At 40.0% G+C, this 70678-nt stretch overlaps 6 protein-coding genes across 10 annotated transcripts in view; 1 reads left to right on the forward strand and 5 right to left on the reverse strand.

Moving 5' to 3' along the window:
• LOC120560609 (caspase-6-like) overlaps window positions 1-611 on the reverse strand; it is a 6253-nt gene extending 5642 nt beyond the window's left edge. Inside the window, exons 1-2 of the mRNA XM_039803281.1 lie at window positions 481-611; window positions 123-164 (exon numbers count right to left, since the gene is read on the reverse strand). Of these exons, the coding sequence (XP_039659215.1) occupies window positions 123-164; window positions 481-511 (73 nt within the window). The 5' untranslated portion in view covers window positions 512-611. The remainder of the gene's footprint in view (window positions 1-122; window positions 165-480) is intronic.
• Window positions 612-11413: 10802 nt separating this feature from the next.
• Window positions 11414-16941, reverse strand: pla2g12a (phospholipase A2, group XIIA). Its single transcript, XM_039815243.1, has 4 exons — window positions 16540-16941; window positions 15893-15969; window positions 14679-14844; window positions 11414-12356 (listed from the first exon to the last, which is right to left on the reverse strand). Exons 1-4 carry the CDS (start codon window positions 16751-16753, stop codon window positions 12238-12240), a joined length of 576 nt encoding a protein of 191 aa, XP_039671177.1. The 5' UTR covers window positions 16754-16941; the 3' UTR covers window positions 11414-12237.
• Window positions 16942-17524: 583 nt separating this feature from the next.
• dnajb14 (DnaJ heat shock protein family (Hsp40) member B14) lies at window positions 17525-31974 on the reverse strand. Its single transcript, XM_039813764.1, has 8 exons — window positions 31767-31974; window positions 26211-26376; window positions 23686-23831; window positions 21215-21427; window positions 19555-19640; window positions 19268-19377; window positions 18540-18712; window positions 17525-18446 (listed from the first exon to the last, which is right to left on the reverse strand). The coding sequence occupies exons 1-8, from the start codon at window positions 31906-31908 to the stop codon at window positions 18322-18324; spliced, it is 1161 nt and encodes a 386-aa protein (XP_039669698.1). The 5' UTR covers window positions 31909-31974; the 3' UTR covers window positions 17525-18321.
• A 1326-nt stretch (window positions 31975-33300) lies between these two features.
• LOC120569182 (tetratricopeptide repeat protein 39B-like) lies at window positions 33301-40018 on the reverse strand. The gene is made up of 18 exons (XM_039817036.1): window positions 39891-40018; window positions 39501-39532; window positions 38636-38740; window positions 38010-38141; window positions 37789-37865; window positions 36582-36711; window positions 36362-36467; window positions 36130-36195; window positions 35915-36023; window positions 35730-35797; window positions 35557-35616; window positions 35275-35436; window positions 35097-35188; window positions 34883-35003; window positions 34682-34793; window positions 34471-34588; window positions 33690-33806; window positions 33301-33477 (listed from the first exon to the last, which is right to left on the reverse strand). The coding sequence occupies exons 1-18, from the start codon at window positions 39921-39923 to the stop codon at window positions 33363-33365; spliced, it is 1755 nt and encodes a 584-aa protein (XP_039672970.1). The 5' UTR covers window positions 39924-40018; the 3' UTR covers window positions 33301-33362.
• Window positions 40019-41943: 1925 nt separating this feature from the next.
• On the forward strand, window positions 41944-47138 carry snapc3 (small nuclear RNA activating complex, polypeptide 3). Of its 2 annotated transcripts, none has more exons than XR_005639662.1 (9): window positions 41944-42189; window positions 42904-42987; window positions 43074-43152; window positions 43247-43351; window positions 43456-43605; window positions 43797-43879; window positions 45013-45171; window positions 45545-45732; window positions 46619-46720. XR_005639662.1 is itself a non-coding variant. In XM_039805144.1 (9 exons), exons 1-9 carry the CDS (start codon window positions 41957-41959, stop codon window positions 46950-46952), a joined length of 1149 nt encoding a protein of 382 aa, XP_039661078.1. In that variant the 5' UTR covers window positions 41944-41956; the 3' UTR covers window positions 46953-47138. The 2 variants fall into 2 exon arrangements, 1 of the variants encoding a protein (XP_039661078.1); XM_039805144.1 differs by lacking the exon at window positions 45545-45732 and adding an exon at window positions 46805-47138 and having other exon boundaries at window positions 46619-46726.
• A 130-nt stretch (window positions 47139-47268) lies between these two features.
• On the reverse strand, window positions 47269-57881 carry psip1a (PC4 and SFRS1 interacting protein 1a). 4 transcript variants are annotated; one of them, XM_039805124.1, is made up of 17 exons: window positions 57789-57881; window positions 57214-57303; window positions 56972-57048; window positions 56160-56298; window positions 55730-55819; window positions 55241-55381; window positions 54136-54195; window positions 53984-54044; window positions 53194-53284; window positions 52783-52960; window positions 52601-52680; window positions 52215-52270; window positions 51801-51871; window positions 50937-51038; window positions 50620-50821; window positions 48458-48554; window positions 47269-48249 (listed from the first exon to the last, which is right to left on the reverse strand). In XM_039805124.1, exons 2-17 carry the CDS (start codon window positions 57283-57285, stop codon window positions 48219-48221), a joined length of 1548 nt encoding a protein of 515 aa, XP_039661058.1. In that variant the 5' UTR covers window positions 57286-57303; window positions 57789-57881; the 3' UTR covers window positions 47269-48218. The 4 variants fall into 4 exon arrangements, with proteins under 4 accessions (XP_039661058.1, XP_039661043.1, XP_039661050.1 ...); XM_039805109.1 differs by having other exon boundaries at window positions 53194-53290; XM_039805116.1 differs by lacking the exon at window positions 57789-57881 and adding an exon at window positions 57712-57736 and having other exon boundaries at window positions 53194-53290.
• Between the last annotated feature and the right edge of the window lie 12797 nt (window positions 57882-70678).

A 70678-nucleotide genomic window follows, 5' to 3' on the forward strand; every position in this document is an offset into this window, starting at 1 on the left:
AACCGGATTTCTTAACTTTATCATGTTCGTTTCACTTTTGTTTCGATAAGAGCAAAGAAACTTCACCAGAAATAATACACAAGCTTTAACAAATAGTATGTAACTGAGTGTAAATCACTCACCCGCACTGTCTGTTTGTGTTGTGTTGCCTTTAGCAACACTTCCTAGAAAGGCGAGAGAAAGGGCAATTAAGTCCTGAGATTGAGAATGTTTTAATGACATTTAAAACCTGCTTTACATGTTGTACTAACTCAGTGACTGACTGAAGAGATATAAGACTGGCAGTAAAGCCGCGACAACTCATGTAAGAACATAGTAAACGATAGTAAACAGAGCTTCACTGATGATACCGAGCCTAAGTTACATCGGACATTAGCTAGCGAAGTCATTGTATTTATTTTTCAAACTTTTAAAATGGCGTACGCAAGAGTTCACAATTTATCTCTACTTTTAATTAAAACATATATGTAAATTCATTACCTCCACATCTGTCTGCTGCCGTGCTTGACATGTTCACAGGTCTTCACTCCGACTGACACTGCTGAAAAATGCATTTGCTTCGTCAAAGCAAGAACGATGAGCCAGGAAGTAGCTCCTCCCCTTCTGAATCTCATTGGCTCTCAATCTCAAAGTGACAACTGGAGAACACGATTGGCTCTCACGCCTGTCAGTCAAAGGTCAACAGCCAGGACTTCCGTGTCTGCCACATTGCAACCATAGACTGTAATATACAGTCTATGATTGCAACCATAGACTGTTAATTACAGTCTATGGTTGCAACAGATAAAACATTTGAATACAGGGATTAAATAAATCCGAAATAATAAAAGTGAGATTAGGGTTAGTGCAGCCAAAGATTAGCAGAGCTAAACATCTAATCTGGCCTTTTTTTGAGTGGCCTTATTTAAAAATTTAAAACTTCAAATAAATGATAGAGAAACATTGGCGATTTAAGACCCGATTTAAGGGGGGCTCAATTTATTTAAAAAAAAATCCATTGCTTCAAATTAGAGTTTGCAAACTTGTCTGTATAGTGACAGAGGACAAACAGGTTCAAAGGGCTTGAAACAGGTTTAATATCCTGTGTCGATGTTGCCAATGCTATGCATCTGTAACCCAGTCAAGGAAAGGGTTAACCGAAACGTAGTTTGGATATCCTACAAACCTATTTGTCTTGAAATTCATGCCTGTTGATAACTATTGTAGTTTTTGTAAAACAGAACAAGAGTCGTTAACCCATCGTTTTTATGGTTGTTCATTTTGTATTGCATTCTGGAAAAGCTTTGGAGATTATATGGTATCTAAAACAAAACATACAATCACACTTGAAGGGAAACATATTATTACCTATTTTGAATGTAAATATAGAAAGTTATGTAATATTGTAAATCTCTTTATTTTATTAGGTAAGTTCCATCATAAGGCAACATTTTCCAAATCAACACTGTGCTTCAAACTGTTCCAGGTTAAATTCGACATGTTCTTTGAGTCTTTTAAGTTGGTATCCAATAAGAAAGCTATCTTAATATCTGATGTCTACTCAAATTTCTTTGTTTAAGTGCTCCTGCTGTCTATATTATTAACTATGTTTGAAAGTCTGTCTCTTTTGTACCTATGTATCTTTTATTTCCCTCTGTTTAGAATATTACTTTCATTTTTACTTTCATATTATATTATTTGTACATATTTTTGTATCTTATTTGATTACGTATTGCGACGACTGAATATTTGAAAACAGTTTAAAAAAAGAAAAAAAAGAAACATAGTTTGGGAAGTTTAATGTTAGTCCCCAGAGACAGACTTATCTCAATAAATGGCGTAGAAGTTGGTAATTTTGGCGCAGATTAGAACCCAAATTGAAACGTAAGCAAGTAAAATTGCTGAATGTTGGTCATTATTATTGTGACTTATAAAGTGTCAGGTTTAGTTCCATCATAGTGTTAATAGTGTCAAAAAACGTTAGCTGACGTTGATGTTCAGTGGCTCAGAAATGATCGGCTAATGAAATTACTGATTTAGCAGGGGGGGTTAACACTTTTCCAAGGCACTGTATCAGTGTCACATCCGGGGCTGAGCCCCCTAAAGGTCTGATCCTAGAATCGCCCCAAAGAGAAAGTATGTACTTCTGGTGTACTTACAAACTTTCCAATCCATCGTTTTATGAGTGCATAACCTATATGTACTAGTGTAGACCTTTGGTATCATTTCGGGCATTATTAGTGGGGTCATTTACGAGATACAAACGTGGGTCCATTAGCCCCGCGCTAAGCTATTCAGCTGATAACGCTACTCTACGCTAACTCTCCCAATGTTAGACCCAGGTGAAAAAAGCTTCTGGGGGGGTGTTTGGCTCGAGGTCATGGTGCAAAGGACCCTAGGGTAAATTACTCCGAACCATCACTTTAAGGATATACATAAATGCATAATTCCTTATTTGATGTAAATTGTTGATTAAAAGGTTACATTGAGTAATTCTACATTACCCATAACGCAGAGCGGGTTACGTTTAGGAATTGACGTAAATGACGTAAAAGAGCACGTTTTTTTGAGATACAATGCCTGTACACGCCTGAAGTTCTGCAAGTAAAGAATCCTCGTTTTGAAGCAGTTGCCGTTTGCCCATTTATTTGTTGTATAGTAGAAATACAGAACATACTGCAAAGCCTCAAAGCAATGCTAAAAGATGAAAGTGCAGCTCAGCAGAGTTTTAACTCACCTCTGGTTGAAGATGGCATACTCCGTGATTTCACTGACGGCCATGTTATTCAATCTAAAGCTATGTTTTCTTCAGACCCAGATTCTTTAAAAGTGACGCTGTTTCAAGATGCTTTTGAGGTAGCTAATCCTCATGATCAAGGCCCCCACATGATTGGAGGGTTTACAGAAAATGTCAGTATCGCTGAGTCCTGCAGATACTGTCATGTCACAAAATATGCATTTCAGTCAAACCCTCTCACAGTTGTCACTCAGAGAGATCCTGCCAGTTACAATGAGTCTGTGCAGTTCTTGGAGAGTCACCCTGAAGTTTCTATGCATAAGGGCATTAAAGGCAACAGTCTTTTCACTTCCATGTGTGTCAGCCTGGACTGCCTCCCTGTCTAGCACATGACACATTTGAGGGGGTTATAGACTATGACTTAGCAATGTGTTTGCAGTTCTTAATCAAAACAAAAAGGTGGTTTAGTTATGAGTTACTAAATAACAGACTCTGATCATTTCCTGGTGAAAGCAGCAACAAACCAAACGCTGTTCCCAGCAATGGGGCAAAGCTTGGGGGCCATGCAGCCCAGAACAGGTGGCTATTGAGGTTCTTGCCTATTTTAGTGCATGATAAAATTGAAGATGCTTGCAATGCTGTATGGAAGCTGATACTATTTCTGAGGGAGCTAACTGAATTTGTCTGTGCACCTAGCCTTTCAGAATCTCAGATTGCTTACATAAAAAGGTACTGATTGAGGAGTATGTGGAAATGAGGCAGGAGTTATTCCCACGTGTAAATCTTCGACCTAAACACCACTATCTGCCTCACTATGCCGACTTGAGTTTACAGTTTGGTCCACTCATACATACTTGGACAATGCGCTTTGAAAGTAAGCATAGCTACTTTAAAAGATGCATCAGGTCATGTAAAAACTTCAGAAATGTGACAAAGTCACTTGCTGATAGACATCAGTTATTTCAGGCTTATCAGAGTCAGGGCAGTTTATTTAGCCCTCAGGTTAATGTTTCAGACTCCACCAGCTTTTATCCAGAGCTCTATGATGAAGAGCAGCAGTCACAGACTTTGGACTTAACTCATGTAACTCAGTTGTCACAGATAAAGTCCAGATGAGAGGCACTTCACATGCAAATGGTATGCTAGTCTTACTGAGATATACCAAAGGAGAATAACAGTTGGGGCAAATAGCGAGCATTTTTTTTTAATGAAACCACTGTCCTACTTCTGCTGCGGGAGAAAACTGCCAGCTGGATGCCTGAGCTTGGGGTCTATGAAATTGATAAAAAAAAGTTCAGATATGCTAATTTGCAAAAATCTAGACAAGCTTAATAATTATGCTGTACTTTCTTTTTACCACAGAGGTGCACAGGTTACTCATCCCATTTAAGCATATGCCACTATGGATCTTGTAAAAGAACTGGCCCAGAAAGCTTTGCCATCACTTAGTAGTGATCTGATGGACTCACTCTTGGCTAGACTGGAGGTGATTGGAGTAAACTGTGTAGATGACCTTAACTTTGTCAAGACAGAGGACGTCGATGGAATTCTGCCTGCTATTCAGTGTAGAAGACTAATTCAAGTCTCCAGCGCAGGTAAGTGTTCAGATTTCTGACCCTAATCCTTTTACTGTCTTTATTTATATCTTTGTGGATATCAGATGGCCTTGACATTTTCTGGTATTGTTCTATACTACTAGATGTCATACATTTCTAAAATAGTTTGCCCACAGTTGCTTATTTATAATATTAAAGCTTGCTGAAAATTGTATAAAAAACTTAATGTTATGGTTTTGAGCCCACTTTATCTTCAAACTGAATCACATCAGATCCTTCATAGTTTTACATGGAATGTAAATGTGAAAAGTACTTTCTTAGAAACTAGGCGCATGTCTGAAAGATATAAAAATTGTCATTGATGAGGCATTAAAAATACAAATAGCACACCTATATTTCAGGGACATTTTTCCAATGTATGACACAGTCTACCCTAAAAACAATCAGAAAACTGGAGAAAGCATGTTTATAAATAAATTGGAGATGGTCCGATACCATTTTTTGCTTCCTGATACCGATTCTGATACCTGAACTGGCGTATCGGCCGGTACCGAGTACTGATCCGATACCAGTGTGTCATATATTTTATTATGTTTTAACAACTGTATACTACTATCCCTGTATGGATGTGATATTATTTATATCTTTGTTGTCTGTCTGGCTCAGGTTAAACTCTTTGTTAAACATGAACAAATACAAACAATGAACGCCACAAAACTTTCTTTTATTCTCCATCAGTTATAACGGAAAAAGAACATAAATAAACTACTTTAACATAGATTTTCTTTAGGGCTTTATTTCGTGGTATTGGATCGGTGCATAAACTCCAGTGTTTTAGGCAGTATCGGAGCCGATACCGATAAATGCTCCAAATATTAAGCTGACACTGTGAATTACTCTTTATTTACTGAAAGGATATTTCAGGTTTTTTGAAGTGGGGTTGTGTGCGGTATGTATGCCTAGTCAGTGTATTAGCTGCACTCTCCCAGTTTCCTTGAGTAGAGCGCAGTCCAGGAACAGATGCAGGACAATACACTGCAGGACACACGGCAACAAAAAAAATTATTTTAGCTCCTATTAAAGTCTCACCTCAAAACAAATACACTAGTTTAATTGCACACTATATTTGGAATGCTTTCAGCAACACCTGATTGTAAAACAGCTGTTTCTTTCAGAACAAACTGCAGAACTCCTGTATTCTTACACATAAGCACAACTATGCAAAATCGGCTGCTTTACAACCTGATAAAACACTGAAAATATTTAAAATACACATACAGTTAAACTGATGTATTTATAGGACTTCTTTTACTGTTTTTGTTGTCTCCATCCTCAGCATTTCATCACTTTGCTTCTGTCCCTGCACTCTGTCCCCAGGGCTGTCTACCAAACCTTAAAATTAAAATAAAGTTATATTATTGCTATATTATATAATATATTTTAGAAAAACATCCTATCTACTTCTGCCTGGCGAGGGGTCAACTTAAACTGAATACTGTGTCACAAATCCTGCAATGGTCAAGGCAGCAGCAGCAGCAGCAGCTGTGACACAAGGTATCTACATAAGAGTGACATGACACTGTCCATTATGAACCATTATAAACAAGTCATAAACGTTTATGACATAACGATTCTCTCATTAAATGTCATTCGGTTTTTAGAGTTAGGGTTAGGTTTCATGTGTCATGACAGTGTCATGTCACTCTTATGTAGATACCTTCAAGTGAAGTGTTACTGATTTATGTTTTTCCTAGGGTCACTTGGCCCTGCTTCAAAACCTCTGCCACAAAATTTCAATCTACCCCAAACACCACCTCCTACACCTGGTCCCATGGAGTATTCCCCATCCCAGGAGGCATATGCTGTACCATGGCACAAAATGTCCCCAAACCTTATGCTTGCTTTAAGTGAAAAGAAAAGCCCAAAGCCTAAAGAGAGAATAGAGCTGGTTCATATAGTCATTGATGATGTACTCAGTAAAGAGCATGGAAGGCCTGGAAGAGCAAAGCTGTGGGAGGTTGCCAAGAAGATCTGCTCTTTCCAAGACAGAGAGTTCAATGGAACTAAAGTCATTGGAACAGGATATGATGCTCTCTTTATACAGCTAGAAAACCGAGTTGAAAATGTTCAGACCATTCACGGTCAGTTCAGTAAAGAGGCCAGCAGAGGATGCAATGAGGCAAAAGTCCACACATTCAGATCGCTATGGATGTGTGGCGTGGCAACCTGCTATTGAGGGTGCAGCACAACTGGAATCGAAACGAGATTAATTGAAAAGTACTTTCAAAACCCATCATCTTCAGGAGTTGTCATGTGTTCGAAAATTGATGGCTGAAACATATTGCATCCAGAGTGCAACTATCAACCAAGGATGCACTTTAAACACAGTTTTGGAAGGGTGGCCCTTCCTTTTTGAAGCTGTTCACCTGTTTGATCACACACGTACCCTCCTTGGCTTTCCAGTGCAAACAAAGATGGCAGAGGAATTGTCAAAAAAAGGAAAGAGCATCAAAGACTTCCTTTGCTCAAAAGGAATAGAGATTCAACCAGGTGAAGATCCAGTACAGTTTATCTCTGGCATCACAAAATTCTTCAAGGAAAATCCTGATCACCTTTTCTACCCAAAGGAAACATCCGTCAAAGGTACAGAGCATATGTAAATATACAGAATTTTCCATATTTGGATCAACGGAAACATCCGTCAAGGTACAGAGCATACACTGTAAATATACCGAATTTTCCTATTTGGATTAACAGAAACGTCCGTAAATTTAACGGTAAATGTACTGGTAATTTTCTGCCAGGACATTATCCGTTTTCCTACGGATTTTCTTTTCTTACAGTGCACAATCACACCAGCATAGAGAGCCAGGTGGCAAGACAAGTTTGATTAGACTCCATACTCTATATATACTAATTTCATTTATGACTGACCGGACAAGCTCGATGTGAGTCAATATTGAAGAATAACTGTCAATTAGGCTTTTTACAGTATCCAGATTTATGGTGTTCAAAAATTAGCTCCATCTTGCCCTCTGCTGGACATACTGTGCTTCACAAACACAAGTACGTCCTGTAACTTTCCTATTTATCCTTGAACTACAGCAGAAATGGATTTGTTCATTTTATAAGATGTACATTATATTTTGTTTATTTACAAATGTTTACCACTGAAGCAGATAGCTTCCTTCCTAAACTTTGTGCTAAAGATTTGCCACTTTTTAAATTCTTAGGTGCATTTAAGATTATAGTGTGTTGTGGAACCAGTGTTACTAATAACATTAGCTCTGTTCTATTAAAGTGTCCCAGTAAGCCATGACAGTGTGACAGTATCACAAGAAGAAAAAAAGTGCAATTGTATGTTTATATTTTGATTTGCACTAAGATTTTTCTGCTTGGATTATTGACTATTGACAGTTTTTTTAATATATTTTTTTCATATTTTAGCATTTCAAACACATACAGATACATCTCAATTCTATTAATTTTAAAAATAGATAAAACTAAAAACTCACCTGGTAGAGCATGTGCCCATATATCGAGGCTCGGTTCCAACCTGCGGCCCTTTGCTGCATGTCATTCACCCTCTCTCTCCCCTTTAAACTATCCCTGTCAATAATAAAGGCCTAAAATGCCACACTTTTTATTTTTTTAAATTAAAACTTGTAAAACTGTGAATGGAAGTGAACTGATGGATACAATCTACTTGCCCTTTGTGCAAAGCCTCTCAGTTTCACTGCCAAACAGTCCCCAGAGTCCCAATCCCAGAGTCTTTTGCACATTCGTGCAGAGGGACTTGAGACAGTCCTGGAACTGCTCATCGCAGGCGTGCTTCTCACGGCCGCAGGTGTCATAGCAGCGGCCATGTTGGTTACAACATTCTGTCATGAGAGGAAGGCCTATGTCAAACTGGGGGGAAAAAAAGGCTTGTCACTCTTTATAATTTATTTTGGAGTGACATTCAAATGGTACCGCCTGTTAGAGACATTTCCCCACAGATGGGATAATGGTTCATTAAGTAGTTAGTAAAATCTGAAATATAAAGTTTCAGCAATGACAAAGCAAACAATACACTGGTCCATGTACATTCATTTTGAATAATACTGTAAATAAAATAAAACTGAATCTCAAAAGAGAACCATTGCTGTTCAAATGTGCAAAAAACAAATGACAAAATTAAGGATGTTATTTGTGTAGCATTTAGTATTGTTTAATAATTTTCTTTCTACAGAAGCCCGACTGTTGAACTGGATTTTTTTAGCCCAATGCCCAATTTTAATATTGGAGAGTTATAAAATCTGGTAACAATATATCAGAATCAGATTTGTTGCTATGTAGGTTTTTACATACAAGGAATTTGCCTTGGTATCTTGGTGCATAACAATAGACAGTAAGAATAAAAAAGTACTACAAGATTAATCACAAACAGAAAATACATTTTACAATACAAAATATGAATACTATGTAAATTAAATGTTTTTAAAATGAAAGGAGAAGGTATTGGCCAATATTTTTTTTTATGTTAACGCATAACATAAATGAACATTTTTGATTGGGATCCCTTCAAATTCGGTCATCACCCAACATATGCACTCAGTGGTACATCTTGAAAAATGGCTCTATGGAATGGTGACACTGTAATTTCTTATTACTTATCAGCCAACATATATGCCGATAGGCTATATCTGCAATAAACTACTTGGCCTAAATAAAGTTTGCTTGTCCCAGACATGTAAAAAAAACCTCCATCCTCCCAAACTCTGTCAGACCTGTAATTGAAAAAGCGGGGAGTCACATCCGTTGGTTGCTGGGGGCTTGTATTCGGGACGAGGTTCGGCTTGTAACCTGTAAGAGAGGAGCAAACATGAAGAGGTTTCTTGTTCAGCTGCAGTTACGTATCTTGCTGTTAGAGATAGCCACATCAGTACGTACACATTTGAATGGCTTACTGAGCTGCTCAAGCAAAAAATTAAATAATTGACATCTACTGGCTCCCAAGTCTTGCATAAACTCAACATTCATTCAAGTCAATTTCAACTTGACATAGCAAGGAAAAAAGCACAGGTAAGAGAATACTACCCTTGATGTTTAGGTGTGTCTGTAAGGGGAGCATATCTATATGTTCCCAGGGTCCTATCCCCAGTTTAATATCCTCTTATCATGGCTCATTAAGAAGACCTTTCAAATGGTTTAGTGTTTTCAGCAATTTTCCTAAATCAAATGTTCAATGTATGTTTTCTCTAGGTCAATATGTCCAAATCACCCACCTACAGCTAGCCTACTGATGTTAAAACCTATTCCCTAAAATTTCTTCTAGACATTGATATATCCACAGTGGCTGGACAGATATCTTTTTTGTATTTTCTTCCAATCTCTTACAGTTTTAGCTTATATCAGGAGACTTAGGCTATAGGACCCTGGGAACATAGGGACGACCCCCAGTAAGCCAGCATGTACAATACAGCCACAATTAATGGTAAAAGTTACACGTGTTTGACAAATCAATTGTTTACTTTGAAACAGTAGAAATAAAGAAGTATCTTACATCACTACACCTATAATGACACAGCCCGTAATCGCCACCAAACAATTCCAGTGCTACATTCACAGAAACCAGTGTTTCCCGGATAAGTTAAATTAAATTAAGGCTGATTTATTCCTGAAAATGTTGTCTTGATGGCATCTCAAAGATCACTTTTTTTTATTTCAATACCTAGCAGGTAACGCCCTACCTGCCGCAGTTGTGTGGATAATTAGATGCGGTCACGTGACGTGACTGATGATTAACCAGATTCTACGTCATACAAGTCTGTGATATTTTTATATATTAATATCAGCGTCATACATTGAGTTCGTCCTCCGGGGTTGCTGCCACGACAGACACCAACTACCTTTTGACCACAACTCACAAAGATGCCATTTTCCCTAAGGTGACCTCAGGGAGTTATAAGACTCTAGAGACAGCTGGGCCCCAGCCAGACATTCCTAGATCATCCTCACTAAACATTTGGGTTTACGGGGCTCTGTCCCCAAGTATTCTCGGTCCGTCCAGTAGGCTAGTCTCCCCTGCCACGTGATCTAACTCACCAGGTGGTGATCAGTTGACAGCTTTGTTCCTCTGTAACCTGGTTGTCCAAAACATATGGTCGCAGGCCCTCAGATCTGATGATATCACCACAAAGTCGATAAAATTTTTGGCCTGAAGTGTTCTGGTACCAATGTAGCCTATATTTTTAAATCACCCCCTGCCCCTAGCTGCTCAAACATGGTGTTTATTATGGCCAATCCATGACAAACGGACAAAAGTCCAATAACAAACCAAGCACCATTCAGTTTTAGATCAGGCAGGCCATTTCATCCTAATCACACCGCTCCAGGTTTCTCCATCCTTGCCCATGTGAGTCCTCAAGCAGTATTTGTACCTAGGGGGTAGGCTATCCTTTGGAGCACCCCACTCAGAGACTCCACAAAGAGTGGATACTCTGATCTGCTCTTCAGTGCATTGGCACAAACAAAAGTCAACCTTCCTCTTAGCAACTCGTATAGTGTTGACCCTCTTGATCTTCAGAGATCTCCAAAACAGAGGTGCTCAGTCGGGGGCAAGTGAGTATCCCCACACCAGCCCCTCTCAAGGATGTTGCTGGAGGCAGAAGCAGGGACCTAGAAAAAAAATGCACCTGACCCAAATGCCTATTCCTGTGGGAGGTGGGCCCCATGGGTCAAGGCCTGGCCACGAGTCGCTCATCTGCGACTTCGCTCCCAGGTCTGTTCCAGGCAAGGTGCTGCAGCTTCTTCTTGGCCGATTCATTGGGTCTGCGAATAGCTCATTAAAAACTCTCAAAACACTCATAAAATATTCAAGTACAGGGATATGATCAATCATGAACAATAACAGAGACTAGGGTTAGTTCAGCCAAAGATTACGTTGGCAACATCTAATCCAGACTTTCTTCAGTGAGCTTTTTATTCATCAACTTCAAATAAATGATAGAAAAGCTGTGTCTTCTTTTAGATGAGGGATCAACGGGAGCTGAGTCACAGACCCACAGAGGTCCCTAGACTCCACTCTGGATGCTGCTTACAAGAAACTATAAACTTTTACGGTTTCTATAAAAGTGTATAGGATAACTGATACACAGAATGATCAATAAAAGCATGTTTCTTTATTTTTATGACAGTTTAACACAGGTTTTCTCCACCGTGTCATTACGTTGGCATCAGTGGAGTGCAAAAGTTGCATTCCCTGTCATGTGATATTTTACAATTACTTTACAAATTTAAAAAAGGTAAAACCACAATTGTTTAATATGCTGTAGAAACAGCCATTGTCTTACTTATTCATCACATGTTCCTAATAGGGTTATGGGAGGTAATGTTTTATTTTACGGTCCATTTTTTCCTAATAATTTATTGAAGGTTTCCTGGAAAGAACTATATAAATGTGGTTGTAATTACAGGAAAAATAAAAAAAATAAAAAAGATCTTAGTCAGTTTAGTTTGTTGTGCTGAGTTTAAAAGCTGTGGCTGGTTTCCAGAGAGAACAGCTCCATTTACATTGTCTTTGTTTTACCCATAATCATTACCACGAAACTTCTTAGGGAATTATTAGGAATTTACAAACCCATAAAATAAAGTGCTACCCAAGCATCCAACAGCCTGGGAAACCCTGAACACCCTGTTTTCCAGTCCATCACAGGACAAACACATCACACAGTATTAACAAAATATAAAAAATTAACTGCATAGGAAAGATATTAACTGTCCACTAGGTATTTTCACATTCACTTTGTCTAATATACTGTATGTCTACATTTCAAAACTCCAATAAAGGGAGGTGATGGACACAAGTCAGTGCAGCTCTGTCTTTGAGAAAATCTACAAGTCGGAGAGAAAAGTTTATTGCTGGCATCCTTCTGTCGGTGTTGTGCTTCTGAATCAGTCTACAGCCTTGCTCCTGTGGCGGTGTCACAGTTCCCTCTTCACTTCATACTGACACACACAAGACTGCCTCTGGCTGTCCAGGTATGGCTTACATCCCAAGTGCATAACGGCGTCAAACAGCAGAGTGACTGCTGACTCACAAGCTGCCAGGAGAGAAAGAAAGAACAAGAGGTTGAACATGAGCCGATACGCAACAGGGGCAAGGTCAGCTGGTTTGAAACAGTTGCCTGCCAACACGTTACTGTAAGAGAGTCAAAAACATTTGTGTGCATTTAAATACAGTATACATTTTTGATAAATGCAGATTTTATTGTAGAATAAAGTAACATTCAGAATTTACTTTTGTTTTAAAAAGGTCCCATGACATAGTACTCTTTGGATGCTTTTATATAGACCTTAGTGGTCCCCTACTTACAGCCACTAGAGCCAGCCCCACAATGAGCTTTCCTTAGTATGTGCCATTTCTGTGTCTTTAGCTATTGAGGAGGAGAGAGGGGGGGGGGCAAGGTGGATGGTGGGGGTGTGGTCTTGACCAACTGCCACTTTGCTCGTTTAAAAGCCATGATGTCTCTCTCTTTCTCATGGGTGGGCCAAATTCTCTGGGCGGGCAAAGCAGAGAAAGGGGAGGTAGATTCCAGATCGGCCCATCTGAGCTTTCATTTTCTCAAAGGCAGAGCAGGATACCCATGGCTCGGTTTGCACCTATCGCCATTTCTAGCCACTGGGGGACCATAGGCAGGCTGGGGGAACTCATATTAATGTTAAAAAAAAAACTCATAAAGTGAAATTTTCATGCCATGGGACCTTTAAGAATAAAATTTAAAATTACACACCGCAATATCTACAATCACATTAGCATAGAGAGCCAGGTGGCAAGACAGGTTTGATTTGACTCTTAAATATCGAAGCATAGCTTCTTTCCTTACATTTGTGCGAAAAGATTGCATTCTCAGGCGTACCTGTCCTACATTAGATCATACCGTATACTACTGTGGAACACTAATTGTAAATATACAGCATTATATATACAGATGGTGTTCAAAAACTGGCTGTGCTGACCGAGTGCCAACACTGAAGTGCAGAAATCAAAGGGGGCTACAGTACAAAATATAGGCTTCTTTCACGTTAGGCATTTTGACATGACATGGTAGGAAAAACACCGGTGTTTATAATAACATTAACAATGGAACAGGGTTATCTGTGCATCATCCAGCAGCATGCAGCTAAACCAGGTGTCTCTCATTAACAATGGCTGTGTTCTATTCAAGTGTCTCTGTAAGCCATGGCAGTGAGTGTGACAGGAGGTGCTTCACACGTCACTTAAATTGCCTCCTCGACTCCTCCGCTTGCCTCCCCTTCCTCGCGTCTTAGTCCCTTCCACCGAGGAGGCACAGGAGAGACAGGAGGAAATCACGGGAGGAGAGAGGCAACGAGGGAATGCGTTTTAGAGGGATGAGACGTCCTTTCCTCTGAAGCGTCACATTAATTGGTCAGCTGTATGAGCAGAGTTAGCAACTCCTTCAGCTGCACGGCATCCGGGAAGGCTGCTCTCGTGTATCCTCGCCTATAGCTCCTCGGTGATCCCCTCCTCGGTGATCCCCTCCTCGGTGATCCCCTCCTCGGGCAGAAATAAGAGCTTTGAGACGGCCTTCACCGGGGAGGGACAGAACAACTTCCGGCTCAGCCGAGGAGTCGAGGAGCTCTCAAATAAGGGACATGGGATGTACCTGCCATGCACCCAGAACCAGAAGCAGCTAATTGGAATTCAGCCAATATTATTATTATTATTATTATTATTATTATTATATTTACACCTGTGCTTTTCCTACTGTGACATGTCAAAAATGTTTCTGATCTTCCCGTTATTGGTCACCTGTTAGTGATGATTATACTTTATTAGACCCACAATGTAATCCAAGTTTTTTTGTTTATAATTTGACTTGCACCAGGACTTTTTCTGGCAGGATAACTGATTTCTTATTGACAGTTTATTTTTTTATAAATTTTTTGGTAATATTTTAGCATTCCAAATACATGGAGATAAATCCCTAGATTCTAATACTTTTTTGCTGCATACTGCATCTAATTTGAACACATTAGCTGCATCTCATGTCCCTTATTTGATAGCTCCTCAGTCCTCGTCTGAACCGGAAGTTGTTCTGTCCCTCCTCGGTGAAGGCCGTCTCAAAGCTCTATATTTCTGCCCAGAGGAGGGATCATCGAGGAGCTATAGGTGAGGATACACGAGAGCAGCCTTCCCGTAAGCCGTGCAGCTGAAGGACACTTCAGAGGAAAGGACGTCTCATCCCTCTATAACACATTTGCTCGTTGCCTCTTTCCTACCATGATTTTTAAGCGTCTCCCTCGTGCCTCCTCGGTGGGAGGGAATAAGACGGGAGGCAAGTGGAGGAGTCGGGGATGCAATTTGAGCGACATGAGACCCAGCAATTCACTCAGCCTCTTACCTTGGACACTCTGGGCCAATCCCAGAGTCCTTTGCACATTCCTACAGATGGTCTCGAGACAGTCCTGGAACTGATCATCGCACTCGTGCTTCTCACGGCCGCAGGTGTCATAGCAGCGGTCATGCTGGTTACAACATTTGGTCATGGACGGGATGCCTATGTCAAACTGGGGAAAAAAACAGATTTATCACTCTTTATAATGTAAACTGTAATGAAACCGCCTGTGGGAGACACGCATTTCCCTTTAATTCAAAAGATGTGATAATGGTTCAGTGATTGGTTAGTAAAATCTGAAGAAAAAAGGTTTTAGCAATGACACATGGCATAATTCATTGCTATTTTCTTTCTAAATCCAGAATAAGCTCCTAAAATTTGACCTACATTAAGAATCAGGTAGGCTTCCATCTGACAAATCAGTGCACATCCTCTTGGTAAGCTGAAATGTCGTCATTTGAAATGTAGAAACCAGGGCAGGGTTTTCACAGACGTTTTGCAAGTGCCATAATTTGTTGCTATACCTGCAGTCAAAGGTGTACAATGTGAATAAGAACAGAGATAAAAACCGTACCCTGTGGCACTCCTGTGTTGGTGGTTATGGTGTCTACATGTGAGGTAATCCAAGATGCATGCGATGATGCGAATGTGAAACTATTCAGGTTACAGTTAAGGAGCATAGCTAAAATATGTGGCTGTATTGTGTTAAAAGCACTAGAGATGTCAAAGAACATTATTCTGACGTATGTACCGGATAACTCCACATGGCTGTAGATCATATGTTACAGGTGAAGGAGGGCATCATCCTTAATGAAAATTGGAGCAGGTCATTTCATAATATGTGAAGTAGTGAGAGCAATAGGTATGAGGTCCTTAAGTGCCCTAGTATTTGGCTTTTGGGACATAGGCACACTTGATGTTTTCCACTTAACCGGAATCTTGGACTAAGACAGAGACAAAGACAATATATAGAGAAGCACCTTGCATTTCAGCACACACTTTAAGAGTATGAGAAAGGACCCCATCCTATTACAATACTCTTAGGTCAATGGAATTTTGACACTGTTAGTAAATTGTGTCTGTACTGCAATTTCTTGTTACTTATCAGCTAACATGTCGATAGATACTTATATATCCGCATGACCAGAGTAAAACAAAACAAAAATAACTATAATATATGTAAGAAATCTTCACCCTCCAAACACTGTCACACAGGGTACCTGAAATCCAAACAGCGGCGAGCCACATCCGTTGGGTGGTGGGTGCTTGTATCCAGGACGTTGTACCGGCTTGTAACCTGTGAGAGAGGAGCAAAGGTGAAGAGGTTTCTTGTTCTGCCACAGTCCATTATCTTGCTGTTAGAGATAGCCACATAAGTACACAATATTGAATGGCTTACTGTGCAGCCCAAGGGGCGATAATGTATACCTTGTGGCTCCCAAGTCTTGCATAAACTCAACATTCATTAAGTTTGTCTCCCACTATTTGTTAATAATTCTTTTATTTTAACTTGACATAGCAAGGAAAAGCACGTATGAATAATATCCTTGATGTTTAGGTATGCCCTATGGGTGGGCAGTAAGCCAGCATGTACCACACAAGAGCCCTCATAAATGAAACACAGCCACTATTAATGTTATAAGTTACACATGTGGTTGACAAATCAAACAGACAGACATTCAGTCACGGAACGGAAATTTCAAAAGGAGAAAATACTGGCTTTTGCATTGTTGTCAGAAAACATAGTATTTCAGCTTAGCATGTTACCTTAATATTTGATGACATATTGTGGTCATTGTTGGATTTAATACAGTAAATATATTACATATTGCACCTTTAAGAAAGAAGAAAGAAAAAAGTATCTTACCATCACTACACTTATAATGGCACAGCCCGTCATCGCCACCAAACAAGTCCAGTGCTACATTCAGGTACGTGTCAATCTTATGTATTCCGTTACGGATAGTTTTCAGAGTCATCCTCCAGTCTGGAGTCTTCGGCTCTTGTTTGCATGCAGACACACATTGGAGACATCCAAAAGAATACAAACCCAACAGAAAAACACAGCTGTGGTAGTGCATCGTCCACTTAACGTCGGAGAGCGAAACCAGCGTTTCCCGGATAATTAGTTTAATTAAGGGTGATTAATTCCCCAAAATGTTGTCTTGATGGCATCTCAAGTTAAACTTCTGGTTGTTTTCATGTCACTACCTGTCGCCATTGACATAACTGTCGCAGCTGTGGTGATGTCGTTTCCGGGTTTGACGCTGTCACGTGGCTGCTGATAAACCAATGAAGATGGTGTCGTCACAAGTCAAAACGTCACGTCAGTCAAATAAAACAAGTGGTGATATTTGAAATATTAATTTCAGCGGTAGTTCAATGTATTTTAGCAGTTAGAAACCCCATGGCCTTCTTGTAAGTCAGAACACCAAGCGATGTTATTCAACATCACTCCAAAGCTCACCTACAGTACAAGACAAACAGTACAGCATGCAGCAAACATGCATGCAGATAACATTTTTTTTAAACTTTCTAAATATATATATACACATACACACACACGTACTGCTGAAATTAAAATGTAACCGGGAAGTCACAGAGCTAATGTTCCATTCCATTAAAGGAGCCCATAGGCTATCTGTATACGAGGGGTCCACATTATGCTCTGTGTAGATGTAATGTGAAGGGGTCCCTGCATACATTTCAGGGAGTCAAGCTCTAATATCTTATGGTGTTTCTACTTTTACGTCAGTAGAGAATCTGAGTAATTCTTCTACCAATGGTGCATAGTGTATTCACTAATAATTGACCCTTTCATATCTGAATCACAGACAAAAATACATCCAGGCTACGGTAATAATTTAACTTTATTTAAATGATTAGGCGAGCATCGAAGAAAATGTTAGTTTCTTCTATAGTTTCTTAAATAACTGCATAAACTTCAAACATTCAAAAATGAAAATGTACAACCATTTAAGAAGAACAGCTTCATTGGCCTTCCATGTTTAGTCCCAACCAACTTCACATTTTTGAAGATGACGACATAAAATGTTCTCTAGTAGCAAAATCACAGGCATCTCTTTATGATCCATTGATCTTCAACCACACTCGGAGGTAAGTAGGAAGCTAGAAGAAGCCTTGTGTTGTTTTCTTTTCTTCCGGTGTTCTTCACAAAATAGACGTGGCTGGAGGACAGCCCCTCCAAACAAACCTACAAAGTCTCTCATCTTATATTTGTGTCAAGCAGATGATGCCAAAAGCGGTGTGTTGATCTTAAGACAGTGATTTGTTTGGGTTCTCACTACTCAAAGCACATGCCTTTACAATCAAGTGTCCTTGTCCATCTTGTTTTCAGGAAAATACAAGAAAAGCGGAGTAAAAAAAAAAAAAAAAAAGAAAAGGTCTGTGGCTTTCTACAGCGTATGTAGATTTGTTCATTAAGATGTAACAAGGCGGTTCCTGGGGTCAGGCTGGAGTGAGGAGGTTGGCCGGGGGGGGGGATATAAGGAGAGGGACATTTTTAAACATCTACAATAGAGCTAATTTATTTCATTAAGTTTTTGCTTCTAGTGTAAAGACTCTTCCTTAAAAAAACATGAACATACACATCTATTCATATACATTTACATGATCTAAAGAGCCCAACTCATCCTCCTCTGAATAGACTATTTAGTCTGTCCAGCTCCCTGCAGTTATCCATGGTCATAAGTTCTGCCTTTTTGCGCATTCGGTCATCCCTGTATACCTTAGCAGCATACAGCAGGTCTGTTTCTGGATGAGAAAAACAGAAAAACAATGCAAGTTATAAATAAGGAAAAAGGCAGAAACTAGTTTGGAGGGTGTATCATAACCATGGTTACTCACTTGTCTGCTTCTCCTTCCAACAGTTATTTCTCACATTAGATACGTAGTCGTCCTCCACATTTTTCTCAATCTGCTGCATCGCCGAGCCCCTAAACTCCGACTTGAAATCTCTAGAGACGTAGTAGTCGACTTTCAGGTTATCTGTCTGCCGTTTTATGGTCTGACCCGTGGACCTGGAAGAGATTAAAGGAGTACAAGTTGTTGCTGTCAACTTTAGTAATCCCCCACATCACTTAAATCCTGAAATTGTTTTATAGACTCAGTTTTTACTGAGACACCAGGAAAAGTTCTTTGTGCCAACATTTCATAGTACTTATGTAAATGGATACTTTCTAGTTGTCAAAACAGCCTCGTTGACAAGTAATCAATCATAACATTACATGTTGTAATCACTTCTACAGATTTGAAGTGTATTTGGCAAAGTTGTGATGACCTACCTACAATTGCAAGCAAGAAGAAAGTTTGCCTCGGTGATGAAAAACAGAGTGACACTCTGTGTGTGTGTGTGTGTGTGTGTGTGTGTGTGTGTGTGTGTGTGTGTGTGTGTGTGTGTAAAGTGGCAATAACAGTTCCCAAGATCCCCACAGGAAGGTAATAGATAACTGGCTTTCCAAAACTAGACCTCAAAAAAACTCAATAGCAAACATATGGCCACCAATTTGCTGTTAAGAAAAGTAAATTCCACTTATCAGTTTTCAGTTATTTAAGCAAATCGTCAAGGAACGTACGGTCTAGAGTAGAGGCTGTAGGGGGGAGGGGACACCATCATCTGGCTCAGTATTGACACTAAAATCAGGACCACGATGGGCATCAGCTGGATAAACATTGAGAAACCACCCTGGAGGCAAACACAGCACAATCAGTACTTCATTTTCAACAACACACTATGATAATGTACAGTCAAAGCATGTCGTTTCTAAAGCTGCACAGCAATTTAAATTATAATGTACATGTTCAAATTAAATTGTAAATTGTTTTTAAATATAAGACACAAAATGTGAAGCCATGTACGTACATCTCCCCTTTCTTCCGTTCTCTCTTGTCGGGAATCCGTCTGATTGCTATAGCTCGTTCTGCTGTTGGTGAAGGTGTGTGTACTTGCTGGAGACAAAAATATTATGACTGAGGTCAGATACAAATTTCACCAGTTACACCTACTCTCAAAGATCAGTATTCATGTCATCATACATTATGTCGAAAATGTAGTCAAGGTGGGCAATTTTTAGGGCCGGGGAAAAGAAAAAGGGTGCACCGGTCACTAGGCCTGTCACGATAACAAATTTTGCTGGACGATAAATTGTCCCAGAAATTAATGCGATAAACGATAATATTGTCGTTGAGAGACCATTTGCATCTAATATAATGATAATGGCATAATAACGCAGGTACACCTTTTCAAAGATCAATACACTTTTATTTCTAAAGAATATTTAACACTGGAACTGGAAGACATTTTAAATATCCACAATATGACCATTGACTCCCTGACGAAGGCTTGTATGCCGAAACGCGTCGGAGTACTTTAAGATTTATGATGACCAAGCCATAAATAAAGGCTTAGTATTTTTCTAAAAGAGAGTGCCTTGGAGTTTCCTTATTGGTTATCCACAATGTCTTTGATCTCCTTTAGTATGTCGTCTTTCACGCTGATGTACAGTTGTGGAATTGCCGTTTGTGACACGCATGTTCTCCCAGGCATTTTACAATTATTTAACACTAAATATTAAATAATATATAATTAATAAATTAAATCAATCTATATGGCTATCTGCCACATGGCGAATAAATGTTTGTACCGAAATAGTTCTGTTTTTCAGTCTTCATTTTGGCGAAGGTGCGGCTTCTGCTCCTCTGCAGGTCAGAGCCACACACACACACACACACACACACACACACACACACACACACACACACACACACACACACACACACACACACACACACACACACACACACACACACACACACACACACACACACACACACACACACACACACACACACACACACACACACACACACACGGCTTGTACCGGTTAATGTTCTGTGCATTGTCGGACACATGCAGCCACTTTCTTGAAACCGCTTGCGAGACCACTGCCTCCACCTACAGGTTGTCAGCTGTGTGGTTTGGAATGAAAGGGAGAAAACGGGACGCCGAGTAACACGGTTGATATCGCTCATATACTTTTCTTTTTTTTGACGCCACCTTAACTGCAAAGTGCTGCGGGAAACCCTGCTCCAACTCTCAACTAGCGTTTTCTGTCTGTCTCTCTCTCTCTCCGCCTGGAGTCCCGCCCACACAAAGACCATGCGACTGACAAGAGGGTTCACTCCTCGTTACGCTAAGGAACCGAGAGTGGTCCTCCAGTCTCTTTGGTAGAGAGAGACGAGGAAAACAAACAAGGATGCAAATGGAAATTATCGAGCTCATTTTTTTTATCGTGCGATTAATTGACTATCGTGACAGGCCTACCGGTCACCATTTACCAAAACACCAAGATAACATGGTTACAATTCTCACTTAAACACGCCATCTAAATTAAAAGACAGGATCATTAGTTGACTACTAAAGCGGTAACATGTGACATTACAAGACTAAATAAATAAAATCAATATATTTGGATAAAAACACAAATCACATTTCAGTGAATGAACTTTATGTGCTCACTTACAGGAGGGGAAGCCACCTCCAAAGAACATGTTGAAGAGGTCCTCAGGAGTGATGTCGGCTTCGAAGCCCCTGTGGAAGTCAAAGCCTCCTCCTCCTCCTCCTCCTCCTCCTCCTCCGTGGGAGTGACCCGTGCTGCTCGGCTCCTCTCCTCCTGTCAGGTCATACTGCCGTCTTTTGTCTGGGTTGCTCAGCACTGCGTATGCATTACCAATCTCTGAAGGAGGACACAGTTGATGGATCAAAGAGGGGAAAGAGTTATGGACATATATCATTTCATGCTGTTTTTCGTTGTAGGTGTTTAAGTACAATGCTTAGAAGGGCTGCACGATTTGGAGAAAGAAAAAAAAAAATAATCATATTGCGATTGACAATAGTGCGATTGCGATGTAACGGTATCATGAGTCTACTTGCTTGATTATCAAGGATAATGCACAAAATACTAACATTTAGAAACATACAAAGTTAAACGAGCATAAATACATCAACAAAAAATGTGCAATACTTTTTTTAAATAACTTAATAAAAAATAGGCATTTTTGCTTTGCTCAACTGTACAAATAAAATAAATAGAATAAATAAGAACAAACAAATTCATATTAAAATAACTTTTTGTATGCCCTTATAAACTGACATTTAAGATGAACGTGATATAATAACTAGTGATTAAGTTACAAAATATACTTTGTACTAGGGCTGCACGATATGACCTAAAATCAAAATCACGATTAATTGCACATTTCACCTCGATAACTATACATGAACAATAAATAATAAAAAAAAAAATTCTGATTCGATGAGGGATACTGCGTTTTTTTGTATAAAGTTTAAAAAAATGTCTTTTGCACGATAAAAAATGTAAATAGGCTACACAATATATTTCTTAACTGCCAATTAACTTGTTAGTCCTAACTTTGAACCAGCAAGTTGCGTTTTAGCTCCTCTTTTTTTCTGCTTGTGGAGAGCTACGTGACACATGAAACTATATTGATGAGGACCGGCGAGTTAAATTGGCTGTCCCGAGAGTACGCCAGGCTGACAACCGGCAGGCTGAGACTGGCTCGGACATACACGCCGCTGTGGACTTGTGTCAGTCCCGCAAGCAGTTTCAGGAAAGTGGCTGCATGTGTCCGACAACGCACAGAACATCAACACTGTAAAAGCCTACAGCTGTCCGCAGACACAGGGTGCAGAAGTGTGTCAGAGCCTCCCCCCGGACGGGTGAACTGAGACTCCGTTTCCTGCTTACCGGTCAACGGTAAAACTTCGGTTACATAGAATTTCATTGTGCTTTCTTTTGAAAGGCTGGCTGCCAAAAATCGCCACTTACTAGCCAATTAATTAGCCTGAGTTAAACGCAAGCTATCAGTAAACAGAAGGTAGTGGCTGGTGTCTGGTGTGTGCGCCAGTGTTTGTGTGTGTGCGTGTCGGCCCGCCCCCGCATTTGGCGACTGACTGTGAAGATCTGGACTGTGAAGATCCAGGACTTAGCCAAAAAATGTGAACATCAAAAACTCCTCAGTCCCTCCCCCCTTTCTGCTAAAGCCCAAAACGGTCTCCTATGAATGTGTGTGCATGAGCAGTGATTGACACCCTCCCTGGTCCTGATTGGTGCATCTGAACAGAGCTGTGGATTTTTGCAAATCACACACTACAGGAGTTTTATTTTATTTTTTATTACCTGCTTCTCAGCAAATATGACAGAAAGTTAGTTTTATAAGGTTTACCTACTGCACCTTTCATTTCGGACCCTGCAGACGCGGTAGAATGTTTTTTAAGGAGAAAGTAGGCCTATCAACAGAAATAAATTATCGAAATCATCGTCATGGGAAAAATACGTCGATAACAGTTTCAGAATTTCGATGTCGATACATTTTCGATAATCGTCCAGCCCTACTTTGTAAAACCTCTTCTTAAAGTCTGCATGCTCTGAAAGCCTCTACACTTGTGACGCTCACGTGACCATACACGACACTGGTCGTATCTTTTGTGGACGTTGTTACGATGGGAGCGTGAATGAGAGTGAGAATGGCAGGTGCGTTAAGTGAGCGACGTCAGTGAGGGACTGGTCAAGCAAGGAGGGAGAGGGAGCGGTGTCAGAGAGGCTGTGTGAGGGGGAAAACAAGAAGAAAAAGAGATAGCAAAGACGACGTGAAGTGAGTTAAAAGTGAACAATAAAACAACAAGCTTCTTAACACTTCATCTGTTGTTGATACTGTGGGTACAGTAAAGGGTGTAGCAACGTGGAGACTGCAGTGCACACAGAGACTAGAGTGTCCACGCACAGCCTTTTTGTTTACTTAGTGGAAATTGCAAATCTTTTGCGGTTATGCAATCGTGACATCGCGATTAGATAAATCGTGCAGCCCTAATGCTTATATATTCAAAGTTTGCATTACATATTGTATTTTTCATACAGCATGCAAGCTACATTTCAAATAGCTTGGAATAGATCAGAAAAGAACAATCATTTACTTTTAAAGGCCTCAGTGGCTCCAGGTGCTTGATTTTTGTCTGGATGGAACTTGAGCGCTAGTTTCCTGTAGGCTTTCTTTAGCTCATCCTCGTTGACTTCTTTACTGACACCCAGCACTTCATAGTAGTCCTTACACCGCTTTATTCTGAAAGACAGGGACAGAGACTGAAGCAGCTGAACCCAATCCAGAGGATCATTTTTGACCGCTCCAACAGGAAGGCAGGTGAGAAAATATTCTTTTTCCTTGAGTTCACCTTTAGTGTTAAATTCTCTTTCCCGGTCCCATTCTGAACAGCAAGCATGTATACATTATTACGGACGGAAAGATCGGAACATACACTGGCCTGTGATGCATATTCCAGTCTGGCATTACAGTAGGGTTCCACACAGCGAAATTTCGCTTCGCTCTCATTGAGGTTGAATGGAGACGATATTCGCCCTGATTGGGCGAGATGAGAGCGAATCGCCGAGGCAAGCTTAACAAAGTTGACGAAAGTTTAACTTTATTCAAATGAGGACCACTCGAGAACTAATCAGGTCCGCGTGTTTGTGTTTGGAGGCGGGAGTTTGACCAAGTCTGACCAATATGGCGAAGGTTATCAGAGCTGTATCATGAAAATTTGTATGTGATTAAAATGTTTCTACACAAACATTGGTACTTGTATCAACACGAATTGCATGTTCGGACATTGGATTTAATTGTAAAGCCTATCTAGCCAGGCCTAGCTGCCTGTGCATTTGTTTGATTACGTATTTTTGTTGGCGAACATTGACGCTTGTATCAACACGGATTGTTGATTATATGTCACACGAACTTAGACAGGGCAAATACACCACCAAATAGACCACTGTAGATGCTAGCCGACAGGTCAACCGCTAGCATGTTCCGACTATGCTACCTAGCTTCAACCCTCTCTGCTAGCACCCGGTGTTCTGTTGCGGTCTTGCGTGTTGTTTTCCCGAGGCAAAATTTCGCTGGCCGAAATTTTGCGGAGGTGTTTTGCTGTGGGGAACCCTACCGTTAGGGCTGGGCTATATGGTGGAAATCAATGTTACAAAATGAATATCCGTATTTTTCAAATAATAATTATAAAAAAAAAAACAATAAGCCATTTTGTTAGTTTTTGATTACAATTTGCTGGGAATCATTAATTCAGATTCACATTCTGCTTTGTGATGAATTATGCATATAAAAAGGAACTGATGGGATAACATTACAATGGAATTCTAATTCGTACAATTTCATTTGACAAAAAAAAATGTATTGACTGACTGATTGATCGATTTAGACAACGTTAATGATATAATAACATCATCACGATAAACTAAAAGTCCATAATATAAAGTTATCACCCAGTGTACCCGTCACTGAATTATGACTTGAGTAGGACTACTAATGAGGTCATAAGTTAAAGTGGTCATATTATGCGCACTTTCAGGTTCATAATTGTATTTAGAGGTTGTACCAGAATAGGTTTATGTGGTTTAATTTTCAGAAAACACCATATATTTGTTGTACTGCACATTGCTGCAGCTCCTCTTTTCTTCCTGTGTGTTGAGCTCTCTGTTTTAGCTACAGAGTGAGGCATCTTACTTTGTACCATCTTTGTTGGGAGTCGCACATGTACAGTAAGTACTGCTAGCTTGTCAGTTGCAGAGCATGAAGGAGTGCCATGCTAGCAGCTAGGCGAGCATTATAACGTGTTATAAAGTGACTCACGTTCGTCACGGAAGTAAAGGCTGGACTACAATAGAGCTGTTTGGAGCAGTTTGTGAACAGTGTTTTCTGTTGGAGATGGAAAGTCCCTTTGGGGTGGACTTTGGGCTTTTTCACTTTGTAAACCTATAACGTGCACAAAAAAGATCTATAACACAATAAAGGAAAGGGAAAAAGCCAATAAACATAATATGAGCACTTTAAATGAGACAGTTTTTATGTAAACATAGCACACAACTGGTCTTATTTTTCTTAGAAGACATGATGCAATTTTTAACCCACTAAAGCTTAACCAAAGGATTTAGTATAAAAACACAATGGAGTAGAGATGTTTGAGGTACAATACAGTGGTAGGATTGCGTAATGACGAGCAGCATGTTTATAGTTGCCATCTGCAACTTTCTAGGATCTGATTGGAGGAGGACATCTGTGGATCAAATGCACCGACTTCCTACCTCTCTCTCCGTAGTCCTGTCTCGCGATCTAAAATTAGAGCATGTAGTTGTTACCTGGTATCTAGTTCACACATGCTAAATGTCTCTCACTTTATCCCCTCATGGGCAAAGCACCAAGCTGAAGAGGTTCCCATGACAATTAGCTATGTTTGCACAACACTGCAGAGACTACAGTGTCCTCCTGTAGCCACAGATGAAACGGCTAATAAAGTATGATAGAAACCGTACTGCTAAGGGCCAATCGTATGAAAGCACCAAAATAGGCAACTGAAGTGGGGCAGATTACAGTACCTTTTAGTGGGAAAAGAAATACAGAATGAAAGGGAAGACCTAGTGAACCTAAAATTCTCACCTTTGCACTCCTTCCACCTGCTCTTTGGTGAAGCCTTTAGAAGACTCGCCTCCTCCAGACTCTCGGCTTTCCTTTTCTGGCTGGGCACCGGTGCTTTCGGCTGCTCTCCTACGATATGCGCCATTACCTGCTGAGCTCCCATTCTTCGTTAACGCGTCCAACAAAGCTGAAAAAGAGAGGAAGAGGCTAAAGATGAATTCAATGAGTTAAATGAATAATGTAAGTGTCCAAGCTGTTAACAACTTCTTTAAAGGGGTGATAGAATGATTATATAGGGTATTTCACACTGTTCCTTATGGTCTCCTAATGGGGTATGTAACATTGGTTGGGCTGAAAATGGCCTGGTTGATATTTTACTGGCCCTTATGCATCCCTGTGTTTTGGCCCTATTTGTAACAAGAGCTTTTCTTCCAAATATGGTATGGTCATGAATATTTAGATGAGCTGCGCGCTGATTGGTTGAGCGACTTGCCATAAGCAGACATTAGAGACGCGCGCTGATTGGTTGAGCGAATCCCCAATACACATACATTAGAGAAGCGACAGAATCTCATATTCCAGACACTGCAAGGTTTCATTACCAAATTCACTTCTGAGACTTTTTAGCGAGAAATCAACTATATAAAGCTGAAATATCGGCCGTTTTACAAAAATTGATGGCTAATTGCAAATTTGGTAAGACGTGTCGGACTTTAGGAGCTCCACACAGTCTGACGAGAAAGCGGCAGCCTGCTGGGCTCCATACCCAGCGCAAAGTCACCCTTTGTGGATACTGCACTACGGGGCTCCGCGGCCAGCTGCCGGCATAACTCTAATATATTAACGGAATTTTATTTGAATTTCGTCACGCCACTTATACAACATCATTCCCCAATGTCTTATAAAGCTAACCGTTGTGTCCGATTTGATTTTAAGGCATTTTTATGAACGCGAGGCATCTTTGTAGGACGAGCAGCTGCTTGCTATATGTCCCATTCATTACAATGGGGAAATACCGCAGCTAGCTAGCTACACTGTCGCCATAACTAAAATATATTTACAGTTTGAATTTCGTCACGCCACTTATATAACATCATTCCCCAATGTCTTATAAAGCTAACCGTTGTGTCCGATTTGATTTTAAGGCATTTTTATGAACGCTGTAGCCTCTTTGTAGGACGACCAGCTGCTTGCTATATGTCCCATTCATTACAATGGGGAAATACCGCGCAGCTAGCTAGCTACACTTTTGCCATAACTAAATTATATTTACAGTTTGAATTTCTCGCCGCCACTTATATAACATCATTCCCCAATGTCTTATAAAGCTAACCGTTGTGTCCGATTTGATTTTAAGGCATTTTTATGAACGCTAGGCGTCTTGGTAGGACGAGCAGCTGCTTGCTATATGTCCCATTCATTACAATGGGGAAATACCGCAGCTAGCTAGCTACACTGTCGCCATAACTTAATTATATTTACAGTTTGAATTTCGCACGCCACTTATACAACATCATTCCCCAATGTCTTATAAAGCTAAACCGTTGTCCGATTTGATTTTAAGGCATTTTTATGAACGCTGGTACGTCTTTGTAGGACAACCAGCTGCTTGCTATATGTCCCATTCATTACAATGGGGAAATACCGCAGCTAGCTAGCTACACTTTTGCCATAACTAAATTATATTTACAGTTTGAATTTCGCACGCCACTTATATAACATCATTCCCCAATGTCTTATAAAGCTAACCGTTGTGTCCGATTTGATTTATAAGGCATTTTTATGAACGCTGGTACGTCTTTGTAGAGGACGACCAGCTGCTTGCTATATGTCCCATTCATTACAATGGGGAAATACCGCAGCTAGCTAGCTACACTTTTGCCATAACTAAATTATATTTACAGTTTGAATTTCGATACCACTTATATAACATCATTCCCCAATGTCTTATAAAGCTAACCGTTGTGTCCGATTTGATTTTAAGGCATTTTTATGAACGCTGGTACGCCTTTGTAGGACGAGCAGCTGCTTGCTATATGTCCCATTCATTACAATGGGGAAATACCGCAGCTAGCTAGCTACACTGTCGCCATAACTTAATTATATTTACAGTTTGAATTTCTCACGCCACTTATACAACATCATTCCCCAATGTCTTATAAAGCTAACCGTTGTGTCCGATTTGATTTTAAGGCATTTTTATGAACGCAGGCGTCTTTGTAGGACCGAGCAGCTGCTTGCTACATGTCCCATTCATTACAATGGGGAAATACCACTTTCGCATAACTAAAGTATATTTACAGTTTGAATTTGCCTACCCGGCATGAATATTACAGGTTCCTCAAGGTCTTACAAAGCTTAGCTAACACTTGTCCGATTTCGGATTTCAATTGAATGTATTTTTGTGAATGTCAGAGTTAGGAGGAGGCTAGCTAGCTCTCATTGATGGACTCCATCTCACGCGCGCTCTATCAATGAGACTCGCGGACAAGAGGCGTTTATTTCCCGATTGTTTGTTTAAATAACTCAACACCATACCCATTAAAGATTAACTGCGAACCTAACGGGCTCGCCCGCGGTAAAAGATTGCGGGCGTAACAAGCTTCGCTGACACTGCGGTCAGGCGGCGATGTAGCAACCCAGGCAGCACCAACACCGGCACTAAACTCCGACACACAGTCGGAGAAAATTCTGCAGTTAGCCATCCATTTTCGTAAAGCGGCCCATATTTGAGCTTTATATGGTTGATTTCTACGCATAAAAAGTTTCAGAAGTGAATTTTGTAATGGAATAGCAGAGATCTGCGTGACCTAGCTAGATTCAGAAAACTACCTGATCTCAGGTCAGTTGTGTAGCCTATGTAAATGTTGGGGCGTGACTGTTCTCTTAATACACCCATGGGCTGACAAAGGTTCCGGTTTTTGGGAGGTTGACGTCAACTTCCAGCTTTGTTGGGATTCGCCCGTTTTCAGCGGCAGTTTCAAAATATGAGATTTTCATAGTAAAGGGGTGTCAATGGGATTTTGAGCTTCTATGTATGTCCTATTTACCCACCGAACTGTCCTCATTCAACTATGACAGGGTAAAATCGGTTTTGCATTCTATCACCCCTTTAAAGTTAAAAAGGTGTCACTAAAGATGATATACAAAAAAATATTTGACATTACCACTGATGTGTGTAATATAACACACACTTGTTCAGATTTGATATGAGTTTGGATTTCAATATCAGTCATTCATCATTCAATACAACTTTGTTACACTGCTTAAATTTGTTTGACCAAATCTATATTGCACATCTTTGCTCCAACACAAAAACATGAAGTACTACGATTACTTCCAGTGGAAAGATTTTCAAGTATTTACTCAATATTTACGTATTTATCGACACATTTTAATTGCAGTGTCCATCCAGTAGTCTTACTTTCAAGTTTGCCATCCATGTAGGAAATATAGTCAGTGATGCAAAAATACATACTCAAAGTCAGTGTCAAACAGTACAGCATCAGTAGAGTAGCCTAATCATCTCTCTCTCTCTCAAATGCTTTTAAATGTTTTATTAATGCATTGACGTGTAAAATAAGCACACAACTACTGCCCTTTTGCACAACCATAATCCGTCTTTTCCATAGCACTCTAGACTACTGAACATGTTGAGAAAGACAAAAACATGTTCACTGTATTTTTTGTTAAGAGTCCACAGCTTTTTTGCACGTCGCCCCTGCAGCAAACCCCGCCGCAGCCTCAACACGCTACCCGCATTCAAAATGAACGGAAAGACCTGTGTTTTTGCCGGGTTGACATATTCTTATGTCAACCTTTTATGAGTGATGCCCTGAATTGCATCATCTAGGGATCTAAGTCCCTGGTTACTCAATGCCAGACCTGTACACAAGTAAACCCTCTCAGAGACTCACAGACTTGTAGTGCCAGAGGTGTTGAGCAGCAGTGGCTCCAAACTGAAGAAACTGGTGAATGTTCAGATACTGTTTCCCTGTTTTCACCATTTAATATAAAAAGCAAATTGTTGTCCTCTTATGTCAGTAGGAAACCCCCCATGATTACTCCTACCAACAAAGAAACACACATAAGGCATTTATGTTGGAGAGCTTGAGGTGTGTTGAAAGTTTGCTAGATAGAGAATTTAACACACACACACACACACACACACACACACACACACACACACACACACACACACACACACACACACACACACACACACACACACACACACACACACACACACACACACACACACACACACTTCACCAAAGCAATCAGTATTGTGAACTCTTGCCAGGACAATGAACACACAGTCCCCTTACCCTTAAAACACACACTTTATATTTTTCCTATTTACAGTATTTATTTTAATTCCTCCCCCAGTATAACCCATCCTCTTTGGCACATTGTTTAAAACCTTTTCTTTATAACTTCTCTTTTGAAAAAAATGGCTTTTTATATTGGCCATATTATCCTTGATGATTTGCTCAAATAACTGAAAACTCATAAGTGGAACATGCTTTTTCTCAACAGCAAATTGGTGGCCATATATTTGTCATTTAGATTTTTTCAAGGTCCAGTCTTGGAAAGCCAGTTATCCATTACCTTCCTTTGAGAAGCTTGTGAACTGTCACTTTACACACACACACACACACACACACACACACACACACACACACACACACACACACACACACACACACACACACACCAAGTTTATCTACACTATTACACACTCACAATCTTGTAAAGAGCCTTTTAGAGCTACAATCCAAAGCACCACTATTATCGGTTTACAGTCATTTTACAGAGACACAGTTGTATGTCCCGGATTAGCCTATACTCTGGGTCAATTATTCAATTAAAGGATTGACAGTCGGCTGGCCAGCATGAAGTCCGAGCCGTGACTCCATCCTTCTCCAGGCTCCACCTGCCTGTTCTGCCCTCCCTGAAATCCACGGCCTTTAAACTAGCTAAGTTACAGCATCAATAACGTAGCTAGGCCAAAGTGTATTACTTGAAGTGAAAATAAAATGACAGCTAGAAAAAATGCTTTAGAGTCCAGCTAGCTTTTAAAACGTTACAATGAGTGACAGCTAGCATTGCCCTCTGAATAAAGGAAGGCTTGATCGTGGATTGACGTTTCACGGTTAGCTAGCTAACTTGTGTCAGCTGTTGGTATTCTGAAGCATTACAATGCTTTACTGATAGCGGCAAAGTACAGGCTAACACTCATCACAGATTACTCAAAATGACAGAAGTCCACACAACAAGGAAGCGCTGGCTATAGGTTAGTTAGCTAGCGAACATAATGCTAGGCCCACAACTTAACGTAGCTAACGCTAACTCGGATGTGTGTTGCCTAATTTCTTGTCTTACAACCACACCTTAAACTTGACTAACGTCAACTAGCTAATTATACAAATATGTGTTTTGCAAGAGTCAACAGGCAACCTGCTGTGAGCGTAAACCGCTAGCTAGTGCTGTTTTCAAACGTCAGCTAACGCTACTAGCTAACACTTATAATTTACAGCCACGGCCCGGGTCAGGCGGACCTAACGTTGACGTTACCTTTGGCTCTGTCAGTTGGATACAGCTTCTCTGCTTTGTTGAGAAACTTCAACGCTTTCTCTTTATCTCCGGCTTCGAGGGATTTCGTCGCTATATTAATACATTTTTCTGCTTCGTCTCTGTTTCCTTCCATCTTCTTCATCCCTCTTCCTCCTCCGCCAGAGTCAGCTGATCATCTCAGTCAGCACTTGCTCACCAGCACTGGCAGCAAAATCCAACCTACTATGTTTCCTCTTGTTATATATTTATACAGTATATGTTACTATATTTGTGTTTTGTTATGAATGGAAAAATAGGCATATTTGGGAATTGGTGGATGCATTCTCAGATCTTTTACTTAAGGTACAGTACAGTACAACAATGTAAAAATGCTCCATTACAACTAAATCCTTACGCACGGAATGTTGCCGGAAGTGGTTTCAGATACTGGAATTCCCTGCAAACCTTCCTCAAACTACAGTCTTGCATCCCCCTTGGAGATTTTAAAGCTTAATCTGATGTTTTCTTGTGATTCTTGTTCATAAGTCCTTGTTATTGTATAGTTGTGTTTCTGTTCTGGTGATTGTGTTCTTGTGAATGTTTCTTGTTCCCAGGTCTTTCTTGGAAATGAGATCTTAATCTCAATGACCACCTGATTATATTATATTATTATTTTATATTATACCACCTTCACTCAAAGAGTTCAGTGACCAAATGTACTCTAAACACCTTGCATAATGCCTTACATGTTGTGCCACCATTAATTATAGGACATCGTTTGATTCATAGGCTGTATTTAGGATAATATAATTTATCAAATTAGATTAAATTAGATTTATACTGCAAAGAAAAAAAAGACAAACACTTATTTACAAGAGAATCTTAAGCTGTAGAACATGGCTGAACTGTAGGTCATCAACATCTTAAAATATTGACAAGTTTAATACAATGAATAAAAATAAGTTGGTAGAGCAGGCGCACATATACAGAGGTTTACTCCTCAACGCAGCGGGTTTGACTCCGACCTGCGGCCCTTTGCTGCATGTCGTTCCCCCTCTCTCTCCCCCCTTTCATGTCTTCAGCTGTCCTGTGAAAATAAAGGCCTAAAAATGCCCCCAAAAAATAATCTTTTAACATTAATACCAATGAAGTTTTTTTTTTTTTTTTAAGAGAATGTGTGACGTGCACCAACACCAAAATAAATTCCTTGCATGTGTGAAAAAAAAAAAAAAAGTACTTGCCAATAAAACCCTTTCTGATTCTGATAGCTAGGAGTTTTCCTTCTTGACCCTCATTCTCCTGGGGTTTACGCTGCCCTGGATCTGACCAGCTGTAGTGTAATTATGGAAATAACCAAGTCATCTTCAAGCTATTCCTAAAGTCAACAAGGAGTCTACTTTACTGTTTTTGCTCTAGATTCAATTCAAAGAATTAAAAAGAAATACACAGGGTTGCAACTGTTACGTTTGGATGTATGCAGTACCATTATCATGGGGCTGGCAGCAAGATGCACATCTAGAGGATTTCAGGTACAGTCAGAGTTGAAGGCAGCAAACAGGGTTGAGAACCTTTATTTCAGGTTGTTTGTACTTTGTGAGCATCCTTCCAAACGGTCTCTTAAGCTGGCGTACGTGAAGGGGGAAGTTTGGCTGAAAAAGAGCCCATGGTGTTGAGTGCTGCGTGGATGCGGAAGTGTAGCCTTGACTCCATTTGGTAGTCTTTGTAGTTCATCCTACAAATAAGATCACTTATCAGCTCTTTGTGTAACATGATGGCAGTATAGAATTTCCCTTTGTTGGGCAGCCATATTTCATGAAGGCATTTTGGGAAATGCCGCCTTGACTATGAAGGAAGACATCCAGAAGCAGGCTCCTTTTTTTTTTTTTTTTAGATAAATAAAAATGTGGAACTAAATGTAACCCAGGATGGACTAAAAATACTTACTTGACATTTTCAATCACTGTGATGGCTGTGTTGATGTCACCTTTCTGCTTGTGCAACAGGCCCAGCTCATACATGGTGAATGGCACCAGGTAGTTGTCATGCTTGATAGCTTTTTCACTGCAAAAAAATATTAAATCAAAGTCACTTCAGTGGGTCTATTTAGTAGTGTTCAAAAAACATTGACCGTGGCCAAATTTAATTACAGTTGTGCAGTGACTGCAAGTCTCCATGTCACAGAGGTAGGATCTATGTATATTATGCACGATTTTCTTCAAGACTAGGTATGTATGGATGTGTAAATATGTAAAGACAGCTAATGCAATTCACATCACATGTAGCAGTGTGTTAAAAAAGTGACTAGTCATCACATTTGTAGTTTTGGTTTCATCCATCAGGCAACAGTGTGTGCACACTCACTGTCATTTTATGAATTTAAAGAGCACAACTATAAAGATTACGGAGTCTGTTCAGATGCAAACTGTAGACCGAGGGAGGGTAGTGGAGGAGGATGGAGCATTAATAAAAACTATTTTGACAAAATAAACTGGACAGACTTTTAAAGTGGAACTAAAAGACTTTTGTGTAGAAATTATCGAATGTGAAACAAATTAAATTCAGCCAGTGTCATAGATATAAAAAAATAAATAAAAAATCAACAGTTGAAGATCAGAAATAATATTACAGGTCAATGTGTTGTGTACAATTTCTCACTTTGTTTCAGTTTATTTGCAACCAGAGTTTTCTGAGAAAGTGTGTTGCACTGGCATTAAGATTTCCTCACCTGGAAATGACATGATTGAAGCAGAGCTCAGCCTGGAGCAGATGCCCCAGCTGTCTTAAACACAGGCCCTTTAGCAGCTGAACTACACACTGGTCATCCAGCTGATACTCTGATGGGTCTACATATGAGATAAAATGCAGTTAGTTTCACATGGGTGTGAGGGAAAAACAAAAAACACATTAGTCAATGTGCTTTAAAGTTCTGCTCTAACTTGGATCATCTTTGAGCAGCTCTTCTGCTTCCTCCAAGGTGGTCAAGATGTTTGTAGTCAATTCGGGTCTTTTGCCAACGACTGTGAAACCATTCCATACGTACATCATCTCCTGTGGGGAAAAATATGGTTGTTATAAAGCCAGTATGGATTTTTCAATGTTGAGCCATTAAAAGTAAGAGTGCACACACATATCCTCACCAAAGCAGGCACGACTAGTTTCACAGGGTTAGAAGAAGAGTATCGCTTCGCCTTGTTTGCGGCAAACTTCTCTGTTGGAATAGACTTCCCAGCAATCCTCAGTCTGAGACCATCCACCTGCCTACAGACAAAACCACATTTCGCAGTTACTGTATCATGATTACAGAACTTTCAGAGTGAGTTGTGTGCACAAATAATGGTTCTCTTAGCAAACCTGAATAACTCCACCATATTTTCTCCCAGTTTGGTCACTTCTTCCTCTGGTAGCATGCTCAAGATGGCGGCTTTCTGGAATGTATAGGTGGCCTGCAAGAGAAGAGCAATCAGCTCGTCATAAGGAATGTAAATACATGAGCAGTTTTACATCAGGGCGAAAAGGTTATATTTGTTACCTGCGACCACTTGCTCTCTTTGCAGAGCAGTTCAGCGTATCGATACGCCTCCCTCCAATTTTGTTCAAAGGAGTAGGCCCACATCAGCTCCCAGTAACACAGGTGGTGAATCTGACGCCACTCCTGCTGTGTGGCGATACATGCCAGGAACTTCTCCTGGGCCTGCGGAGAAACCCAGACTTATGCGTTCAGGTTTTTTTTCTACCACTACATCAGCTGCATTTTAAAAACATTGAGCTACTTTAGACAAATGCTGTTAGACCAGCTATTACAAGTACTCACAAATGAGAAGTTTCCTTTGAGCAAAGCAATTCTTGCAATGTAGAAAAGAATGAGCGCTCCCTGTGGACAAGATACAAACACATTCATTAAAAATAATTCCCTGAGGAGGGGGGCCAGAAAATAGTGTAGATCTACCATTAGTTCGAATCAGCAACAACAACAAAAACGCTCACATTCGGGAACTTTTCAATGTAGGGCTCCAGCAGAGCTTCAGCCTCAGTGAGGTTACCTTCACCAGTACCTGAGGGAAGAACATGAGCAGAATTTTCTGACCATTACAAATCCTAATATAATGATAAAAAAGGTGTTTATCTACAAATAAATGAATGAGGGATTTAAATTTCTGGAAGAAAGTTACCCAGAATCACTGTAATGTAGAGATGAAACATCAGCAGAGTCAGGGTGCTGAGGATGGAGCGCAGGCTGTTGCTGGCTGCTCCTTTTCTCAACTCTGACAGACCCATTTCCTGTAAGATAATTACAATGATTCTTTGTTTTGACATAAAAATCTTTGCTATAGAAACACTAATAGTATATTATGAGTCTTACTGAAAAAAAAAAAAAAAAACCTACCCTGTCTCCTGAGAAGCCCAAAAACTCCATCAGTCTGAGGACTTTGGATGGGAGCAGAGAAAGCATCTGATAAACAAAGTAGGTTAGGGTAAAGTAATTATGACACAACTAAACAGCAAAACTTTGTTCATTCAGACATTTCAGTAGCCTTTATTTTTCACAGTCTACAGCAACATGAGTGCAAAAACACAATGTTCTATAGTATGGCTACAATGTTTTCTCTTGCTCTCACCAGATTAAATGATCCAATGCCCATGTTGACACCGCCCCTAAAATGAATGTGTGTGCTCTTCTGTTTTTCCATATCATTTGTGACACTGGCCAATGCCTGGCAATCCCTGATTGGGGAGACATTTCATTTAAAAATATACATAAATATCATAATGTTTCCTTTATTCCTTTTCTCGTTTTACAGTATATCCCCTACAAAAACACCTATTTAAGCTTCTTACTTGTAAATCTGATAACTGTTTCGGATACTCATCCCTCCCTTGATGAAGCCGATTATACTCTCATCCAGGAATGTCAGCATTGCTTTCTGCAGCAGAACTTCAGCATAGCATAGCTCTGCATGCATTTCCTCTGTGACAGAAATTAAACGAGACATGCTGGGTGAAAAAAAATAATTTCAGAGCTACAAATATATTGTTAAAAAAAAACAATCCACATTGGGATTTTTTAATACGGGCTGCACCAAACTGCATTTACCCATATTGTCATTGTGAACAAGTTGAAACGCCGGCATAACTGTAACCACACTTTGACACACTGCGACTCATATTGGATCAATGGCATTAATCCAGATGTTGACTGATTCTGGTAATTTCTGATTAAATGGGCCATTGCTTAATTTGATATGCAAAATGTCTTTGAGTTTCCTGTTTGTCAACATAAGAGATCATGTCATACAGCATCAAGTATGTACAGTATATTTTTACGACCTGCCTGACTAACTTGTTTCCTCCTCCAGGAGCCTGCAGTCAGGGAGAGATTGTTACCCTAATTTAATGTCAGCGCCCCTCTCTTACACCTAGGCTCCACACCCTCCAAGCTTGGGTTTCGCATTTTTTCCCCACCCACTACCAATGCAAATATTCTCCACACCCCATGTTCACCTTGTGTATAAAAATTGTTCATTTCTTTCTTTCTTTCTTTTTTTTCGGGGGCTTTTCCCTTTATTTCACAGTGACCGTGGATAGACAGGAAAGGTGGGAGAGAGATGGGGGGATGACACACAGCCAAGGGCCGCAGGTTGGACCCGAACCCGGGCCGCTGCAAAGGACTCAGCCCACATGGGGCGCACTCTCTTACTGGGTTAGCTAGAGGTCGCCCCGTATTATTTATTTATTTCTAATAAAACACTTAATTGGCACTTTAATTCCTCTCCTTATGGATCCACAGAGTCTCGAAGCTTATGTTAAATGGACTGTTCTAGTTAACGACCACTCAAAGCGCTTTACAGGCACCATTCAACACACACACACACACACACACACACACACACACACACACACACACACACACACACACACACACACACACACACACACACACACACACACACACACACACACACACACTTACATGGTGGATCGAACCACCCACCTTCCAATTGGTAGATGACCACTCTACTTGCTAAGCCTCAGCCTTATCACTTACCTTCTGTCAGGTTGTCAGCTGGTTGTCTAAACCATAGGCTTGTTAAAGTCTCCACTATTCCAGTTTTCTTCCGAAATCTAAGGAACACAAAGTATAAGGTAACAATTTAATAATTTATTTTAATAGTAATTTTCTTTACTCAGGAACGTACCACGTATGTTGTCCCCAATATTAAAGCGGGAACTTAAATCCTAAACTGTTATGAAACCGTTCAGCCATACCTTTGGCATGTCTGCAGTGATTCTCTCAGTGATGCCATGGCGGCATCCATGTCCTTCGGGTCAAAGGTCATGCCTGCCTGCATCACCAAGATGCTGCTGTAGCCCATTGCGTGGTACATGCTCTGACTCTTCCTGAAGGGGACAAATGCTGTGAAATAACCCTGTAGCACTAAGCATCCACCCTTCAAGTAAATTGTATTTTTATAGTGTTAAACACATAATTTAAACATGAAAATATCTGTCAATATACACTGTGTGTATATACGGTCATATTCACCTATACCTCAGATGTAAGCAACCTGTTATATTAATATTTCCTAATTTATTCCAGCACCATTTGCACTTTAGCATTGCCCTATTGTATTACGGTTTACAATCCTCATAGAGCGGTTTGTTTACATGGGTGTACTCTATGTATGCACGTATGTGTATGCCCTTTTTTATATACAAACTTATATCTGTACATAGTATCAAAAGGTTTGTTTAACTTGTGTTTAGCCGTAGGTCTTCTGTCTATGTACTTTGACAGCAACAAAAAGCCAGGGTCAAATTCTCTGTATGTATTCACACTTACTGGGACATTTAAGCTGATTCTAATATTGATTATTAGAGTGTGGTGGACTTACCAGGGTTTTAAGATAGCCAAAGCATCAGAAAACCGGTTGTTTAGAAACAAACCGAGGGCGGTCGAGCAATCCTTCAGTGCAGCCTCTAAATCCATTTCAGGGGATCTAAATGACAGATAGGCAAATCAGTTTAGGCTTCTACATCCCAACAGACATAGTGACATCAAGACATGAATAAGGATTTGGGAGCACAGGGAGTGTCAAAGCCAGGAAGCAAGTGGCACTCTGGACAACTTCAGGCTTTACTTCTTCAAAGCTTTGTATCAAACGTCTCTTTATTAAAGCATACGATTTAACATACAATTCATACAAACTTTTTTATAACTAATTCAAAAAGTCAAATAAAAAGTAAAAACTGGTGGTACAACATTAAAACAAGGCAAAGCAAAACAAGACAAGTAACAATACAAAAACCATGGCAAGAACATCACCAGGCTGACCACGATCCCCCACACTATCCCAACCCCCTATCCGCCCGTCTAACCCCTCCCCATGTACTTCTTCAAAGCTTTGTGAGATGTGATGTCAAATTTACAGCAATGTAAGCATGTTGGGTGTGTCAAACAAGAGGGTATGTACAGTTAGAAGAATGAATAAGTAGTAAAGTACCAGTAAGATATATGTACTGCCCTCTTGTGTGTGTGTAGTACATTACAAGATGTTATGACATGTTGACATCCCTTTTCCAATGATATTTCCATAAGATTCTCTGTGATTCCCATATGCCTACCTTTTATTTGCATTACACTGTGTTCCAAATAATTATGCAAATAATATTTTACACTGATTCCTAAATAGCCAATCACTGAAACACATGCACACATTCCTGTAAAACCCTATAAAATAAAAGCATGATATCACTTACATTGAATCCTCAGTGATTTGGTTTAGGTCCACCTGAAATAGGGAAAAAAAAAAGGAAAATCTTATTTTAAGTTTTTATAGTGCAACTGAATTCCTGTGATGTTTAAACTGTGTGTGCCTGACAAAACTGGTAGGCTACTTAATTTAGCGTATTTTATTAATTTAAAAGAGAAGTCGGACCTCTGATGCATTAAAGGAATAACAACATTCTTATCTTATCTTATCAACAACGACTCTTATCTTGGAGCTCCCTCTATTATTTTACACATGACTGAACAATTAAAATGAAGACAGAAACAGCTTTAGAAATTGATTAAAAAATAAAATTTGTTGGAAAACTATCTATGGTCATCAAACACCTGTAGAGAAGCTGCAGTAAAACATAACCTACCTGTTGTAGTGAATTGTCGTTTTTAGTCTCCATTTGATGTCGGAATTTGAGTCAGATTAAAAAAGACTACGCTTAACGTTGCAAAGAGACTTGACGTCTTTCTTTTCCTATGTAGGGAAAACGATCTCTTCACTTGAAGACACATTGGTAATTTGGCCATTCGCGATATTTATAAGGTCAGGATTCGGTGCCGCCCACAAATCTATTGGTCCATGTCAAACGACATCATTGTGCAACTGATTCAAAAAGATAATTCATCCTCTGCAGCTGACAGTCCCTGCAATTTACGAGCAACCTTTACAAACTGGTGCATGTGTAGCCCACGAGGGTACATGCAGTAGGCTATATGGTCAAGAGCACACAGCTAATTTATTAAACTGGGTCTATGAAGTTATGATCAATAGCCTAAATGTTGTAGCCGATCTTTTTAGCCTACAGCAATGTGAAAATTCTCCATTACAAGTAAAAGTGCCTACTTAAGTCCAGAAATATCATCAGCAAAATGTAGGCCACTTAAAGTATCAAAAGTAAAAGTAGGCCTATTAAACACAATATATCAGATTGTTAATAATGATGCAACAAAGAGAAGGTAGAATTCTTTTTTTAGCTGATTTATTTAGAAGTTTAGTCCACTGATTAGGGGCTATGCCCCCATCCAAAGGATCACACAATAAATCTGGGGAGTCAATGGGTAGGCCAACTGGGCTCTAACTAGACACCTTTTATGTATGGAGTTACAAGCCAAAAAAGTTTGCAACCATTGGTTTAATCAGTGCATTGTAGGCTGTTTTATCATTTTGTTATCTGTTTTTGTAGAATAATTAGTAATTATAGCTGTCAGGCAAATGTACGGGAGTAAAACAATATTTCCCGCTGATGTGTAGAAGTAAAAGAATAAAGTAACATACAATGATAATAGTCAAAGTTCCTCAAAACTGTACTTAAGTACAATACTTGAGAGTAAACGTAGTTACAAACAAGGGAGAGGAGAGGCAGAGGAGGCAAAGGTGTCATCATCACAAATTACCATATGTCCTCTATGTCCCCTTAAGATGCTCCATGTCCAGTCAATAGTGGTGTAACTCCACTCTGACAGCACAAGGGATGTTTTGATGTAGTTTTGGTTACTATTTCTGGTTATCTGCATGCAAGTGATCTCCCTGCCTAACTCTTTATTTCTGGTGGTTTGGTCATTTCCACACTCTGAAGCATCTGACGTTTTTACTCTTAACGCACGTCATAAAAAGGACCTGAAGGGGATTAAACATTAGATTAAAAAAAGTTTTGCACATGCTAATGAAAGACCTTTACTTGATTGGTCAAAGATGAAAGCAAATACAGAAATTCCAGTAGGCTATTAGTCAGCCTACATCACTGTGGAATAAGTAATTTTGTCATTTGACTCATATGTTTTAATGCAGTTTCAGACAAAGGGATCCCCGCTAAACATTGATAACAGACATATCTTTAAACGTGCAGTTGGTCTTGTGATAAGGTCCAGAATTTTTGGACCGGGATAAATGATAACCTACTGTATGTCGGATTGCAGGGACCCAGGTTACATTCAGCCTAATATGAATTGTTCCAGAAGATGGGTCACTCCTAATGGATAAGCACATAAGAAGCTGGGTTCAGAATAGTTTAATGATAGCCAGACAACATATTTTAAGGAGATGGAAGAATGAAGGGGTCCCGTCAATCCAGGAGTGGGAGATGTCTAGGGTAAAATGTCATATTAAACGGTTTGCCAGGTTGGATGTCTAAACTAGAAAACGGGGAAAGTACTTTCTGGAGGCCTATATCAAATATATTTTAATTGTAATTGTTTGCTGCTCTTTCGTAAGGCAATACAGAAGTACATTTTGTAAAATTAGGAGGAAATATGCACAAATAAATGTATAAAAAATTCTTTAAAAATGAACAAATCTGGAGATATTTATGCATAACCTGTCCTCTGGTGTTTTGAGGTTTTTGTTTTGAAGCCTCTACAATGCCCTTTTGCCACTTGTCGTAAAAACTACATTACCCATGATCCTCAACGCCGTGATGTAGTCATTCGGGAAAACATGGCGGCGTCGAAGCCCTCAACAGACCCGAACACAAACGTCCCAGATTATGAATACACTGATGTTAACACTCACATATTTCATATCGGCACTTTCAGAAACGAGTGGCTGAACAGACTGAAGCCGAGTAACTACTCCTATCAGCAGGAGGACGAGGACACGTTTGATGCTAACTTTGCTAAAGAGATGGGGATCAGTGCGGAGACGATGACTGACCTCAAGTCCATCTGCAGGTAACGTTAACGGAACGTTAGTCACTCCAACGTAGCAAAGTTAGCTAACGTTTAGCGACACGTTTTCAAACAGCAAACACGAATTGTATCTCATGATAATGTTTCTACCAGCGGCTCTTTCCATTTTCTGTCTCCCTACATGTAACCAGGTTTATAAAACATCACGAAACATTACAGTTTATCAGAATCAATCAACTGTATTGGCAGTATAGTATCAGTGGTGGAAGAAGTAACGTTACTAAAGTAGCGCAGTGTTGAAATACTCTGTTACAAGTAAAATGTTTAGGGTTATTGTTATTATTTTCGCATTGAAATAGCTAATATATACAATCATTGTGCAGTGTGTATGTGACGACACAATGATACACCCCCTAGACATCAGGTGTGTAAGTAACAAAGTTAGGCACTGAATGACATTTTGGAACTTTACATTTTTAATTTTTTTTATTTCAGTTCCCTGCAAGTAAAGAAAATCACATATACTTCGCAAAAAATGCCAATGCAAATGCCAAAACCCTCTATGCCTTCTATGTATCTATGATTTATAGTATGACCGACATTGCATATTGCTTACTGTGCTTATAGTATATTGTAACAAAGGAAATATATAATAATAATAATATATATTTGTTTTAGTTTGTTAAAGGTTTCCTTTTGCCAGTATTTACCATGTTTGCAAAGTAGTTACATTACTTTTCATGTTTTCCTTTCAAGTCTTGATTCCCTCTGTTGCCATCCTGAAGACGAGCAGCCCGATACAGAAGTTGTTCCTCCAGACTCAACGCTGAGAACACTAGTGTAATTATACATTCCTCAATTGTTATAATTTATATTGCGTGTCGGCATGTACACAAATGAAATTCTCTGTGATTTGTTTTTAACAGACAAAGAAAAAAGAAACAAGATCACAGAGCTTCTCTAAAAATCAGCAAGAATAGACACGACCTGTACGCGGATGAACTGGTGAGTCCATTGGAGTACAATAGACGAATAGACTGGGGGGTCCAGACAACCGTTCTTATGTCTTAATATAATATACTCTCCTTGTAATTTCCAGGAGCGCTTAACTGTCGGTAGGAAACCAGAAGCAGTGACTGACATGGTCCCTGAAGGAGAAGTCATTCTAACCATTAACGTCTACTACCCCGCTGTTTATGAGAAAGTAAGCTTTCACCTTTCTCAGGTTGCCAGAATCTCTCCAAATATGACTATATATTATTCTCCATTGTACTGTACATTTTTCTTACACCCCCCCCCCCCCCTCAGTTTATCTACAGCAGACCCCACATAACTCTGCTGATGACGGGCTCCCACAGCTTGGCAGAGCTCAGGGATGCCATCTGCTGTGTCAGCGACTTGCAAGTGTGCGGAGAGTTCAGCAACACGCCGGACATTGCTCCAGACTTCATCAGCAAAGTGAGCACACGTACAGTTCATCTGAAATTACAAACAAGATCTGAACATGATGATTATTATTACGTGTCTCCTAATTTAAACAATGTTATATTAAAAAGTTATCTATTGTATGGTATTGATTCGGTCAATATTTGCGCACAAGACAAACTCATAAGACTTGGAGGCGATATTTTCATGTTTTTCTGTTTCAGGATCATTACAAGTCCGCTTTCTTTTTCTTCGAAGGAGTTTTCTATAACGACATGCGATACCCCGAGTGTCAGGACATCAGCATGTAAGTTTTACATGGAACATTTTTTTAATGTCTACATTATAACCACAATTTGTAGTAGCATAATCACATTTATAATCTCATTGAAACATTGTTTTTGAATTTATTCCTATTTTATGGTTTTTGGGGTAACCCTATGTGTAAGAAGAACGTGGCTTACTTTTTAAACTTTTCAATATAGTGAGTCTCGAACCTATGAACCCTCACCAAAATGTCTTACCAGGTGTTTAACTGCCAGTGTGCCATAACATACAATATCTATAGGCATATACTGTAAGGCAGCCCATGAGTTCTATAGACATTTAACAAAACTCTACAGTATGTTTTTAAATATCACTGTGGTGCTATTGTTAACACTGCAGCTTTTGCAGTCAGCTGCTGATGGCAGCACGGACCAGGACAGTTTGAGGGGATATTTATTGACTCCCTGTGATTCCTGTTTAGATGAAGATGTTACATCCACATTTACTAAAATAATGGGGGGGGGTATTGTGAATTATGAAAAGTAGACAGTATGATGTAACCCAGCCCAGTTGATTATCAGAGCAACGCTGTTTAAAATGTCAAAAGTTTATCAAATTACCTGATATTACCTGTTACCTTAAGGCCACTTTACTTGAATGATAAATGGCAATTTTGTGTTGAGGGTGAATGTATATATGAATGTAAGACGGGGAAAATAATGAAACATGGCTCTGTTTTCATAATATCATTAATGTTTTTTAATCAAATTAGCTTTAAAGCAACACTAGAGAACTTTTCCCGCTTCGGTCCCCCTGCAGGTTGGGAGCGGAATTGTCCGTTACATCACATTATGCACGTTTGCCAGACCGGGTAGCGGATCTGTAGTTCGAATGAACTGGACAATGTAATGTAATGGACAATTCAGCTTCCAACCTGTAGGGGGATCGAAGTGGGAAAAGTTCTCTAGTGTTGCTTTAAATGAATCAAATCACTTGATAATATGATTACTCTATTTTTCAAGTCACGTGCATTTTTACTGCTTTGTTATTAATAATTCATGTCATTTCCACCCCTCATTCCAGAAGCCGGAAGTTTAATGTACACCTTTAAAATGACCAGATACTGTGTCTTTAATGATCTCATGATGTCCCCTTTACGTCTTTATGATACAGGACTACCATTGAATGGGCAAAGGCCCACAAGTTCCCCCCCTACAGCCAGGCCAAGATGGAGGACACACGATTCATGGATCTGAAAGTGAAAGTGGGCTTCCCGTACCTCTACTGTCATCAGGGAGACTGCGAGCATCTCGTCATTATCACAGACGTCAGGTCAGTGCTGCTGGATGTTTTTTTTTGTTAGTGTCCCCTAGCAAAAATAACTATCATGTCATTTGTGGCTATTTTAAGGATTGCTTTACTACCCTTATTATTTTTTTTCTTTCTTTTTTGTTTTTAGATTCAAAAATATATGATTATTTTTCAGGTTCTTGTATTATTTAATATGTAGCCACACTAGCAGCATGGCTGCAGTCAGTTGGTCCACCACTTTTGGTCCGGACTGAAATGTCTTTCTCTCTCAGCTCGATCGGCCGTGCCGTGCTCTCAGCTCTGCCTCTACCAGCTCTTTATCTCTCTTTTTCTAGTATGAGTCGGAAAGCCAACAGCAAAGCCTAACTTTACACTTAATGTTGTCAAACAAAAGACAGATGTTCTCCCCTCGTCCTGAAATGGTCGGAAATCTATACTCGGATCCCTCCTCGTTTTACGAATGAAGCGGTCGGCGAGTTGAAGCAGCAGCGCTGTGTCTGTTTGACCAATCAGCGGCGGTCATCCCTGCAAACCCCACACCAAAGGTTCCTGTACTTTCAGAAAGTACAACCCCCTGAGCAGGTACTTTTTTTGGGGGGGGGAGTAAAATGTCCCCGGAATTTAATTTAGACCCTGGTCCCTGCAGTCGAAACACAAGAGCCTCTTTCCGACCAAGTAGTTACAGGAACGTAGTTATAGGAACAGTCCACTTTTAAACAGTTCTACTAACTACTCTCCCCCAAAACCGTTTTTTTTCCATTTGCATTTGCACTGGCCAAGTGGCCATAGGAACTGACCTTTTGTTACTATAACACAGCCATCTAACCACCACTATGCAGAAAAGGGAAAAGACCCTGCCTTGAAGTAGGAGCTGAAAGAGTTACAGGAACTGTGGCCAGAGGAACTTCAAAATCCCCAAATTGGTCCAATCGCAACAGGAGAAAAAAAGGCTTCTAGGAACATTATGTTCTAGGAACTGCAAAAATCCCTCTGGTCGGAAAGCGGCTAATGGGTTCCTCAAAAGGTCCCCCCCCCACCACCACCACCACCACCATCTAAACATGGACTCGTAGAAGTACTTGTTGTCAGGTTCATATATCAAGTACAAACATGCCACATTAAACTACCGAAGCAGCTGTCCAGGGTCATTTTATCTCGTTACAACTAATCATGAATGAGGTATTTGTTTTGAGTTAGAAACACATGCTGGTACGGTAAATGTCGTGATCAAACCCCTGATCATACCCTCTACCGAAACGAACTATACTACAACAATTAGATATGGTGGTTTGATTTACCGGCACATAGCATGCAACCTGATGCTCTCTGAATCTCAATCTGATTTGTTTCCATGAAAGCAGCTCTTAATATCATGAATGTGAGACAAATGTGTGTTCTCATCAGTCGCTCTTTAAGAAATGGGCCTGGTCCTTTATTTTTTTTCTTCGCTCTCTTTTGACTCGTACAGACTGTCCCATAAAGTGGACTGCCTGGACAAGAAGCTGTATCCACTTCTCACACACAAGCACAGGGTCATCACCCAGAAGTGTGCCGTCTGCCATGTCTTCATTGGAAGGTGTGTAAAAAAAATAAAAAGCATAAACAGCTTTGTTATTTGCATACTGTGAACTTTAACATCCCCAAATCTTTCCAGATGGTTTACTACCAACGACCAGTTTGCTCCGAGTGACCCGTGTCTCTTCTGTGACAAGTGCTTCCGGATGCTGCACTACGACACGCAAGGCAACAAGCTGGGAAACTTCCTGGCCTATCCCTTTGTGGACCCTGGTGCATTTAACTAATGCTTTTCTTTAGATCAGATCACTGATTCACTGCTGCATAATACAATTCAATGTTTCATAGTTCAGAGAGAAATGTTTTGATATTTGGGAAATGTATAATGTTTAAAAAGAAACTGTTTTGGACAATAATTATTTGATTTTACAGATGTTGTTTGAAATAAACGGTAACATTTACTGGAAAATGTGTTTTACTGAGCTGTGAATTTCTTGAGGTTCAAGTTTATTTGCACATTTTAATTTGTAAACCATTCATTAACAACTGAGATGTGACAGCAAACTCATCACTTCGGTGTTTAGAAAAGTACTCAAGTCATTATTACTAAGGGGTAAATCTTTAATCCAGCTCACCCTAAACACTTAGGTCTCAAATTCAACACATTTGGAACTCTGTAGTAATTGTAACATGACACAGCAATAAACCTGGTGGTAAAACGGACAAGTCTAGTAACATTTTGAAGAACTTCATCGATAGAGAATCTAAAGAATACTGAGTCCAGATCTTCGTGAGGAGCTTTTTACAACCACGATAGCCATGTTTGAGATGATTTCTGTGTAATCAATGTGAATATATGATGAAAGTAAAAAATAAAAAATAATTCTATGTACTACTTTATTATTGGATGCTTTAACAGGTCAGACAGGCACAAAAATACTCTTATTTACATCTACGTTAAAACCATAAAAAAAAAACATACACTTGAACTCTGGAATTTTCTTTGTGCATCTGAAGTCAATCTTTAAAATGTCAATGCAGCCAATATTATTAGACATGATAATGGCGCTTTCAACTACAATTAACCTCTACACTTCAAATAATATGTAAGTGAAGTTGAGATCAAACTGTTGATTCTGTGAATGTCAAAAACAACTTCAATGCATGTAAAATGATTATCAAAACTACTCCATTTGAAAAAAATGGGACCATATGGTACTAACCTCACCTCTGTGAGCATCTTGAAAGATCTACAAGTTCTTAGTCATTACTCAAATTCAACAGGTGTGACACAAGGTGTCGGAAAGGTAAAGATTTCACAAAGTAAAAAAATAAAATGTGTAGGCAGTCTCTCGGGAGTGGAGGGGTTTGATGTGCTGAAACCTTTAAGCAGCAACACTGACCGAAGCGGTCAGTAAATTGGAAACCCGTGATCATTATCAGTCATCAAAAGGAACTGGACAGGAGATCCCAGTTGGTCAGCGCAGTTTAGACAAAAGATTGTAGGAGTACAGCAGCAAATATTTTGTCTTTCCTTCAGGCATGTAGGATGCTCAAGTGGACTCTTCCTGAGCATTAGGGACACTACAGTCAAAGACAATAAAGAAATAAGTTAAGACAGTCTGGTGTAGCTGTTTCTTCTAAACAATCCAGATTCAAAAACTATTAAAACACATTAATGAGCCATATGGTTGCACTGGGTGACATGTTCCTTTCAGTGCAATGAGCATGGTTGCCAAGTCAATCCCACATACACTGTGTTCTGGAGCACCAAATGTGTAAAATGTTGTACCTGTGATTTTCTCCCACTGATGTGTCTTCGAGAAGCTTCTCTCTCTCCGTCTCCTGCCTCTTCTCTTCGGGGCTGATATCACCATTTGTCATCTTGTCTTTAGGCGGTACAGAGAAAGAGAGAGACAGACAGACTCAGTCAGACAGAACATCACTACACAACCTAAAACAGCACAGAGAGAACTCACAGGAGCATGTGATGGCACACGCCGAGCTCCAGACCTTACTGAAATGAACACGATTTTCCATCCATTTGGCATGCCTTGCTGTAGAAAGAGACCTCTCACAGAGACACTCATTTTAGTGGATAGTGCATAATACAGTACATCAACAGTGAGTCAATAGAGCGAGGATGTGGCTGCAGAACCTCCGATTACACTCAGCGTTTCTACTGAGAATGTTAACCACAGAGATCCTAAGATGATGATAGAAGAAACTTACCGAAAGCTTCAATGTCTCTGTTGTCTGGTTGGTTTTCATATTTGACTCCACTGGTCATACTTGATTTAACAATAACCAGCAGACATGCCTTATGACAAATCTATATCCTCTGACCGAGTCATCTCTCACTGTACTAACGTGCTGAAATACTACCAGCTTAAAACAAAGATTTCTACTTTTACTCTTCTGTACACTGACATTTTATATATGTCAGTTAAGACATTTTATGAATGTTTTATGCATGTGCACCTTGACCACCCGAATTTTCCTATTTTGGGATAATGAAGTTTACCTTGATATCAACATTTGTATACAACGATTATAATCATCATTATCATGAATAATGATAACCAGCTATTCTTAGCATGAATGTGTTATTACAATAATAATCCATAATTAATGGATAGGACAGCTAGACATGAAAGGGGAAGCGAGAGGGGGAAGACATGCAGGAAACTGTCACAGGTCGGACTCGAACCCTGGACCTTCTGAGTCGAGGCATACACCTCTACATATGTGCGCCTGCTCTACCAACTGAGCTAACCCGGCCATTTTATTCATGCAAAGCTTTTTCCTACGTGACACATGCCACTACATCGCTGAGGACTGGCGGTTAAATCGGCCATCCTACAAACAGAGCACGCCAGGCAGACACAAAGCTGACAACCTCACAGATGGATGCCGTGGAGATGGGCTCATACATAGGCTACACGCAGCGGACCGCTGTGGACTTGTGTCGGTCGCACGGACACGCAAGGACTTCCAGAAAAGAGGCTGCATGTGTCTATGACAATGCACGGACCATCGTGGCTGCGCGACCAGTACTACAAGTAGATATGGACATTACACATTAACACCGCGTAACGCCGACGTGCATTCAACCCGCGCTGGACTCGTTCATAATGAATCGGCCGTCACTCTGTGAGTAGAGAATCCAGTCTGCAGTGTAGTTCAGACACTTCACTGATAAACCACAGATTGGCTTTATGGTCAAAGATAGCTTTTGTATAATTAACTTCAAGCTCTGCCAGAGACACCTGCTTTTAAAAGTAACGTAAAAGTAACGAGTAAAGTAAAAAGTTACTTTCCATAAGGGGTAACTAAGTAAAGGATTACTTTTTTAAGAAGTAACGAGCAAACACTACTTTTTAAAAGTAACCTCCCCAACACTGCAGGCAACAGGCACTCACTTCAGTCACTCCAGACCTCCAGTGCTAATCAAGGAAAGCAAAAGCTTGAACTGCAGCTGTGTGACCTGTCCCTATATGCCCACATCATGGGGTCTGATCATGGAACACATCTAGGTAACGCCACTGAAAACACACATACAGAGATACTTGGGTGATCAAACTCTGTACATGGTCATCTCTGAATTTAAGCAAGAAATGTCCAGAACATCTGACAGCAATTCAGTTGTGATGTCATTATTTGTATATGATCAGAGGTATTATAAGTCTATCAAAGTTTGCCTACTGTAATTTATATACTATTCATGGAGAAAACTACTAATTATGTTTGTATACAAATGCCACATACAGCTGCCACTTTCTACTCTGTTGATAAACCTAAAAATCACTCAACAAATCCTATGTGTACACCAAGAATACTTGCCTGTTTGTAGGTGTTCCAGCCAACTGAAATAACTAACCTCCTGTCTACAGTATGACAGGGAGGGAGTAAGAAAACAACATCACAAGAAAAACCATCTAGAATACATTTTACCGGAGCTGTTTTCCTTGGATTGTTCCACTCTCTTGAGTGCTCCTTTCTTGGCCTCCTCGTGCTGCCGTTGTTCAGCTAAAGACTTGTTGAGCACCTGACTGAGCACACAGTCACCTTCTCCAACCAGAAACATACTCTTGAACTTGTTATACAACATGGTGGCTTTGTCCATGATGTCCTGGCTGGCTTTGAATCTGCGGATCTAGAAGACAGATTAAAAAAAAACAACAACACACATCTGTGCTTAGAAACCCACGCTGGTGTAGTTTGATTGCTCAATTTGAAGTTTGAAATGGATTTTGGACGAGTGAGTGTACCTTTTTCAGCGTGGCAATGAGTTCGCTGTGTTTCTGCAGGTGCTGGGTCGTCACTTGAAGGGCACCAATGTCGTCCAATGCCTCCAAGCACTTTTTCACATCCTGGTGAAGAGGGAGCCGTGGATAAAAGTGGCATGGAAGCAAGAAAAAAGAAAGAAAGAAAGAAAAAAAAAGAAGTGTAGGCATTTAGTAGTAAAGAAGAAAAAGCACAATGATCAACTTAACCATGGTGTATTTAAACAGCTCTTTGCATATCTGTCCTCCATTTAAGATAAACTTATCTGTCATTTTCCTCGAATCATGTTGGAAAGATGATGCATTATCCGAGCTTAAAGTGCCATTTCAAGCAAGGTGGACATTAAAGGATGAACCTGGTGAGCAGCAATATTGAGGTGCATAACAGCTTTCTCAAAAGACAAACACAACATTGTTTTGTTTATACTTTTAAAAAGGTCATGCTCAGACCTGAGCCCCAAATAATCTAAATTCTGCATGAACAAATTCAGCGGTGTATAAAGATGGGAGTCACAGGGTCATTCATCTTAGGATACGATCACAAAATGTTGGTCATAAAATGGTATACATGAAATATTGCAATAAAATCAAATCACAAAAAGTAAATAAAAAATAAAATACTTCTAAAGAGAAATAATATTTACATAAAAAAAGAATCCTTCTTATACCGTTTTCAGTTTCACATCATCAACTGAGATTCATACACTGTGCAGAGTATGAATGCTTTGTCTGTTCGTTTTACCCTTTATGCCCTAAACAAACATTCATTTTCAAATGCGTCTGTGGAGAAAGATGGAGTTGTATGAGATGTGTTGTGTTGTGTTGTTGACAGTCGGCAGTAGAACTTACCGGGTTGTCGATCTTTAGTGAAATCTTGATTTCACTGTGCAGTCTCTGGAGCTTCAAGTCAGTTGATATTTCTGTGGAATAGAAAACCTGATGGAAATGAGTTTTTAACAGAATTCAAGTGTGAATTTAAAAAAGGATTTCTGTTCTGAGATATGCAACAGTTTTTTTTAGGCTACAACTGCTACATGTGTGCAATCCTGTATCGCATAATAACAACAAAGCTTTAGCCTTTTCAACTGTTTTCATGGTTTTAGCTGCACTGACGACTATCATCTTAACGATATCTTCAATTTCATTGGCTTCAAATAGGAAGGTTTTAGGATTGCCTCATTCCCTAAACATGAGTCTTGAAAATAATGGTACTTGAATTCAACACTAATGGCATTCTAATATTTGAACTATAGTACTGCTCACCCTTTTTCTTGACTCCTGTCCTCTCCTCGTTTTTCTTCCCATCGTCTTTGTTCGGCCTGCAAGACAGAATGACCACACCACGTAAGAAATAGATCCATTCCTCTCCCAATGATACTGTTTACATCTTAAAAAGTGTCAACGTGAGTAGCTGATAATGAATTAACATTAAGTGTTATTCCATTTAATATTCAAGGTATTCCTGGAGTTAAAATACCTTCAATGTAACATTCTATGGTTATTCATTCTCAAATAGTAGCGTTTCTCTTCATATAATTGTAATTTAAATACTTTTGGATTGTTGGCTGTTGGTAAGACCAGAATAAACAACATAAGGACAAAGATTTTAGGCTCTGGTAACTTCTGATGGGCTAAATATGTATGCGTACTCTCTCAATTCATCTGCTTTCCGTCGCCGCACTTCTTTGTCCATTTCTGAGTTTTGGTGTTTCTTTCTGCCTTTGTTTTTCTGGGAATAAAAGAAAAATCAAAATCATGTGCATGAAAGCATCATGAGGACTGTTCACACAACTTTCTAATAAGGAGGTATCACGTTGGCCTGGACACCTGCCTCTTCATCGTCCGAGCCTGAGGAGCTGTCGTCCTTCTTCTTCTTCTTCTTGGCTTCAGGCTCCTTCCCCTCGGCTTCCTTTCCTTTGCTGTCCTCCTTCTTTCTCTTCTCCTCCTCTCCACTCTTGGACTTGTCCTCTTGTGCCCTCTTTCTCTTTCTGTCCGACTCAGCAGTGTCCCTAAATTTGAGGTAAATGGTCTGTTAAGAGGCTAAGGATTGGGGGTCAGCTCTCTATAGTTCCAGTTTGACTTTAACCTGTGATCATAATTAAAGAATATTAGCATTATTTCTTCATTGCAGGAACAGATCATTCAGAATATGTAACACAGGTGCATGTGGTGTACAAGAAACACAGACTTGTGGGAGAATTTTGCATTGTGTGTGTGTGTGTGTTCATTCCCATGTGGTTACATTTCACTTCCTGAGCCTTGCTGGTCCTGCTGTTGCTGGAGCAAAAGTAATTTTTCACTTTTGGGCTTCCTGCCTCTTCGTTTAGGCCCCTCTGCACCTGGTCACACAGACACACAGACACACAGACACACACACACACACACACACACACACACACACACACACACACACACACACACACACACACACACACACACACACACACACACACACACACACACAGACACACACACACACACACATCATAAATCCAGTTTATGCAAAATGAGAGCTGAATGCTAAATTAAGTATTGGTACAGTGCCAATATCCTACAATTCCACAGTGCAATATGTTTGTCACTGTGATAAATGTATTCTTTGTAACTGTTGTATATGCATACAGTACTAGGGGTGGCCTCACGATACTTATTTCACAATACGATTTCAAATTATGTCCCAAAAGGAAAACTTTGTCAACATCTGTTTTATCTAAAAAGATACATTTCTCCATTTGTTCATCTCACTTCAATTTTATTGCTGCAAAATGGGATTGTCAAGCAGACTATGCTGTATCGATTCCCCCCCCCCCATATACAGTACCATTCAAAAGTTTGGACACGCTTTCTCATGGGAAAGTGTGTCCAAACTTTTGACTGGTACTGTATATCCATCTATCCATTATCTGTACCCGTCATTCTATATAACATGCGTTTTGAATGAGCTGAAACCTTCTAAGATTAGGCATCTTCTTAAGAGCACAAAGCAATTAAACAGCATTACGAGTAGCATCATCACAGGGACCACCGCTCACCCGAGGGACTAACAGGACTGACAGGGGCATCGTGTTTGTCAGTCTCCTGCTCAGCATCACTCTGGAAAAAAGAAAAGAAAAAGATAACATACCATCTTATAAAATACTTGCCACCAAGCATTTATTTATATATAGATTGTATACTCACTCACCTTTTTCTTTCTTCCTCTCTTGGGTTTCGGAACATCTGCGGAGTCTCTCCGTGTCGAGCCCTAAAATGCGACACCTGTTGTTAATTTTTAATTCAGTGTACGTTCCAGACTTTTAACGGTCTTTGCAGTTTTTAGTATAACTGCAACATTTTCTAAAATAAAAGCCAGGTATACACATCAAGTGGACAGCTTAGCATACAGGCAGTCCTTCTTGGGTGATTTGATCCATTTCTTTTGACCCTCCGCTTAACAAGAACAGGTTAAATTTATGGATCAATATCACCATCTAGTGTATAGCTGTGATACAACACACTCAAGTATTAAATGTGCCAGTTTTATTAACAGTAGCTCTGTCCAAATTCCAAACATACTAATATTTAGGTAAAATCTAAGTATACTTAAATCAGCATACTTAACTTTTTTATACTAACACAAAAAGAAAATCTGGAATGTTATTAAAATTAAAGTATACTTTTTTGTGTTTTCCAAGATCATTGTACATTAATGTATATAGTAAGGAATTGGGACATAGATATGACTTGGAAAAAAACAGCAGGAGAAATGTCAAAATAAAAAATTTAAAAAGAGTCCATCTCATCCTGAGTAAAAGAGATTAACAACTCACCTTTCTCCGAACCACGCAGAAAGCCATGCAAAAATGAAATATAATCAACAAAATGCAAACAGTAGTTTTGTGAATATGTGGACAGGGAAAGGCAGGAAATGGAAAGACATAACACAAGCTGTCAGGGTAGTCTCAGAGAGGTAAAACAGAGGAAAAGAAAACACACGTAACAATTATTTTTGTTATCGCCACACAGAGTTTATGTCCCAAACTTTATCTTACATATATATATTACTTTAAAGTGGCAACACAGGGACTGTTTTCTCAAATAATCAGTTATCACCTCACTGGCATTAACACAGAAGACCCAGACCTAATCAAAACACCAAGCACCAATGTTTGTGGCCGCTGACAAGAACTCTGAGTCAAACAGAAACAAACCACCAGTTGAAAAACCACCAAGTGTCACATGCTTTCCCGTGGGGAGGGGGTGAGGCGACCTGCGCCGTTTTATAGGAAGCCAGCATGCAAAGTACGTACATCCTGGTTCTGAGGACCCTGCTCACAGATCAGAGACCCTTCCTCCTCCTCCTCCTCATCCTCCTCCTCCAACTCCTTCAACTCCTCCAATTCCTCCAACTCCTCATTCACATTCTCCTGCTCAGCCTCACTTCCTGGAACCTGAATGCACCCAAGACACAGCATAGGACGCAGTGTGGTGGGGTAAACGAGTCTTGAAAGGGAGAAAAGTTAGCGACCATCCTTCTGTTCCACACGCTACTCTTAGCGTACAAGCCTTTTAATCTATTAATACAAAAATGATACTATTAATTCAGTAAGCTATGGCATGCATTGATATGCAATTCAGTATGAAGCAGACACACATTAGAGAACGATCAGAGGAAAAACAGCAAAAGAAGAAAGAAGCTGACAACACAGGAACAAACCAGTCCAGTAGCATGTCAATGCAGTGAAGCGACTGTGTATATATTAACTGCTGAATGACAAATTTGAAGAGCAAAAACTTACTTTGGGTTGTATCCCCTTGTCATCTGCTTCCTCTTCTCCCTCTGGGCTGCTGTCCAAATCCTTTTCGGTGAAAGATTCAGGGGCAACCGGCTTTAAACAAACAAAGCAAATGTATTAAATAAAACAAATGAGCTAAAACACAACTAGGATGCTCCGAACCAGCTATTTTTGTTTACCCCAACTTCTCTCAGACAGCTGAAAACTAAGAAAAATATAAAAAACACTTTGGTGGCCAACACATTGTAGGTTTAGATAACCAGGGGAAACCTCTGGGTTACAAAATGAGGACAAAATGAAACACAAACAAGTGCACTCACAATAAAACTGTCAATCAGGATCTGAGGTACAGTCAATTCAAGCCAAAGGAAAACGTCTGGAGGATTAACACTGAAAAATGTCTTTGGCGGAGACAGAGAGGAGCAAGATGTACCTTGGGTGCAGTGAGCTCAACTTTTGGGTTGTTCTCAATTTCCCACAATCCTTCGTTGAAGCCTTTCCTCTTGTTGGGTTTGGCATATTTCTCTTTGTTGGGCTGGTACGGAAAGATATCTTTTGGGCCAAGAAATGCGCTGTTTGAAAGAAGATAATCCAGAATGTCTGTGTATTTAATACTTTCTGAACTATTAAAAATGTAGTGTTTACTGTGAGGTGGAGCAGCAGCACACAGACAAAGCCTCCAGGTAACTCTATTCAGCCACTCATCAAATATTTATGTATTTAAAGAAACACTTTCAAAAGAGTGACAGTTCAATAAACAAAATTGGATGAAAGAGATACATAAATGCAGCCATTTACCATTTAAAATATATTACATGTTGTGAACTCACTGTATGTGAGTGCATACAATCTAAAAACTCTAAAACATGAAAAGTTACACTTTTAATTAATAAAATAAATGTTTTCAATAACCACTGTAGTCCACTGTAGAACACTGAAATGTTCACATGTAAGGTCGGTATCTTGTGCAAACTTTCTCTTGGGCAACTCAAATTTAATACATAATTTACTTTCCTACTTTTCCCCATCTTTTTTTCTTTTTTCAATGGCAATACATGTTTCTGTATCAGTTTTACCTGACCTTACCTAAAAATACATTGAAGTATGCCTTCATTTCCTGCAATGCTTTCTATTGTTCTGGCCACTCATACTAAGCGAAACATGAAATGCTACTTCATCTAAGTAAAAGTGTAAGCCAATCATACTAAAGGAAATAACAAAGATCATTAACGGTTGGTTACTAACGTTTCATGGGTGCCAAAAAAGAAGATGGGTAACTTGATATTGGATGGCTTCACAGCACCGTCTGGGACTTCATCAATCTGGTCAGAAAATTAGAAAAAATATTATATTTACTACAATGTGTGCTTAGTTAGTTAGTTTGTGCTTTATGTCTGTGGGGTGGATGTGGGTTTGCACATGCATTTTAATGTGAAGCACGTTGAGTTTTAATTGTAATAACATATTCTATAATTTGCCATACTTACTCTTGCAGGCCAGTGTGGATAGCCCTTCATCTTGGCAAAGATCAGATCACCAGGTTTCCAATCTCGAGTCATGCTGAACGTATTCCCAAGCTGGAAAAAGGAGGACAAAATTAAATGAATACACACCTTAACATATTTGCTGCTATGCAACTCAATTAATCTAATACTGAGGTGCATCTACTCAGGCATGTAAAACGTGTATACATCTATTCAGTGCCCCTCCCTCTAACCACCACCAACATCCTCTGGAGTCCGTAGTTCATCAAACATGACAGTCATGTTAAGTCTCAGAGAAATAGTTCCGTATCACACACATACACTGACTATACTCAAGCTAATATCACTGACACTTGGCGAGCCCTAAAAGCTCAACGCAGTTAACAAGCGTGAACAAGATGTAACGTTAAGCAGAGAGCAGAATGCCTTGTCAACAAACTAGCATGCTAGCTAGCTTGTAGCTGTTAATGCTACCGAAACTACAAAATTCCCACCACTGACCTCTAGTTTCAGCAAACGTATATAAGAAATATATGTTTAGTATTTCAGTAAAGACTTGTTGCAGCACAAATTCTTACCAGAAACCACAACGCTCCTTTTCCTCACAGTCAGATGCACGTTTTCCGCTCCCGCGCAGGACGTCGACAGACTGTACCATTACAAGGCAGGACGGGGGGGGGGATTTATTTTATTTACTTGTCGTTATCTGTGTTTATTTTTAAGGAGGAGAACCAAACGCCTTAAGATACTTTACTAAAATGCTTAATGCTTGTGAAGTTATATTGTGAGTCACAATTACGCCAAATGGGATTTTACGTGTGCGAGTATTTGTGAAAGTAACCGTGATGAGCATCTCGACACTGTCAAGATCGTCTACATGTATTTGGGTTGACGGACGTCTTAGAAAAAAGTGGGCGTCAACATCCAAGCATGCGCTATCACACCAACGTTTACAAATAGATACAGCCTAAACTAAAAAACTTATTAGACGTTAAAAAAATAAAATAGATACAGCCACCCTAAACGTCATTGTCATAGAAACTACTTGAGGCAAACCTACAATGACTTTCATTCTCTTTTAGTGATATGTCCAATATCGGATGTTCTTGGTACCTGAAAATAGGATCAGAGTGGGAGCTCTGCAGCTGGTCCTCTCTGCTGCTTGGTACTGATGCTGAGGCTGCACGGTCCAGCCTAAATAACAACATGTAGGTTTATCCCTGGCCCACAGCTAATGTAGGGCTGTCTGGATTTATTTTCAGCAACATAAAGAACATGGCTCACATCCCTGTCGAAGAAATTGATTTTCTTTGATCACTTTTTTTCACTTTAATCTAAAATCTCAAAACTAAATTAATTATGTAATCTATGTATAAGTGTGTTTTAATAATTAGCATACACTTTCTGTAAAATGGATGGACACCTTTATGAACAAAATAGGGGCACCTTTGGACTCCAATTGGTTGGTATTAAGTGACCTCTAGTGGCCTAACACATGAAGTGAAGCAAAGCAAAAGTGCTGGATTGGTGTTCAGTTTTTGGTGTTTGGTATTTGCTCCATAAAGTAAGGAGCATATGCCTTAAAATAGCAGGCCCATGTTATGCTTTGCCTGGATGTTGTTTAATTGTAAAAGCCATTGATATGGAATTTAGTGTGAATGCTCATTAAAACTCATTTAAACTTATTTAACTATGATTTTACTCCAGTGCATCTGACAAACTACCATCAACTACCAGTATATCCTGTAAAGTATTTCCCGTAATGTCTTTCCACAGCTGATTTTGTCTAAACACTGTGTTCATCTTTACAAACTCATGTTACAACATATGCCCTATTATTGTTCTAACAAAATTATTTTAAACTCTAGTTAGCCCTATAAAGCCCAAATTATTTCCTAATCTTATTTACATATTCCACTAAATTCACACAATGCTGTCTTGCTAGCCTGTTATGCTCTCTCATATACATGTCAGACATTTTATTAGAATAAATGATCAAGGAAACAATTGTCAGATTACATAGTGATCCCATGTAATCTGACAGTTGTTTCCTTGATAATTTAGTCTAATAAAATGTCTGACATGTATATTGAAAAATGGTCGTCAAGATTTCCTGGATGCCGAATTGATATCTTTAAATGTCTCATTTTGTACAATCAACAGTTTAAAAACCCAACAATATTCAATTTACAGTGACATAAACACAGAAAAGCTGCAATTTCTAACTTATAAGGAGCTGGAACTTGACAATGTTGACATTTTTGCTTAAATTCTTTGTTTTTTTGTTGATGATTAATTTTTTGTAAACTATTGTTTCAGATCTAATCACAATCCAAAACTTTCATTTAATAATTTTAGTTTTTTGTTTTGTTTCTCTAAGGTTTTCTATTTAGGTTGAAAAAACGTTAAGGGAAATATAAGGCATAACCAAGAGTTTAAGAAAAACAATCTTTACATTTAAATCAGCCACAGGGCTCTAGAGTGCTTTATATTAATAAAAGACTGCAGATGGTGAAAGTATATGAAGGTGACCTCAACATTTGTGGCCCCACATATACACAGGCAAGCTTACATAAATCCAAGTCTACTGTGTGTGTGTGTGTGTGTGTGTGTGTGTGTGTGTGTGTGTGTGTGTGTGTGTGTGCTAGACAATAAAAGATGCTGATAATTGAAGGACAGGCTCATCAGCCACAGGGACCCAGAGAGGGGGATAAGGGAGAAGAGGAGGCCAGGATGGGCCAGAGGCGAGTGGATGAGACAAAAGGAGACGAGAGAAGAGGAACCCAGGTCCGTGCCCAGGAATAACTCACAGGAGCTACCAGGCCCCCTGCCCAGCCTGCGAGGTGAGAGACCTTAGTGTTGGACCCCAGCCAGCTTAGTGGGGTTCCTGCTCAGACACACGGCTGTAACAGAGGCCAGGGATGGAGCTATAGAGAGATGACAGTGTGTGTGTGTGTGTGTGTGTGTGTGTGTGTGTGTGTGTGTGTGTGTGTGTGTGTGTGTGTGTGTGTGTGTGTGTGTGTGGATATGAATGTGAGTGTGTATCCTTCACCCTGGCAGACGAGGTGTTGGCAGAACATCCCAACCCACTCTGTCTCCGAGGGCCACACAGTCCTGTTATCCTTTCTCACTCATTTGTTAACCTGCCTCTCTTCTTTGCCGTGTCCTCTCTCACATGCTGAGAGAAGCTACTTTATATATGACCAGTGCCATTCAAAATCCCCCTCCCCATACTTTAGTGCTGCCCTCTGGCAAATCATGGCAATGAGACAACCCAGAAAGGGTAATAATTGGCCTTACATGTTCTACAACATTTAGCATAGATCTATAGAACTGCTGCACTGCTGTAGCAGCAGCTTGACCAGCACAGGGAGGTGAGCTCTGATGTCATAGTGACACCTGGTGGTTCATGAACTGTTGAATAAAAACAAGGAAAACTATCATTTGTCTTTTTTTTTTAAGATTATTTTTTGGGGCATTTCCGCCTTTAATGGATAGGACAGCTAAACATGAAAGGGGAAGAGAGAGGGGGAAGACATGCAGGAAATTGTCACAGGTCGGACCCGAACCCTGGAAGTTCTGCGTCGAGGAATACACCACTATATATGTGCACCTGCTCTACCAACTGAGCAAACCCGGACCCTCAATTCTATTAAAAGATTTACATTAATAAAATAAGTGTGAAATATCACTTTAAAAACTAAAATAATACATAATAATAATAACACAAGTTCGGTTTTGGGCAAGTTGCATAATAAAATAATACATATTGTACCTAATATGCACAATGTGAGCCCATCAAATTAAAGGACATAACAAAGATTATTTAAAATGGCAATATCCAGATATGCTGCTAAGAAACAACCTATAAGTCAAGATTAATTTGATCTATATAGCCTACAAATTTGCCTCAAAGGGCTTACTACATCTTCTTTCCTTAAACCTTTAAGGTTAAACTCCCCCAAAAAGTCTTTAACAGGAAAAAAGAAGAGACCTCACCCTAAGTAACCCCTCTGCCATTATTCAGTCTAATTGTCAATACTGATGAAAATTTATAAAGGTTTTTCTGCTTCAAACTTTGTGCAAAATCATTGATTTTGGGTTTTTACACTTTCTCGTGTGGCATCATCTGAAGGGCACCTTCCCTGGACTTGAATGAGCGATGGTGTCCTTGAGCTTGTGTGCGTTTTTATGTGTGTGTCATACACATGGATTGGCATCTTTCCCCTTACTGCTGGCAAGCCTTCAGCATGTTAGGGGAATGGACGGGGGTGCCACTGGAGAATGATAAAGTAGTCACAAGACAGGTCAGTACTTTTTCATAGCACCATTGCAATATTTGTTAATAAATGCTGCTTAATTTGGCAAGGACTTTGGCAAAGTAGAATCTAATGTACTTCTGCATAGTTGTTCAGAGAACATCCTCTAAAAGTACATGTTGGAGAATTTCCTTTTGCATTATTATGATGGTTGAAAAACAAAATTGTATTATTTAGGCATGTGTAAAACAACTTTAGAATAATGCCAGCACATATTTAATAGAAGTCTGCATGTTTGTCAATGTAGACTGGCATTGAGGGCTCTGATTCATTAAGAGTGAGGATGGGAGAAGGTACAGTTTTTGGGATTTCTAAAGGAGGCGTCCAAGAGCTTCAAACAATCAAAGAGAGGCAGGAGCTCAGATAGAGCGGGAGGGAGCAAAGGAGGAAGATAGAAAGAGTCAGGCCCTCGGACAGCAGGTGAGTGTGTGAAGGCAGGGGATGACAGATGCTTCTGTCAGCGTTCCAACAGTCGCCGCTTTGTGGGAGCAGCGCAGATGCCTCCTCCTCCCTCTCCCTCCATGCCTTCCCTCCCTCTCATCCCTCCTCTCCCTCCATCCCTCCCTCTCGACAGGCTCTGATGTGGGGATAACAAGACAGGAGCAGTCCTCTCAGCAGTAAAGTGACCACACTGGCACGGTGCGACATGTGGACGAGGGAGAGGGTGAGGTGATGGAGAGGTCCAGGCCTGGGCCCAAGGCTCGAGGAGGTCTCAGCGGCGGTGGGAGCGGGGTTATAAATGTGGGGGTCAGTGCGCGAGGACAGGGGAAGGGCTCTCTCTCTGAGCTGTGGGAACCTGCTGAGACATGGGGGCCGTGGCGGTCCTGCCTGTGAGGAAAGCAGATGTTTTCACTCGGGGGTGTGCCAAGTTTGCAGAGCAACCTTCAGCTGCTTGGAGGTCAGGTCTTTAATAAGGGGGCTGAGCGCGGGACATTTTGGAGGCAAATGCTTCAACTTTGATACAACAACATATTAATTATGACGGTAGACCATAGGGCAGAGGGTTGTAGCGGAACATCCCACCCCACTGGTTTGGAGCCTCCATCAGGCTGACATTAGCCAAGGCTGGCTGGCAGATTTACTGCTGTCCCAGCACTAGCCCGCTTATTCAACCAGACCTCACTGATGCAGAGGCAGCAGTTTGGATTGGTTTAATCACAACAACTGAGGTGATATCCAGGAGTAACCGTTTACTTGCATTACAAAAACTAGTTACCGTTTACTTGCATTCAAAAACTAAAAGTTAGTGTTTAAGGTCCATTAAAGCTGCTCTAATCAATATTTTCATCGCGATAATGGATCAAATGACGATGTATAATGTGAATAAGGTTACTAGTAGTATCACCCGACTGCATTTCACCTCAGCTCTACTACAGACTGTATAAAAGAAGTGGACATCAGGGGCATGCACAGGTATACAGGCTAATGTTGCCCTGATTGGCTGAGCTACCCCTCTGGAGAAAAAACCTAAATAAACTTTGTCTTTATTTTTTTTTGTTTACTTTTGTTGTTGTTGTGGCAGTCCATCATTAGTAAAATTGAGTATGTTTTCTGACAGAAACTAAATGTGGCGCAGGCATGAAATATAGGCTACTTCTAATTAAAATACATTAGTTTGATATTTGTGCTGAGTGTCATGACAACAACAACCTTAAAATTATAGCTGCTCCGCAGCTATTGTCGGTGCTGAGCATTATGAGGGGGAAAAGGAAAAAAGAGGTGGATGGAGAATAGGAGAAAAACAGCAAATATACAAGTGTTCTGTCAGCAGTAGTACCAAACATTCCAGCTCCTCGTGTTGATTATGCCCAAGAAACCGGCCTATTGTTTTTTTAAACATTATTTTTTGGGCATTTTTAGGCCTTTGAAAGGGGAGAGAGAGGGGGAATGACATGCAGCAAAGGGTGTCAGGGTGGAGTTGAACCCTGGCCCACTGCATCAAAGTACTAAACCTCTATATATGGGTGCCCACTCTACCAACAGAGCTATCCAGGACTCCAAACAGGTATATTGTTTAAGTGAGTAATGGTGACTGGTGCGTAGGAGATTTGAACTACAAACCTCTCACTCTGAAAACTAGTATCAACCTTGTTAAGCTACAGCTCCTCTAAGAAAAAAAAATAATTCAATTTATTATTAGAAACCTGTGTCTCCGATCCCCACAGCATAAAGCCAGAGTACAGAGTACACAAACTAATGAGCTGATCATTTCAGACAGGTGAACTGATTGTTAATTTGAATCAGGTGTGTTGATGCAGAGACTCGTCTAAAACATGCAGGCAAGGTGTCCAAACATGCTGGCTGATGAGGTATAAGATGGTCATCTTGTAGCACTGGGGTCTTGAACTCACAACCTTTTGGGTCACAGAGCAAGTGCTGATCTCAGGTAGCTATTGACCAGTTGATGATGTACCACCTGTAGCTTAGACAGCTAAGACGGTCAGAATTGTATTAATCAGAGAATTATACACAGAGAATTTGTGTACTTTCTCTAGTAAGGTCTGTAATTTAATATATCAAGCCGATCCGGGTCAATGGAATTGCAATGCAAATGCAGGATATTAAAATACTGTAAAAAAAAAAAAATGAAAGAATCACTAGTAAATTCTTAGAACTTTTTCCGGACAACATAAAGATGCCTGTAATTAATTTTTTTGAGTCAACCCGGGTTGACTCATTAAATAATAACCCATCAAACTCAGACCCTTTAAGACCTTAGGCAGGATATGATCTCAGTGAGCTATAATCTGGGTGATTGTACAAGTGCCTCACGACATCTATTAGAAGGGGCAGGATTGAATGAAAATGCTGAATTTTAAACTACTGTCATAAATTAATTTCATTCATTTCTCACTAGGTACTTGGTCAATACAACATAGAGATGCCTGTAATTTATTTTCACAAAGATCAATAAATGACAAACTGATGTTTAAAGATGCGATTGACTGCAATGGCGTAGTTGAGGACAATTCAAACACTTTTTTAAATTCACTTTTTTAGATACAATTCTGAAATTTTGCACACTATCTACAGTACAGTACATCTACAGTGATCGTCGAATGTTGTGGATTTTTTTTGTTTGGAAGTAATTATAGAATTTCTTCACACTACTGTATGCAGTAAAAAAAATGTTAAGATAATTTTGGGGGCATTTTTTTTGCCTTTATTTGGATAGGACAGCTTAGATTTGAAAGGGGAGAGAGAAAGAAAGGGAATGTCCTGCAGCAAAGGACCACAGGTCAGAGTCAAACCTGCGGCCGCTGCATCAAGGAGTAAACCTCTATACATGGGTGCCCCCTCTACAAGGTGAGCTAACCAGAGGCTACCTGACAGTATGTGTTTGTGGCGCTGCAAAAACATGGCCACGTACAGTATAGTATATCGCATGAAACCAAGTTAAAAACATCAGTGTGGCCTCCATCAGCAGGTTCAAACTCCTCTGAGATGTTTTAGCTGAGTTATGAGTCACATCCTGTTTGGTGAGTTGATTAAATGTGTTTAACTCTTTGTCCTGAAAGAAGACAGAAACATGTTGGGAGTGATTTCCTCTTCTGAGGCATTTTAATGAGTTCAGGCACAGGCTTTTCACAATAAGAGAATCCTTTATGAAACAGAAAATAAAATGACAAAAGTGGGATTTGAACTCAGAACCTTCAAACTGTGGAGTACATTCACTTCCAGCTAAGCTCTTCAGACTCTACAAGGTTGTTGCAATATTATATATATATATATATATGTGTGTGTGTATATTAGATAAATGTATTACATTGAAGGGTTTTGATTGGTTATCACTTATGTCTTGGTAAGTGTTAAAGGGTTTTTTGAAGAATTTTCTGCACATTAAAGATGTTTTTATTGGATTATCTACATGTTTAAGAGGTTTTAACAGAAGAAAAAGACACACTTTGATTCTCTGCAGGTTGATGAAGGTGGGAATTTCAACTTGCGAATTTTCAACATCAATTTCAACTTGCGAGATTCAGCATTTCTATTTTTAAAAAGTGATTAGCTGTTATCACTTTAAATTTATTTTAGTCTGCAGACTATTCAGGGGGAATTATAAAAAAATATTAAAGTAATTAAAAGTATTAAACCCCTTAACATATACAGAATAACATCACATATAACTACACTTTGTGTCATGTGACCTTAAACACAAAAAGAGAGATGATTAATATTAAAGAGACTGTCCTTCCCCGAGAAACGCCCCCATAACTTGTTTGTGCAATTACGACCTATATTTACGTTTATAGTGGCACTGCCCTTTAGTGGCCGCAGTAGTTATGATGGGAGCAAACCAGGAAGTAGGGTGACAAACTGGCTGCACTAGTGTTCAGTTGTCTTAGTGCGTTTTTACCAGTGTAAATACCGTATACTGATTCTAATCATTGTATTTAAAATGAGGCCCTACCACAAGGCTCCAGACCAGAGAGGGAGGAAGAGCATGCAGAGCATTATATCAGACAGCGACATAATGACAGCTACATCTCTAATACATTAGAGAGTTACTATAAAAGAGCCATGTCAGTAAAAGTGTGATAAGGAGAAAGATGGATGCTGAGCACAATAGTATTCTTAATTTAAATGTGTGTGTGTGTCAAGGTAGTAAGCCAAGTGAGAAGTAGGGTAATTTTTCCTCATAGAATTCAGACTTCTCTTTGGAGCCAGTGGAGTTACAGTACCCCCTGCTGGCCAACATTTATTTTTGATAAAGCCACTGCATGCTGCCTGCCTCTGCCCAAATGGGATCAGACGAAGTTAGCGACTCTAGCTAGTGAACATTGTGAAGCATTTAGCTGCTAAAAAGCCAAATGTTTGCAAGAGACCAAAAACTTCAAATAAATCATAATGTTGCTCCATATCTACCGGATGTGTAAATAGGCAGCAATAGTTAACTAACATGATCACAGAACTACTTTCTGAGGTGAAAATATGTCAATATTGCGTTTACAGCTTTGCTACGTTGCCCCTAGTTTTACTCACTACACCTTTTTGTTTTAGTTTACTAGTCTGTGTGTTTCAATTCCAATGGCTTTCAACAAACCCTCCATATAAATTGTGGGAACCTGTTCCAGCAAACAAGCTCACACAAGCCAAATGTATGATACCTGCCCTGCATGAAATGTCAGAGAGCCAAATAAATCTGGTGAAGAAAGTCGAACATCCAAAAGCCAGAGTGACCCAGATATATTTTTCTCAGGAGCTAAAAAGTGAGTGAATATTGGGCTGATATTTGACAAGTAGTGAGAAAGAGGACTCCAGTGGGATGATGTTGCTCTGTTACAAATAACCCCGTCACATCACCCAATAATAGCAGTTAACTATGTTGCTCTAAGTTTGTTATAGAGTGTTTCTTCTGCCATTACTCAGCTTACTAACTTATTTTACGACATCTTCATCTACTGTATTCTAAGTGTGTTGATAAAGGACATTTAAAAAAAACTGTGAGGCTGCATGAAATAGGACAATTAGTTTCATCATGGAGCCATAATGATTACAAAAAAGTGATCCTCAGACTTTATCACTTCCCAGCCCGATGAGTTAAGAAGAGAGTTTCACCTCATCCCAACCTTTGCATTGATTTTCAAGAGAGTGGGAGATCTGGGGATTACTTTGGAGAGCAGCAATGAAGACCTAGCTTATTGGGTCTTTTTTGTATTTGGCAAATGGGCTTGACAAAGATGGAGGAGACAAAATCTAGGGCTTACAGCTGCGGCACCCAATCGGGGGAACTTGAAAGCAGCGCTGCGATGGGAAGCTGGGAGAGTGGGTACCTCATTTAGGAGTAGTGAATTTGGACAGGGGGCATGGGGAAATGCTTAACGTAAACCACAGAGGCCCCAACAATCGTCAGGAATTGAGACGTTTTAAAGCTTTAACAGGGGACTGTGATCAAAGCGGCAGCGGATCCTCACTTGAGTGTGAAGCGGAACCGGAGGGAACTGAGGGGATTGTGGGGGATCATGGCAGGTTGAAAACGTAAAATCAGCACATTAGCTTTATAAGGGCGTCAGAATATAGGATGATCAGGGGATCATTGGACCCATGGGGGACCAAAGAGAATCCAGTATGTACCAAGCTGAGCGGAGGAAAAATGAGGCCACTGCTGACAGAAAAGCCTCGCTTATCAAAGATGCAGTTAGAGTGGGAATAATGTTGCTCAATTCCCATAGAAAATAACTACATACACAGGCTTGTCTTGAAAACAGCAACATTATCTTAAAGTATATAAATCTAATGCCATTGTGTACTTTACTTCTGAGTCATATTACAAATGTTTTATCATATCAACTTTTTAACAAGTTTGGTTAAGCAAAGTCATTTACAACTCTGACCATGATTTCATCTTATCAGCGAGAGGGAGAGATGCCTATACATACATAACAGCTTTACCCTAAACCTCCCTATGCCATATTCTATGATCTGACGCCTATCAAGTCCAGGTATGGACCTCACGTCTCGTTCCCTTTTTTAAACCCACCTCAAACAGAGCACAAATTAGTCAGGTTCTTCGCCCCTCTCGCTGCAGCCTTTCCCAGTCGCAGGGCTAATTCAGAGGAGCACTAGCCTTGGGTAGCAGGGGTTCTCGCTATGCTGAATTATAAATCAAAGAGCACTTACATGAAACCACTTGCTAATTACATGTTCACTTCGCTCCCTTTCCTCCCTACCATGTCACTTTATTCTGGCTATGATCACTGGGAGGTAGTGGAAGGTACAGAAACCTGTAACTGGCTTTGAGATAACAACGGCTAAGTGACTGAGCAAAGATGATAGCAATTATTTTCCTGTAATTACCACGTGCTACATTGATGTTAATGTCCTTCACTTCTCACACTTTGGGCTCTGTCCTTGATGTGTGCTCCCCAGCTTATACATCTAGAATAGAGGCCAAACTGAACAGCTCTTGTGTCTCATCTCTTCTGTACCTTCATCTTTAGATATTTTTATCTGTGAAATCCCTCCTCTCCTGCACTGTATTTGTGACTTCCTCATCCCCTCCATGTCCTCTGAGTGTCATTCTCCACCCCCACCCCGTCTGCGAGGCAAACCAATTTATCACCGGCCAAAGGAGGGCCTTCACTTTGTCTGCTCTCCTAATGAAAGGAAGTGCTGCGTCCTGGTCAGTCCACAGAGACATCAGGGGGCAAGAAGTCCAGTTCCATGCCCAACTTGGGGAAGTAATTACCCCTCTGGTGGACCGCTTAGAGGAGCCCCTCCAGCCGGCCAGAGAAACTCACACACTGTGGACTTTCACTTATGGTCCTGTGGCCCGGCCCCCATTGTTAGGGTGGCCCCTGAAGCTGGATGTCATATGACCCGGACGGGGGTGATGCAAAGGGGTCGACTCAGCACGCCTTGGCACGGTTAGCCAGTATTGGCAAAAGGATCAGGAGGACCGGTGCCAAACTCAGCAGAGGAGAGGAGAAAATGCGGAGAAGGAAGAGGAGGGGCTTTGACAGGAAGAGGAATGAACTGTCAGGGAGAGATAAATAACGAGGGGAAAGCGGGCAGCAGGTGACCCGCCGCAGGGCTGCCTCGTAGGGACAGTGACCGGCTGACCTAGGGGCTGGCTCTCGCAGGGGCCACCCACTGGTCTCCTACTTTTACACTGTCAAATCACACGAGAGGCTGGGGGTGAACACCCAAAATGACGGACTACAAAGAAGCAAAGATCAAGAAATGCGGTGTTGATGAGCTCTGACCAGAGGAGGAGCTTTAGGTCAAGGAATTGGAGCACAGACACACTCTACTCTAGACATTTTTTATTAAATTTGTGGCCCATATTCCACAAAGCACTTTGACAGGCTTGTGAGGACCTTATTCACTTTTTGCCAGTGATGGAATCTAGTAGTACATTTACTCAATTACTGTACTTAAGTACAAATTTGAGGCGCTTAAACTTTACTTGGGTGTTTCCATTTTGTGCCACTTTAGGCACTTTTAGAATTTACAGAATTTTACATCCAAAGCATATGATGAGCTTATAATGTTACACATTGATGCATAAGAAACAGGGGCCTTTTTTTGCATGACTACTTTTACTTTTGATACTTTAAGTACATTTTGCTATCAATACTTAAGTACTTTTACTGAAGTGACATTTTCAATGCATTTTTTTTATATTACAGTATTGCTACTTTTACTTAAGAAAAAAGATCTGAATACTTCTGCCACGATTGCTCCCTGCAAACATATTCTTTAAAAATGATCACACTGGAGGGAATTTGAGCAGTTGGGTTTAGGAGAACAGATTAAACTCTATTTACCACAAGAAAAAAAATCCTTAACCGAACAATTGACTACAGACTACAAACGATAACCTGATGTTTCTGGAGTCTGGGAGTCTGGGAGTCCATAAATTTAAGAGCTGACTTATCATAAAAAAAACTCCCTCTGGCTGTTTTTTCCTCCTTCCACTACTTTTTTTTTCATCATGAATCAGTGTCTGAGTTTCTAATGTAATTTACTTCACTGAGATGCCTGGGATGCCCATCATTCTCTCTATCTGTTCCTCGTGGTATTGATCCTCCTCTCTGACCAATTTGAGATCTGCCTCCACAGGAGCTGTTGCATCCATATCTGCACCACTGGACCAAACCCAGCGTCCGTCCAGCCACAACAGCACTCCTTCACTTATAGTATTAAATGGATCATGTTTTGGATTTTGGACTCGGTAGTCTCTAAACTCTACTCAACTGCTGAATAAAATGAACTTCCAATTATGTTACATTATGTGAGCTTTAAAACGGTGGCAGTGCAATGCACTGCTACACATTTCACCACTGATTTAGCCACATTATATGATGATACACACAAAACCAGATGTTCTGAATAACTCCATCACATCTACAGCTATCTCACTGACTATCTCTAAACTTTCTGTTATATTACTATACTGTACATATGGTATATTCTGAAGTGGGTGCAGCCTGTTGACACATAATGGTTATTTTTTTTGAGAATATTTGACTCCTCTTATTTTAAGTCAATCGCACATACAATGTCCTGCTGCCATAAATCCTCACTTGAGCTCCAAATGTGTATTAATTCGCAGCTGAAAATAGTCCCTAACAAATTCACTATTTACTCATGTTTGAGTAACATTTCCTTAAAAACTACAGTGCCTAGCTGTTTAAAGTATGTAC

The sequence above is a fragment of the Perca fluviatilis genome, chromosome 1 (genome assembly GCF_010015445.1).
Source record: "Perca fluviatilis chromosome 1, GENO_Pfluv_1.0, whole genome shotgun sequence".
NCBI lineage: Eukaryota > Metazoa > Chordata > Actinopteri > Perciformes > Percidae > Perca > Perca fluviatilis.

What these genes read in the sequence shown, in the direction of transcription:
- pla2g12a (XM_039815243.1), bottom strand. Translation starts at nt 16,753, where the DNA reads ATGCACTACCACAGCTGTGTTTTTCTGTTGGGTTTGTATTCTTTTGGA. An exon ending in CGCCGCTGTTTGGATTTCAG is followed by an intron (nt 14,845 to 15,892) that starts GTACCCTGTGTG and finishes TTTTTTCCCCAG; the next exon opens with TTTGACATAGGCATCCCGTC. An exon ending in ATTGGCCCAGAGTGTCCAAG is followed by an intron (nt 12,357 to 14,678) that starts GTAAGAGGCTGA and finishes CTCTCCTGGCAG; the next exon opens with CTTGTGAGTCAGCAGTCACT.
- dnajb14 (XM_039813764.1), bottom strand. Translation starts at nt 31,908, where the DNA reads ATGAAGAAGATGGAAGGAAACAGAGACGAAGCAGAAAAATGTATTAAT. An exon ending in AGCCACTGAGGCCTTTAAAA is followed by an intron (nt 21,428 to 23,685) that starts GTAAATGATTGT and finishes GTCCTCCTTCAG; the next exon opens with AGATTGGTAATGCATACGCA. An exon ending in TACAGCCTCTACTCTAGACC is followed by an intron (nt 18,713 to 19,267) that starts GTACGTTCCTTG and finishes AATCTCTTCCAG; the next exon opens with GTCCACGGGTCAGACCATAA.
- LOC120569182 (XM_039817036.1), bottom strand. Translation starts at nt 39,923, where the DNA reads ATGGAGACTAAAAACGACAATTCACTACAACAG. An exon ending in CTACATTACAGTGATTCTGG is followed by an intron (nt 35,798 to 35,914) that starts GTAACTTTCTTC and finishes TTCTTCCCTCAG; the next exon opens with GTACTGGTGAAGGTAACCTC. An exon ending in AATATGGTGGAGTTATTCAG is followed by an intron (nt 35,004 to 35,096) that starts GTTTGCTAAGAG and finishes TTTTGTCTGTAG; the next exon opens with GCAGGTGGATGGTCTCAGAC.
- snapc3 (XM_039805144.1), top strand. Translation starts at nt 41,957, where the DNA reads ATGGCGGCGTCGAAGCCCTCAACAGACCCGAACACAAACGTCCCAGAT. An exon ending in GTCATTATCACAGACGTCAG is followed by an intron (nt 45,172 to 46,618) that starts GTCAGTGCTGCT and finishes TGACTCGTACAG; the next exon opens with ACTGTCCCATAAAGTGGACT. An exon ending in TGCCATGTCTTCATTGGAAG is followed by an intron (nt 46,727 to 46,804) that starts GTGTGTAAAAAA and finishes AAATCTTTCCAG; the next exon opens with ATGGTTTACTACCAACGACC.
- psip1a (XM_039805109.1), bottom strand. Translation starts at nt 57,285, where the DNA reads ATGACTCGAGATTGGAAACCTGGTGATCTGATCTTTGCCAAGATGAAG. An exon ending in TCATTGCCACGCTGAAAAAG is followed by an intron (nt 50,822 to 50,936) that starts GTACACTCACTC and finishes TCTGTCTTCTAG; the next exon opens with ATCCGCAGATTCAAAGCCAG. An exon ending in TCAGTGGGAGAAAATCACAG is followed by an intron (nt 48,250 to 48,457) that starts GTACAACATTTT and finishes CTTTGACTGTAG; the next exon opens with TGTCCCTAATGCTCAGGAAG.